This window comes from Rhipicephalus sanguineus, chromosome 2 (assembly GCF_013339695.2).
Source record: "Rhipicephalus sanguineus isolate Rsan-2018 chromosome 2, BIME_Rsan_1.4, whole genome shotgun sequence".
Lineage (NCBI taxonomy): Eukaryota > Metazoa > Arthropoda > Arachnida > Ixodida > Ixodidae > Rhipicephalus > Rhipicephalus sanguineus.
This window is the reverse complement of record NC_051177.1, coordinates 135,636,543-135,708,631: the sequence shown is the minus strand read 5'-3', so window position 1 is coordinate 135,708,631 and position 72,089 is coordinate 135,636,543. Positions and strand designations below refer to the sequence as shown.

Genomic DNA, 72,089 nt, shown 5'->3' with positions numbered 1-72,089 from the left:
CGTGGGTAATTAGGAAAATCTGGTTACTAAAGTTTGTAAATATTATATTCATGGCAGCCGCTTACATTATAAAGTTGTAGTGCATGACAGTTTATGGCATACGAAATTCTTAGAAATCACAAAAGTTGCACATCATTCGAGATATTTAACATCGAATTTTAAGGGCGATATGGAAGCTGACCGCGGCCGGCGCGCAGGAAATGCGGCCTCTCTGGTACATAAAACGGGAACCACACGTGACAAGGAAGTGACGAAATTTAAATCAAGGCAAGCCGATTCACAATATGGTCGGGACAATCACAAGCATTGTGTAATGCACAACTAGGCAGTGTGTTCTTTGAGTGAGATATGCGGTGCTTTATATGTTTCTTCCTTAAACTCCCTAAACAGGAACGAAAAAAAAATTCGCCAAATCCCACGTACCGTGGGAATCGATGTTATGCGAAGCATGCGCGGGATGGTGACTGTGGCGTAATTTTTCACATTGAGCGAAGCGTTACGGAATGATGCTGTATGGAAGCGGTATACGCACACTCATATGTTGATGTGTCGCATATGTATTATATAGCCAGTTGTTTACAGCTGCTGCGTAATGACGGCAACAACATCATGGGTGTTACCAACACCAGACGCGGTCAGCTGATATGTAGTGCTTCAATTCTTCAATACTGGATAACGCAAATCCGAGCAGGACAAAGAAGTAACACAGATGCACAGAACAGGCGGTACTCCCAACAAAGCTTCGATCAGAAAAGTTTCCTTAGATGTATACACAGCCGAGTGGCAGGCGCAGACGTACAATATACAGTCACAGTTACAGTTATGCTTATACTTGTCCGTTTTGACGCAAAACGCACGCACGCTTCACGAAACAGTATGTATGTGTAGAAGGGGTTCTTGACAGTTCTTGAACAAGGTCATCATCACCGTGATCAGTGAGCACCAGCAGCCGGACCGAACTTGTTAATCGGACCCGTTCATGATCGTGGCTATGAGGAGTCTAAGTGTATTGAAGAGCGAGGTATAGTGCAGATGGTGGAAATCCTGGATGCCTCTTACGAAGAAATTATCTATGATGCATCCTGTCATGGATGTGGCAGCGAGGTCTTTTGATGCCCTCTCAACATCCAATCCATTTTCACGCAGTATAAGAGCCAAGCGCTGTTGGGCCTTGATAAATCAGTGTTGAAGTCACCGGTAATGATGAGAGGCCTGGTTCTCTCAGCAGAATTATTCCAGGAAACATTAACGCCGGTTTTCCCGAAATCCACGTGGACGAGTGTATGGTAGTTGAGCGTCTTGCAGGGGTGTTCTGTCTTCAGTTTCCTCACTTTCCTTGCGTGCGCCGCGGTGGTGTAGTGGTTAAGCTGCGCGGCTGCTGACCCGAAGGTCGCGGGTTCGATCCCGCCCGCAGGGGTCGCATTTAAATGGAGGCAATATGCTAGATGCCCGTGTTCTCTGCGATCTCGGTACACGTTAAACAATACCCGATGGTCAAAATTTCCGGAGCCCTTGGCTACGGCGTCTCTCCTAATTATATCGTGATTTCGGAACATAAAACCCCAACAATTATTATTATTATCACTTTCCTTGTGTGCGCATAACATTAACTCTGGTTTACGGGTATGTGCCATAGGTGACTGAGAGAAAGGGTTTGATGACGTACTCGACATGTATTTTGCATTATTCACGCCATGACCAGTGAATCGTGTTCGTCATACACTGATCCCCTGCTCTGCCAATTTTGGTATATTACAAGTTATGGAGACGACCAATAATAATAATAATATCTAGTGTTTAACGTCCCAAAACCACCATATGATTATGACAGACGCCGTAGTGGAGGGCTCCGGAAATTTCGACCACCTGGGGTTCTTTAACGTGCTCCTAAATCTACGTACACGGGCCTCAGACATTTTCGCCTCCATCGAAAATGCAGCCGCCACGGCCGGGATTTGATCCCGCGACCTTCGGGTCAGCAGTCGAGCGCCATAACCACTAGACCACGTTATGGAGACGACCAGGAGAACGCATAGACTTAGGCGGCTAGATAGATATACACGTAGATAGAAACAGCCAAAGTGCTTGAGGTTCGCTAAGAAATGGTTTGCATTTAAAGCTATTTCTCCTGCCTGCAAGAAGAAGCGCTTCAGTGGCTGCCCCAGAGTATTATGCTTCACAGAGAAAGGAAAGGTTGATATTGCGGTTTTTATTCGCAATTGTGGAAAGAAACAGATTAGCACAAGCACCACACGTAAAATTAAGCGGCCGTGACGTGCCTTCATTCAAAATTTGTCACTTCCTTGTCACGGGTAGTTCCGGTCTGACGTAACAGAGTGGTCGCGTTTCGCGCACGCTGGGCGTGATTAATTTCGATATCGCTATTAAAATTCGATACCGAATATCTCGAATTACGTCCATATTTCTAAAAAATGGTATACTATAAATTATCGTGCACTACAACTTTCTAATATAAACAACTGCCACCAAGTTAAGGATTAAAAGGTTTAATAACGTGTTTTAGGAGCGGAGCTCCTTATAGCATCACCTGGTCGGTCGTCGCTCCATGCGGCGTCCCCGCCGTCGCGTCTGCCGTACTATTCAATAGATGGCGCTGTCCCATATAGACGCATGCAAACTGCAGCTGAGTGACAATATACTAGATGGCACTGTCCCACAGAGATAAAAAGAAATAAAGAAAAAATAAAATAAGTAAAAAAACATTAAAGTTAAAATTAAAAGAAAAAATAACGACTAAAAATAAAAATATAAAAATAAAAGCATAAAACATAAATAAAAAATTAAAATAAACAAGTTAAAAAAAGAAAACAGAAAAGAAGAAAAAAAGGAAGAAGGAAAAATAATCAAAGCGGCGTATCCCTTTGATTACTGCTGGCCGAAACCACTGAACATTTCACGGTGTAACCATGATTGCTTCAGGAGCTTTGCCCAAGCTCTTCATCATTCACCCGCGGATATGCTGTAATTTTTTTTTCTTAATTAGTCGCAAAAGTGTCATTTCCGATGTCACAAAATATTTCCGCCTCGACGTAGAGTTCGTGTGCGGAAACGAAAGGAGCCTCTTTATCATAGGGTTTTTGTTTAAAAAAATCTGTATTGTTTAAGAAAATCACCCAGTGCACTGAGATATAGAGTAAAAGGATACTGTCTGATGCAAGTGCCCCACCACTGTGGTCTAGGATTATGGCGCTCGACTGCTGATCCGAAGGTCGCGGGGTCGAATCCCGGGCGCGGCTGCTGCATTTTCGATGGAGGCGAAAATGTTTGAGGCCCGTGTACTTATAATCAGGTGCACGTTAAAGAACCCAGGGGGTCGAAATTATCGGAGCCCTCCACTACGGTGTCCCTTGTAATCATATGGTGGCTTTGGGATGTTAAACCCGGGGTATTATAATTATGTCTAGTGCAAGTGGTGCCTGTTCTTGGGAATGCTTGTAGCATGTTAGAAACATTGTGGGCCTTCCAATACTGTCACTGCAATACATGTAATGGACTCACCGATATGCTTTGAGAAATTGTTTAACAAGGAATGTCGCTGGATCCAACGTTTCGACAAGTGGTCTTGCCTTCGTCAAGCTAATGCTGCTGCCCTGACGAAGACCAGTCAACTTGTCGAAATATTGTCTTTATCCGCAGTTCCTGTTCAACGATTTCTCAACGCTCATTCAATCTTACCCTGAACTTGTATGATACTCAAATTCTGTGAGAAAAATATGTTCGCCGTCATAACAGACGTTATTGAGTGCGACGCGGCCTGCTCGTGATTGTTAATAATTTTCGCATTGGCTCAGATATTCTGGGTTTGCCATTCATTGTTTGTTCACTATGTGCATATTTCAGTTGTGATTTGGGTTTCAAGGTTTATTCAAGGCAAGATTGCTACAGTTTGCCTTGGGGGCAACGACTAAAGGCTAGTAATCGCCTGACTAGGTCAGGCGATTAGCTTTTGAAGCTGCTTTTGCCGATTGACACTTTCACACTACATGTATGTCTCCGCTTTTTAGTAAAAAAACATGTGATAAAAAAATTTCAATTTTACTTTTGCTGATCGAGTTTTGTGTTAGTGAGAAATCGGTCGGCTTTAGTTTGTACACTTCACAACACACAGACCAAGTTAAAGAGAGGGTTAACTATCTTTAACGAATGGTCGCGTCACCCTAGCCCCAGGGCACCTACAAGATAGCACGAACACATTCCGCTTGCAGGCGAAGTGGGAAAGGGCTTCTGTGGCAACCCTCCTCCTCTTGATAAACGCCCGTTCCCTCTATTTGCTGACCTCACCAGTGACGTCATGAAAGATATGCTTTTTTTAATTACTTCTAGTAAACACCCGGCAGCCGCCAGTGGTGGAAGCGGCACTGCCGCAGCGTATCAGCATGCAAGAGCGCGTCCCGTGTGAAGTACAGGGGGTTTCCGTCCCCTGGTTTAGTGAGATCTGGAGGTATACTGCCGCGCTGGCTTTCATGTAACCGACTCGTTGCGCATGTAACCACTGTCTTGCGCACGCCGCGCCGGAATGTCGAACATTGCCGATGGTTTTGGATTGTTCTGATAAGCTTGGGCGCACAACACGAACAGTAGAGAACATTCTGGAACTAATGCCGTCACCAAATGTAGGCGTGGAATCTTCATTGCCACGTGTAGAAATGCCGACGCACTTTACAAGTGTTCAGATTACACGACGGCCGACGACTGATCTCATCGCTATCAATAGTCTGCATCTCACGCAGTATAGCACTCAGTCTGAGCTACACCGCGGGAGCGCGTGGCGAAGGACACTGTGAGGTTCTACAGTGGCGCCGACCGTGACCTCTTCTATAGTTATCAGGGGAGCGTTTGGCTGTTGTGCGAGTGCGCATTGCCTCCATTTGCTTTAACGCTCGCCCTCGTTCGGCCTTGTCTTGATATCAGCTTCGAAAATAACTGCCGCCTTGGCGTGACGCCCAAACTTCGAAGTTTACTTCTGTAAAGCTGAATAAATGCAAAAGGTTCCTTCAAATAAAGAAAGGTGAGCGTGAAAGCAAGCAATTGGCAGGGATCAGCGCTCACAAGAACATCAAACTCTCTCTCTCGATAACTCGAAAATATGGTGGATTATCAGCGCACGGCGGCTGCACGCCAGCGTGAGTCGTGACGTCACTTCCACCGCGGCGTATTCAGTGTGCATGTTTTCCCATCCTCCTCGTATCTTTCTCCTGGCGCTGAGGTACTGAGGCGTGCCCCAGAATTTAGGGGCTTTACCCCAGTCATGGGCATTGTTCGCCGTCGGTGCCGTTCGTAGTGGCTCTAGGAATCGTAATGGGGCTGAGCGGTTTGACATACGCGGGCGACGGCTGACATTGTTGCCATGCCCGTTTCCGGTGGTTGAAACGTCCCCAAACGTAACACCCTATAGTTGACGGCACGGCCGCTCGACGCGGAAGTTTGTGAAAAACACATTAAATGCATTATTTTCATGTAATATCTGCCTGAAATGAAGGTTGTGTCTATCAATTTCAGCAACCATTCTTTCAATTTGGCTGAGAATCTTGGCGGCAAGAATTCTGTTCAGTATTCCTTAAGCAACAGTAGTTTCTCGAATAGACTCTATTCTAGACAGCGTTGCTTCGGCATCAACAGAAGACTGGCAAACTCACGAAATAGCTAGCCACCCAAAAAAAGTAGGGGTGCTGCACAAGCCTTCAGAGGCAGCGACATTCGTCTGCATGCCTGACAGTACTGCCTTCGTGATTCTAACGTGAGCGGTGTCGGTCGCTTTACCGGATGCCTGGCCAATCTGTGCGCATTAGAGACTATTCACCACTCTTCCTGTTTCGCCTACCGGAAGCGCGACTTTGATTGGCTTAGCACAAAATAGTATTCCGTTTTCCTTGGAGAAATGTCAGCTCACTTCGGACAAAAAATGGAATATACCCGTGGCCTGCACAGTATGGCGATATAATCGATACACCATAGAAGTGTTTCGCTACTACAATACAAATACATTTTATTGCAATAGAAATTATATGAACAGTCTCGGGACATTTTTCAATCTTATCTCGATGCAGAAATATACATAATAAAAAGTATCTCTGAGATACTATCGCGATAATCTTGTATCAAAATGCTGCCCAGCTCTGCATTAGGGCACCGGCCTAATAAATTATGAACCGCTTTAATTCACATGACACCAGCATAGGGGAGAGACGACTAATAATAGGTCCCACATCCCTCTGCTAGCGTTGTTGCTTTTTCCCGTGGAAGGTTCTTCTTTCTCCCCGTCCTCTCCCATTCGTTCGTTGCGAGGAGGGACTTTTATATTTTGCAACGGCGATCGGTTACAGCAATTATTACTTGATAAAACACGAAATGTGAATGTCAGCGTTTCGCGAGGGATGCAGAAAATCATCGTTGTATAATGACGTTGCTTCATAACATCATCATGATATCTCAGATCGCCAGAACTTGTGACGCTGTCAAGAATCATAGTAACGTCATCATTTGACATCAGATAGTTTGACGTCAAATGACGGCATCATCACATGACCTCGCCACTTGGTCATAGGTGGGCTGATCCGAGACACATGAGTGGCGCTGAATGCTCGCAATACCTCTGATTCGAAAGGCAGTGCGAAACCAAGCTAGGTGCAGAAAACTTTCGATGGTGAGGGGATCAGTATAATCGACTGAGAAAAAAGAAGATGGCTTTCGCCATTGAGTCACCTTAGTCGAATGCATAAAGAACTATGAGAGTTTATTATTATTATTATTATTATTATTAATTTGAAGGAAGAATTCTGTCGTTTTCGTACTCTTTGTAAACGCCTTTATAAACGGGATCACAGTCTATATATTTCATTTTTAGAAAAAAGCGCGTCTGACAGGCCGGCTGAGTTTTGGAAGTATGTGCGCAAACGGTCGAGCAAAAGTGGCGAGTCCTTCAGGATACTGGACCCAAATGGAGTAGAAGTTCAAGCCGTTGCTGACTGTTTTGCCATGCATTTTTCATCTGTCTATAAGTCTCCAGCCTCTGTAGCTAGTAACGGTCGACAGGTTAAGGCAGTTGGCGCAGCTGATGCTGTGTCGCTAGATGAAGATTCCATTTCAGAATGCATTAAGCGCTTGAAACCATCCTTTTCAGCTGGCCCAGATGGCATCCCCTCTGCCATACTAAAAACCTATGGCAGTATACTTGTCCCAGTATTGACTACCATATTTAATAAGTGTCTGCATGCTTCAACGTTTCCTAGCATGTGGAAAACTGCTTGTGTTTTCCCAGTGTTTAAGTCTGGCTGTAAAAGTGATGTCTCGAACTACCGCCCTATTTCCCTTCTTTGTGCCGCATCCAAAATCTTTGAGCTTGCTCTTCACAAAAAACTGTCATTTGATGTAAAAAATTCATTCATTGTGAATCAGCATGGGTTTCTCGCTGGCCGCTCAACTGTCACTAATCTTGCCAGTTTCATGATGCAAGTCTCCACGCCTATTTCGCAGAGAGGACAGGTTGACGCTATTTACTGTGACCTTAGCAAACCTTTTGATGTTGTCAGCCATTCGCTGCTTGTGGATAAACTTGCACACTTTGATGTTGATTCTTCAATTGTGAATCTCCTCCATAGCTATCTTCTTGATAAATTATGTTACGTTGCCGTTAATGGCCAAACGTCCTCTTTGTATAAAGCTACTAGTGGGGTTCCTCAAGGGTCGGTACTGGGCCCACTCCTCTTTTTAATTTATGTTAATGATGTTTCTTCTGTCGTTCGGAATTCTTCTTTCCTTTTGTATGCCGATGACATAAAGATATTTAAGGAAATTCATTCAGTTATCGATTGTCGCTTGCTGCAATCTGATTTGTGTTCTTTTTCTGAATGGTGCAAGAGCAATAACCTCTCCCTAAATATTTCAAAAACCAAGGTAATGAGTTTCACTCGAAAAACATCTAGTGTGCCATTTTTATATTCTGTCAATTCTGTGTCGTTGTGTAAGGTATGTGAGATCAACGATCTAGGTGTTCTTTTTGATAGCACCTTACACTTTTCTGCTCACGCTAAGCGTGTTGCTTTGCGGGGTCTTCGCACCCTAGGCTGTGTTTGCAGAATGTCTAGAGAATTCCGTTCTCCTGTGCCCTTCCGAAAATTGTACACCGCGCTATGTCTTCCTCAACTAGAGTATGCATCTGTGATCTGGAATGGCATTCCTAATGCCAGCAGCAACGCCATTGAGCGAGTCCAGAAAAAATTCCTAAGTATTTACAACCATCGTTTCGCTAGAAATGACTCTGGATCTCGTTCTAACGCTGCTGGATTATTATCATTGCCATCACTTTGATGCCGACGAAATCGCGCTGATCTGTTATTTCTTTACAAGCTTGTGCATGGTATCATATCCTGCCCTGTACTGCTCAACTGTCTTAATTTCCGAATTCCACGTAAGCTGACCAGAGATAATAGACCTTTTCATGTAACCGCCTGCCTCTGTGAACATTCGACCATTGGCAGGATACAACGTCTTTACAATACTTACTTTTTGGAGCTCGATGTTTTTCACAGCTCCCAGGGTGCTATGCAGGATGGCCCGAGTTCGGCGAAACTCGGGATATTTCCGAGCTCTGACCACACCCCTTTTGAACGAGCTAATAGTACGAGAAGGTGAAATCCATCCCTCAGCGCGCGCTCCGTTCCATTGGTTACGATGGAACGCGGCGTCACGTCAAGGGCGGTCGAGAAGATTGGGTGGTGTCGTGAAACTTCTTTCATTTGTTTGTCGTTCCACTGAGTGCAGAAGTGTACCCATGCAAGAAAAGTGTCAGAAAGCTCTACTAACTATATTTTTATGTGTGCGCGGGCCGTTTGAATTCATTTTCAAGCGTTTAACGTCTGCACTAAGTATCCTTTAGGATAATCAGCACCGTGTCCTGTGATATAAGTTCCGACCGAGCGCCTTATAACACGGCTGCTAGCGCTAAGCGCCGAGGCCACGTGTATAATCACCATGGTCGGCCTGTACTACATTCTAGCGCGTTGCTCGGCCGGCGCGCGCCCTCGTCGTTCTCTTCTTCATCGTCTGCTCGCTCCCAGAGCACGTGCGCCCGGCTGACTAGCTAATTGGCTGGGCGGTATACCTAACTAAGTCAGGACGTGCTATGACGAAGCTGATTAGGCCAAATCATGCGAATGCCGAGCTAACTAAGCCACGTCTTACTAAGACCATGCTAATGAAGTCGTGTAAAGCTAGGAACAAGGTAATTAAGATCATGCTAATTAACACGCCGCTAATTAGGAGAATGTAATTAAAACCAAGATAATCAAGACCTTACTCATCGAGATCGTGTTAATTAGGATCATTCTAATTAGGATTATGCTAATTACATCTGTACTATTCAGGAACTTGCGAATTAAACCTGAATAATTAATGCCGTGGTAATTAAGACAATATAAATTAATGTTAACTAACATGGCGCTAATTAGGAGCGTGTTAATTAGGATCGTGCTGATTGGTATTATGCTAATTACCTTTGCACTATTCAGGACCTTGCGAAATCAACCTGAGTCATTAATGCCGCTGTAATTAGAACATCAACAATTAGTGCTAATTAACACGACGCTAATTAGGAGCGTGTACTTAAAACCGATATAATGAAGACCTTACTCACCGAGGTCGTGTTAATTAGGATCGTGCTAATTAGAATTATGCTAATTACTTCTGTGCTATTCAGGACCTTGCGAATTAAACCTGGGTAATTAATGTCGTGCTAATTAAACATTAACAATTAAGAAAGGACATTCAATATCATGTTAGTTAACACCTTCCTAATCAATAGCACGAATATTGAAACCGAACTGATACGGTCATTACTCCGAAGCAAACCAACCATACTGAGTAGACGAGCCACGTAAAAAGCTGGAAGAAGCTAGGTGACCACAAGCTCCTCCGGTTGCTCCAGCCTTCGCACAAGTAGAGCAAACTGACCAAATTATTTTATATGCAAAGAAGCTGCTGAGTAGCGTCCACCGCATAAAACACTTGACAAGCACACCGGCACTATGACAGTTACGAGTTCAACTGGGGCCTTTTCAGAATCAACGAGTTTGTGCCCGAGTTCGCGCGTCAATCAATTTGATTGACAGACGCCCGCGGCGAAGAGCGGGTCCGCCCACCGCGTTTCCTCTTGCAGAGAAACAGTGCTCACGACGCAACGCCAGCGAGCGGCACGATTCATCTATGAGCCTAATCGCACAGACTATGCACACAGGCACGAATAACTAAAGGTTATATCATCACGTGGGTACGATGTCTCGCATTTACTTTCACCGCTCTCATGACGTACCACTCACAGTTATAAATCCCCTGGTGGGATTTTCGGCGAGAACTGTTTACTTGTTTACTATTTACTTGTTTGTGAAGGCATTGTTTCTACCGATTTGCTTCTGCAGAAAAATCTTCAGACGTGTTATGTAAGTATAGCAGTAACCTGTCCGTTTATTTATCTGTAATATTCCAGAGAAGCGAAACGAGCTGCACCAGAGTGCTGCGCGTGCGCCCTTGTTGCCTTCGAGAGTGGAAATTTCCATGCTGCAGGTGGAACGAAAGAATTTTTCGAAAAAGGACAAACGCCCACGAACACGCCCGTGGGAGGCGCGATGATCAGTTGGCAAAAAGATAGCGCGACAATCACGCTGACGTCGCTGCACTGTCAAAATGTTGACTGAGTGGCGGCGCTGACGCGTTCGCACGCGGTGTTCCTTTGAAAACCACCGCAAATGCCGCACGTGCGTACGTGACGCCGTGCTCGTTCTTGTAGCCGTTTTTATCAACGCTGCTATCGCGTGCTCCGCACTGTCTTCCTGTCATGACCGCCGTAATGCAAGCTCGGAGCAAACTCGTGTGCCCGAGAAGCTCGGGCCATCCTGCATAGCACCCCCAGTCGTTGTTCTGCTCTGAGCTTTGCACTGTACTTACATAACCTTGTACACTGTTGATATTTTCTTTTCTGCCTGCGCATAGTTGTATATGTGCAATTTTGTAACGTTTTTTATCCCTGATATTTTACTATGAATGTTTCCTTTGTTTTCTTTTTTTGTGTGTGTGCGCCAGTACAAAGACTTACGGTTGTTCCTGGGCACATTAAATAAACGTTTGATTGATTGATTGATTAATTATTATTATTATTCTACCAAAATGCTCGGGGTCTGCGTACCAAGACACTGGAGTTTTTCTCTAATGTTCTTTCGTCTTGTTTTCCTATTATCGCTATTTCTGAAACCTGGCTCGGCACTGAAATTCTCTCATCGAACTTTTTTCCCCCGACTTACACCACCTTCCGCCGTGACCGAGATTTCAGTGAAACCAAACAGAAAGGCGGTGGCGTGCTGATTGCCATTGACAATTCACTGAAATCCGTTAGACGGAAAGACCTAGAAACTATCGAAGAATCGATCTGGCTAGAAATCAACCTTGAGCGCCGTGAAAAATTGTTGATTGGATGCTTCTATTTACCGCCCAGCATTTCCCCTGCCTCGTTTCACGATGTCATGTCTTCTATTGAACTTGTGATATCTTCTCATAGTGGGCACAGAATTATTGTTCTTGGGGATTTCAATGCACCTGGAATTGACTGGAGCACGCTTACCTTTTCTCATTACAATCATTTCACAGAGAAAAAGTACAGCCTGCTCTTGGACTTTCTGGCGTTTAATTCCCTAGTGCAACATAATTCAGTCGTCAATTCCAGTGGCAACGTCTTAGACCTGTGTGTGTCAAACGATCAACCCCTTGAAGTTTCCCGCTCCAACATCTCTCTTGTACGTCCGGACAAATTCCACCCACCACTTAACGTAAGATTATCTGCATCAGCCGAAACAACGAGCTACAGCAGTTACGTAAACAAATCTCCAAGATTTGCGTTCAAGCGAGGTGATTACACGGGCCTCTATCATCACTTGTCCACCGTTGAGTGGTCACAGGTTACTGACAAACCTAATGTTGATGACCAGGTTGATCGGTTTACGGAGCTTGTACTGAGCAGCATGCTTAATTTTATTCCCCAGTATACACCTAAACAACGTAAATATCCCCACTGGTTCTCATCTGAACTTATCAGTGCACTGAAGCATAAAGATCACGCACACAGGAAATCTAAATGTTCTCCATCCAGCGAGTGGAAGGAAGAGTTCAGCTTTTTTCGAACTCTCTCTAAACGCCTATATAAACGGGATCATAGTTCGTACATTCAATTCTTAGAAAAAAGCGCCTCTGACAGGCCGGCTGAGTTTTGGAAGTATGTGCGTAAACGGTCTAGCAAAAGCGGAGAGTCCTTCAGACTACTAGACTCAAATGGGGTAGAAGTGCATGCCGTCGCTGACTGTTTTGCCACTCATTTCTCATCCGTTTATAAGGCCTCAGACTCCAGCACTGATATCAGACAACAGCCCAAGGCAGTTAGCTCATCCAGTGCTTTGTCGCTGGATGAAAATCTTATCAGCGAATGCATTAAGCGCTTAAAACCATCCTTATCATGTGGCCCAGATGGCATCCCCTCCGCCATACTAAAAGCATATGGTACTATATTTGTCCCAGTACTGACTACGATATTTAATAGCTGCCTGGACACTTCCACATTTCCTAGCATGTGGAAAACTGCTCGTGTTTTCCCAGTATTTAAGTCGGGCTCTAAGACAGATGCTTCTAATTATCGCCCGATTCCTCTACTATGTGCCACATCAAAGATCTTCGAACTGGCTCTTCACAAAATATTGTCTTTTAGTGTGAAAAACTCACTGATTCCAAATCAACATGGTTTTCTTGCTGGCCGCTCAACTACCACAAATCTTGCTAGTTTCATGACGCAGATCTCCACACCTATTTCTCAGAGAGGACAGGTTGACGTAATCTACTGTGACCTGAGCAAGGCTTTTGACGTAGTCAGCCACACACTGATTATGGTTAAACTGGCGAACTTTGACGTTGACTTGTCGATTGTGAATCTCTTGCACAGCTATCTGCTCAATAGATCTTGTTATGTTGCCGTAAATGGCCAAACCTCTTCTTTGTATAAAGTGACTAGTGGGGTCCCTCAAGGGTCGGTATTAGGCCCACTCCTATTTTTAATTTACGTTAATGATGTTTCTTTTGCCATTCGTAATTCTTCTTTCCTCTTGTATGCCGATGACATCAAGATATTTAAGGAAATTCATTCAGTTAACGACTGTCGCTTGTTGCAGTCAGATTTGTGTTCTTTTTCCGAATGGTGCAACGGCAACAACCTTTCTCTAAATACCGCAAAGACAAAATTCATGTCTATCACACGCAAAACATCTAGCGTGTCATTTCAATACTTTGTCAATTCTGTGCCGTTATGCATGGTTTATGAAATCAGTGATCTTGGTGTTGTTGTTGACAGCGCGTTAAACTTTTCTTCTCACGTTAAGCGTGCTGCTATGCGGGGCCTTCGTTCTCTCGGAAGTGTTTGTAGAATATCTCGAGAATTCAGGTCTCCCATGGCCCTACACAAATTGTACACGGCAATATGTCTTCCGCAACTTGAGTATGCGTCCGTGATATGGAATGGCATTGCTCAATCCAGCGGTAACACCATTGAACGAGTCCAGAAAAAATTCCTCAGCATATATAACCATCGCTTTGCTAAAAATGACTCTGGATCTCGTTCAAATACTGCTGAGTCATTATCACTGCCATCACTTCACTGCCGACGAAATCGTTCTGATCTCTTATTTCTCTACAAGCTAGTCCACGGTTTCATATCCTGCCCTGTACTTCTCAATTCTGTTAATTTTCGAATTCCGCGTAAGTTAACCAGAGAGAACAGACCGTTTCATTTACCCGCCTGCTTCTTCCAACACTCTACCGTTCACAGAATACAAAGTCTTTATAATATTAATTTTCTTGATCTTGACGTTTTTCATAGTCCACAATCACTGTTTTTATCCGAGCTTTGCACTGTTTTGACATAGTATGGCACAGTGTACAAAGTCTTCCCTTCTCCGTCTTTCCGCATAGTTGTATATGTGCAATCTAATTTTTTATTCCCCTTCAATATTTCTCATATTGTCTTATTTTACTCCTCCCCTTTAGTGTTCATTTCTCCTTGTCTACGTGTTTTTGCTCTTTTTATTTCTGAAGACTGTCTGTATTGTATTGTTTATTTTTATTGATTTTATTTTTGCGTGCGCCTGCACAAAGACCTCACGGTTGTTCCTGGGCACGTTAAATAAATGATTGATTGATTGATTGATGATTGATTGATTGATTATTATTATTATTATTATTATTATTATTATTATTATTATTATTATTAGTATTATTATTATTATTATTATTATTATTATTATTATTATTATTATTCGAAGTCGACAAGGAAACACTACAACGCCTGAATGACCCTTCGATGTGGCCCCTCGGATGCCTCTTCAAGCCATTTCGTGGGGAGCTGCGCGATGACATGCTTCATCCCTCTGAGCTAGTGACTGGAATCGAAAGTGCCGTGTAACGTAGGCATATTCTACCAAAATGCTCGTGCTCTACGTACCAAGACACGCGAGTTTTTCTCTAGTGTTCTTTCGTCTTCTTTTCCTATTATTGCTATTTCTGAAACCTGGCTAGGCACTGAAATTCCCTCATCTGACTTTTTCCCCCGACCTAACCACCTTCCGCAGTGACTGAGATTTCAGTGAAAACAAGCAGAAAGGCGGTGGCGTGCTGATTGCCATTGGCAATTCACTTAAATCCGTTAGACGAAAAGACCTAGAAACTATCGAAGAATCTATTTGGCTGGAAACCAACCTTGAGCGCAGTGAAAAATTGTTGATTGGATGTTTCTATTTACCGCCCAGCATGTCCCCTGCCTCGTTTCATGATGTCATGCCTTCCATTGAACTTGTGGTATCTTCTCATAGTGGGCACAGAATTATTGTTCTTGGGGATTTCCATGCACCCGGAATTGACTGGAGCACGCTAACCTTTTCTCATTACAATCATTTCATAGAGAAAAAGTGCAGCCTGCTCTTGGACTTTCTGGCGTTTAATTCCCTACTGCAACATAAATCAGCCGTCAATTCCAGTGGCAACGTCTTAGACCTGTGTATGTCAAACGATCAACCCCTTGAAGTTTCCCGCTCCGACATCTCTCTTGTACGTCCTGACAAATTCCACCCACCACTCAACGTAAGATTATCCGCATCAGCCGAAACAACGAGCTTCAGCAGTTACGTAAACAAATCTCCGAGATTTCCCTTCAAGCGAGGTGATTACACGGGCCTCTATCATCACTTCTCCACCGTTGAGTGGTCACAGGTTACTGACAAACCAAATGTTTGTCAGTAAACAAACCAAACTTCTGACTCACGTCGGTTACATTCTTTCTATCTCTTTCGCTCTATCTTTAGTTTTTTAAATGCGAAGCATTTCTTACCGAACTTCTGCGACTTTGAGCGTATCTATCTATCTATCTATCTATCTATCTATCTATCTATCTATCTATCTATCTATCTATCTATCTATCTATCTATCTATCTATCTATCTATCTATCTATCTATCTATCTATCTAGCCGCCTACGACTTTGTGCTCTCCTGGCTGTTTGGTTAATCGGATGTATATCAAAATTGGTATGGAACAACATCACCGCATTACGAATATAAATGACTGGTCATAACATGAAAATCATGACATGCATGTCATGAACAGCATGATTTACATTCCACGGCCTTGGCGCTCTTGCGGCCATTCCGTTAATTTCATATATACCAAAATTGGTATGACATGACAAGAGTTCATGGCGAACATAATGACAGGTCCTAACGTGCAAATCATGACACACATGTCATGTGCGGCATGATTTACATGAAATGGTCTCGGGGCGCTCGCGGCCGTTTAAATGAATTGATATATACGAAAGCTAGTATGACGACGCGTTTCGACATGACGAACATAACTGACACGTGGTAACATGAAAATCATGACACGCTTGTCATGCACGTCATGATTTACATGCCACGCTCATGACGCACTCGCGGCCGTTTCGCTAGGTTGATGTACACAAAAATGGGTATTGCGCGATGTGACTGTATGAAGAACATGAATAACAGGTGGCAACATGAAAACCATGGCATACATGTCGTGTATGTCATGATTTACATGCCGCGCTGATGGTGCATTGGCGGCCGTTTCGCTGGCTTGATGTACACGAAAATTGGTATTGCGCGACGCGACTGTATGACGAACCTAAATTAGAGGTGGTAACATGAAAATCATGACACGCGTGTCATGCACGGCATAATTTACATGCCACGCTCATGACGCACACGCGGCCGTTTCGCTAGGTTGATATACACCAAAATTGGTATTGCGCGATGTGACTGTATGAAGAACATGAATAACAGGTGGTAACAAGAAAACCACGGCATGCATGTCATGTATGTCATGATTTACATGCCACGCTCATGGTGCATTCACGGCCGTTTCGCGGGCTTGATATACACCAAAATAGGTATTGCACGACGCGACTGTATGACGAACGTAAATTTGAGGTGGTAACATGAAAATCATGACATGCGTGTCATGTACGACATGATTTACATGGCACGCTCATGGTGCGCTCGCGGCCGTTTCGCTGGATTGATATGCACCAAAATTAGTATTGCGCGATGTGACTGTATCAAGAACATGAATAACAAGTGGTAACATGAAAACCATGACATGCAGGTCATGATTTACATACTACGCTCATGGTGCATTCGCGGACGTTTCACTAGCTTGGTATACGCCAAAATCGGTATTGCGCAACGCGCCTGTATGACGAACGTAAATGAGAGGTGGTAACATGAAAATCGTGACAGGCAAGTCATGTGCGACATGATTTACATGCCACGCTCATGATGCGCTCGCGGCCGTTTCGCTCCCTTGATATACACCAAAATTGGTATTGCGCAACGTGACTGTATGACAAACATATATGACAGGTGGTAACTTGAAAATTATGATATGCATATCATTTGCGGTATGATTTACATGCCACGCTCATTGTCCGATCGCGGCCGTTTCGCTAGCTTGATATACACCAAAATTGTCATTGCGTGACGCGAATGTATGACGAACATAAATGAAAGGTGTTAACATGAAAACCATGGCATGCATATCATGTATGGCATGATTTAGATGCCACGCTCATGGTGGACTCGCGGCCATTTCGCTCGTTTGATATACGCCGAAATTGTATTGTGCGATGTGCCTCTATGACGAACATAAATTACAGGTCCTAACATGCGAATTATGTTATGCATGTCATGTACGGTATGATTTACATGACAGTGTTATGGTGCGCTTCCGGCCGTTTAGATAACTGGATATATACCATATTTGGTATGGCATGACAGGAGTGCGTGATGAACATAAATGACCGGTCATGCAGTGTATATACCAGAGTATATGTTTCATTGGCATGGTATATACCACGTTGTGCATGCATGCGTGCATGGCAAACATGCGATATAGGGTGAACTAGATGCCATGACATGAATGATTTCATTTGGGTCGTAATAAACAAAGCGATGTATGCAGCTCTTTGCTGGCTGCTTCGCATTACATCGATTCCCACAGTGCGTGGGATCTGCCGGATTTTTTTGCTTTCTGTCTACATTTCCGCCCCAATCAATCCCCCAGTCACATTTTACTTATTTCTATTGCCTACCCGTTAACCTTTCCCATGTTGTCCTTAAAACCCAAGCCTTCATGTAGGCTACTGCCCTAAAATACAACCGAGTATATTTATTTATTTATTTTCATTTATTTTTATTTATTTATTTCACTATACTGTCAACCCCAAATGGGGTTTTACAGGAGTGGGTACATTTAGAGAAAAACAGCAAACACACAGAAGTGTTACAGTGAAAATGTAGATGAAGACGGAATTGCATAAGTCTGTACAATTCATACATAGATGTCTTGACGGATAAGTAGCTGATGGCATACATGCTAAACAGAGAAATTACAGGGTGTTTCAGCTAAAAAGCACCAATTATTAAAAAATTAAACATAGGTGCTACACATCTCCAATTCGTGCAGTATTGTTCTGAGACATATGAAGCACGTGAGAATATTTTTTCAAATTCGCCAAGCTCGGTAATTAACAAAGATTGCTTAATGAACATTTTAAATAGTAACTCTAGAGAAAATTTTCACTACCAAAGTTGTAGCGCTTGCGCAGAAACATCGATTTTTTAAATCTATGCTAAGACAACTCTCCTGCTTAATTTTTTTCCGGCCTTTCTTTAAAGCGCGCACATTTTAAAAGTAGCACGTGACTGCCGCCAAAAGCGCGGCGTTTCTAGTGCCCTCAAATGTAAGTTAAACGAATTATCAAAGGCTGCTCCGCGCACGAAGGTCGATTGAGCAGGCTACCGGTGACTGCGATGGACGCTAAGTGATAATAGAGGCGTACCAACTAACAAACAAAAAAACAAAAGATCTGCGAAAGAGCGGCCGTCACGTGTGAGTGCATCTTTTATCTCGGTCCTTCATCATGCTGTCACCCTCACCCCTGCCAATATGTTTCTTTATTGGCGCGAAAACAAAAGAAAAAATAGCTACGCTGCACCAAATGCTGCCTACGATCTCATGTAATATGTATTCCTTGGCGGCCGTTCTTTCGTTCAAGAATGTTTTCGTTGTTGAAACGCTATGCTCATTTTGTCTCTTGACGTCCATCGCAGTCACCGGTAGCCTGCTCAATCGACTTTCGTGCGCCAAGCAGCCTTGGATAATTCGTTCAACTTATATTTGAGGGCACTAAAAGCGCGGCACGTTTGGCGGCAGTCACGTGGTATTTTTTTTTAAATTCGCGCGCTTTAAAGAAAAGTCGGAAAAAAATTAAGCAAGGGAGTTATTTTAACAAAGATTGAAAAATTCGACGTTTCTGATCAAGCGCTACAGCTTTTCTATTGGAAACGTTTCTCTACCCTATTGGAAAAAGTCAAATGGTGGACATGGTGGAAACCACCATCCACCATTATAGTGGATTAATGTAGTGGGTGGATTGTGGACGGTGGTGGATGGTGGGTGGATAGTGGACGGTGGTGGATGGTGGTGGGTGGATAGTGGACGGTGGTAGATGGTGGACAAGGTGGGCGGATAGTGGACGGTAATTTAGGTGGGCAGATGGTGGACGGTAGCCTTGGTGGTTAGAAATTATGCTGTGTACAAGGTGCGTGGCAGGTACGGAGATGGCGGGCATATTTGTCAATGAACTATTTCCCTTTCAGTGCTATTTCAGTTATATTTCAAAACATATTTGCCTGTTACACAATGCATACAGGTTAACCACAGAAAACCAATTGGTAACTCTCAGCTTTGGTTCCAAATGTGTTATCAGGCAAAACAGGCACAATAATACCATGTTTGCACTAAGCAAGAAACAGACTGGCTCAGTGAATAAGTTTATTCCCTTTTCTACATTTTTGGCGTTGTGCTTACTCCTTTGCCTCGACGAGCAGCTTCTGCAGAAAACCCTTGTAGAAAACCCTCACCACGACATCACTGTAGTTCCTCGGTGGCTATATTTGAAGCGGCTACAAAGAGATGCATTTCTCCAAGCAACCTGAAAAATATTTAAAAAACATCATTAAAGATATAAATGATTTGTTTAGTAATCAATATATTGATGCGTCTTACACTGCTCCTTTCAATCAAATAAATAGATACTATAGTGAGTCCTTGTTGCAAGTATGGCATGTTGTTGGGCTAATTGGTTCATACATACAGCAGACACCTTTAAACGTACAACACGTTAGAAGACAGAAATAAACAGACACACACGAAGGGCACGGTGTGTGAGTTCTCTGCGCTTCGCTCGTCTTCGCGCAGTTTATACGTGTCTGCTGAACTTACGACTAAGTGACTTTTGAATTAATACAGTAAAATTGCACTACAAATCACTACAGCTGGTGAGGTACTATACCGGCTGTTATAATATTTTTTTCGCGAGTTGCCGTAAGCGAAACAGTGCCGGCATTCCGTGCGGGGACGATTATTTGCCCTCGCAACAGGTCGGCAGCGTTCACGTGATGGTAATCGTGAAATAAACCTTATTAAAACAACAAGTGGGTCAGTTCTCGCGGTAATTAACCTAACCCTCGCAAAATGAACGCGCGATTCGATAGCCCGCGTTGAGCAAGAGAAGAAAAAAACACACCGAAACCACAGCCTAAAATTTCAAACGTTGCAGCGGCAAAAGAAATCCACATTGGACGATGCCGGCGGCCAGCCAACGGGGATACACAGCCGGCCAGTTGACGCTAGCGCTGCAGTGCCGAACCCCCACCCCATTCCGCCTTCCCCAGAAGCCCACCTACCACATTATATCGTTCTTCAGGGGCGGATTCTGAACAAATTCCCGTTATTTCCGACGTAAAAACTATGAGTGCACAAGGGTGCTAGCATAATCAGTGTTGTTTATTGCATCACCAAATGAAACTTATCGCGCCTCACCGATTCCCAGTCACAGCACAACCCGGTGGCAGTAGCAATATTTTTTTTTGTTATTACAAGTGCAGTGACGATTGTTAAATACCTGTGTAAGACGAGAGCCTTTCTGTTGAAAATTTGATATATGCTTTCAGTTTTACGACGCGTAGTGCGCCCGTCTCACATATCCAAGCACTTTGTAACAGTAGCGATTAAGCTGTTCAGAAACGTCGGGCTGGAGCAGCTTCAACACAACTGCAAAGACATTCAGCACCACCGTATTCAGTATCCCTTGGCAATATGCATACAGCAATAATAATGCATAAAGTGCAGAGAACAGCACTCACAACCACCTACCTCTCGCAAGAGAACATGCTGGCAGCGTACACGTTGCGATGTCCGCCGGTCTTCAGGTGATGTAACGAGTCGGCGTAGGCTGACCACCCCGTTTGCAGGCATCCGTCGGTCTAGAGGCAATACGGTGAGTTCCCATGTGCACGAACTGTCATGTCGATTCTCCATGCGACAGTGCGCGTTGCGAGAAACTATTCCGGCACTCTTCGTCGATGACGATCACCAACAAAGGAACCGTACTTGGGAAGCTGGCGTCTGCAGCTCACTTTTATAGTGTGCCGTGTACCGCGCATCATACTGATTCAAGATGTTCCGCCTAAGTCAATGACCGCAACATAAAACGCAAAGCACGGGCACGCACGAAAATCAACCACATCAGCACAAACAAAATCACCACGCCATGACCACGTTGTAAGCAGCGCGCCGCCATGTCAGGAAAGAAAAATCTGGGAGGACGACAGTGGCGACGCCAGTGGCCACAGCCTAAACGAATTTCACTTCCGACGCTGTCGGACGTGACGTCACCGCCGCCATTGAGACAGCGCCTATGGCGAACACGGCCTCAGAGACGGGCAGTAGACATTAATCTCGGAGGCTAGTTTGTAAGGCGCTACCAGCGCAGCGAGGAGGAGGGAGCTGGGAAGCAGCTGATCGGCTCAGATAATAATAACTGCTGGGGTTTGACGACGTCCCAAAAGCACGATGATGTTGATGATGATGATTTTGTGGCCAACCCTTCGCAACGGGTGGACGTGGAATCCACGCCCTAGCCAAACATGAAGCTCTATTTATTACCTGTCTTTTTCAGTAAAACGGTAGGGGAAAAAAAGTCACAGTTTCGCCGCAAGGGCGAAGCAATGAATGCGATAGCAAGGAACTAGTGCTATACGAAGTGAGGCTCACCAATGGATACTCTCAGTTTGAACAGCGCTTCTGTTGCAAAGGCGGCCGAAGCAGCGAAGGAAACTAGCGTGCTTCAAGTGTCGAGCTGTGACACTTGATAGTTCTCGCTCATCTTCTGTTTGTTCGTTTAGCGGCGTCCCTGAGCTCGAGTGACATTCGTACGCGCCGTAACATGAGCGCGGACATCACGGTGAAAGCGTGAAACATTCCTCTACCCCTCGCCACGAGAAAACCGCGCGAGCAGACAGCGGAAGTGCAAGCTTCTCCCATGCGCAAATATAAGAAGAAGCGAGCGAACTCGCCGACGACTTTTAAACGCACCCGTCGGGCTCCTAGCGCCACCTCGCTGATAATGAAGAAACGCTTATTATCGCCTGCTGTCTCTGAGTCCGTCCAGCGCTAAAGGGTGTGTATATAACGCTCGCCGTCAGCTACGTGGAGGATCTGCGTTTCATGGCGTAGTGGATAGCGCCGCTCGCTGCGGAGCAAGAGGTCCCTGGTTCGATTCCGGGCTTCGGAAGCGTTTTTCTGAATTATTTTTCTTTGGGGCCTATATATATATATATATATATATATATATATATATATATATACTTATACATATACGGTGCATGACGGCGGCGACGGCGACGGCAAAATCCAGCCGAGACTGTCCATATAATTGCTATCGCAATAAAAGGGGGGGGGAGGAAACAGGAGCCGCTCTGACTAGGCAGCAGTCAAGAATGTCTCGCCGCAACAGCCGCTCGCCAGCATTCGAGGCGGCCCTTTGTCGCTGCGACCGCGGCTCTGTCCACACTACGCCGACCGTCGTCTCCGTCGGCCTGTTCGAAGCCCAGAGCAGTTTCCAGAGACGCACCATCTGTCATCGCTTGGCCAATGCCCTCACACCGCAGTACCACATGTTCGATAGTTTCGTCCTGTAGACCACACACACGACACCGCACATCACTCACGTCCTTGCTAATAGTCTTAAGGCGTACAAGTGTGCGGAGTGCACCAGCTCTCGCCTCAAATAGTAGCTTGCTGCCAAGGGAGTTGTCGTACAAGTATGATTTTGAGAGACGCCGTAGTGTGGGGGCTCCGGAAATTTCGACCACATGGGGCTCTTTACGTGCGCCAAAATCTAAGTATACGGCTGTGCTTTGCACCTTGCCCCCGTCTAAATGAGGTTCTCGGCTCAAGCCGCAAATTGTTTTTCCAATACAGTATGTTGTCAATCTGTTTACGCGAGGTGATTCGGTTGCAGCACGCATTTCACGGACCTTTTTCTCAACGTTTACATCCGTAGCGCACATGATGTTGATGTTTACTTCCAGCCTTATCATAAATGTGAGCGAGCAGCAAATTCAGCGCGAATGTTAAAGCGCAACAGGCGCGGTCTCGGGTAGATAGTACATCGCACGGAAGTCCAAAAATTAACTGCTATCCAGTGATCACTAATTTTGCTTTTTCTTCGTGCTCGAATCAATATTCTCAACCAAGAAAATCGTATTAAAATTTACTAATAATCAGGCAATACACTCTTGAGCATTTTTTCGCGATCACTACAATAGGTACTGCAAACAAATGTTGAAAACGAAAGCTCAAGGGGCTCGACCACTCACCACAAAAATATAGATTTATTTCATGTCAGTCAATAAGAAATAAAGATAAGGCATGCTCACAAGGGGTGTATTACAAATACAAAACAAGTTCGATCCTGTCCATTGAGTTTTACATTGCTCCATTAGGCATTACCAACTCGCTCAAAATGCTGTTCATTTGCACTGCAATGATATTTCACATTATACTCATCATAGTTTCCACTGCTTTCGAGTATAATGACGGTGTTTAGCGCAGCTTCTCCAGCACGGTGCAGCATGATACACCATCATTTTCCTCACCCACCATTCCCTCGCTGCTTTCCACCATTCGCGCCATAGTGGGCGCTGTCTTCTACGCCTACCCAGTATTTTGCTGCTACTCTCCACCATCGTCCACCATCCTTTCCACCTTACCCAGCTAACGTACACCATGCCACCGACCACAGTCCACTATAAACACCATGGTTTCAAGCACACCCAGCAATATTTCCACTATATCCACCACCTTTTCCAGTATCCACCATGGTATTTTTCCGATAGGGTAAAATTGCTATATAAAAAGTTCATTAAGCAATTTTTGTTAATTGCCGAGCTTGGCGAATTGGAAAAAATATTCTGATGTGCTCTATATGGTTCTGAACAATATTGCGCTAATTGGAGACGCGTAGCGCCTATGCTTAATTTTTTAATACTTGGTGCTTATTAGCTGAAACACCCTGTACATAGGTTACAAGATATTCACTGAGGTTACAGCATCGTAGGATTCATCTTATGCTACAGGCATAGGATAAGCAAAAAAAAAAACAGGAAACTATTTAGGAATCAATCTGAAAATGTCAAGCATCTAGATCGGTGTTGCAATGGACAGCTCGGCGAGTTCTAGAAATTTTTGTACTGTCGTTTGCAACACCGTTGAGGCGTCTATTAATATCTATATCTTCACGTATATATCTTCACATTCAAACAAAACATGTCCCGTCGTTTCCTTACCTTTCCCACGCATGTGCACTTCTCTTTTTTTACTGAATCTAGCTTGATAACTATGCGTTCTATGGTAACCCGAGCTCGCCTAAAACAGCGAAGCGCTTCCTCTTGAATTGTCATAAAACGTATTCTTGGTTGTTTCTTCTTTACCATTTCGGTAGTTACACAGAGCAGGTTTTCTTTCTATCGCTGCTGTCCAATGAATCCTCTCCATCTCTCTGATTTCTCGCTTAACGCTCTTTGTTAGCATATCATTACCACATGTTACGATATCGTCGCCACATGTTACCATATCGCATAAGTAGTATCTGATACGTCAGATACTCCAGCTTGGGGACACTATTTTGGCAAATAAAAGTTTATTTCATCATCATTCTTTCCTAGCGTAATTGAAATGTGGAATAAGTTGACAGTGTGTGTTGTGGAACAGAATGATTTGTCGAAGGTACGAGTGTACTGCTTGATCTTGATGTATGCTGTATTTGTGTATTTGCGAATGTTGTTCTTTTTTATCTTAAGTTACCATCTCTGTAATGACCCTCGGAAGAGGGTTGCGGGTGCTGTTAAATAAACAAATAAATAAATAAATAAGCAAATAAATATCACTCGCACAGCCAGCCGTATATTTACCGAGGAGTCCTCTTGTTCTTTCTCTCAACTCTGAGTCAACGCTGTTCCCATACAAATACCGGAACGCTTTTCAGTCCCATCCGCAGTGCTTCATGTGCCTCAAATCTCTCTTCGAAACTAATTTTCAAACTGCTAAAGTCGTTATTAACTTCACCACACGTCGGCATGCCGTACAATTGTATGTACCTTGTTGTTATGACTGTTCAATTCTTAGGCGTAGGGTAAAGTAGTGTAACTTTGACCGTGACGTAAGGTATCTTCCAGAAATTGGTTGGCAGCAGTGCCCAGGTGTTCCAGTGAAGGCTGACCGCCTGAAAAAGCGCGGTAAATGCAACCACTTGTGATACCGGACGCCATCGAGAGCGAAAACCAGGCTAATCACCTCCCTTGTGTCGTTCATCTCACTTAGCATTTTCGTGCGGCAACGCCCAGCGAGATTCACGTAGGCTAAGCGTTCTCATTCTCACGCTTCCATTTTGTACCCTTAGCGACGCAAGAGCGACGCAACTGCTGCCTAACAAACTGCTCGAGCAGAGCCTCAGTGATCACGACGCCAGCATTCTGCCGTGCTCTCGTTTCGCATTAGTGAGTATTGCACGCGTACATGTGTCTTTGGCTGCAATTAGTTTCAGCGATTTGGTAAATCTCCCGCACTGCTAAAGTGTCAGAACACGAAGACACTCTCCCCGTCCTGTACTGAAGGTTTTCGCTAAAACAACATGAAATGAGACCGCTTTGCACGCTACAAGGAAAGGCCGCAATCAACGCTACTGTTGCGTTTTGGATTGCCACGGACGTAAATGAGTGAATAACAACATACAGTTTGACCGATTTCCATAGTCGTCGTATGAAGCAGAAAGGCAACAGCGCTGTATACTGGCCGTTGCGAGCGTGTTGTGTAAGCGAAGTACCCGCGTTCTCCACAGCCGGTCGCACAAGAAAGTGGGATAATTTGGTTCTGCTGTTGCTTTGCGTAGCCCTGACGGACAACCGGGGCAAGCTTGACTATTAAGCTCAGCAGAAGCTCCGACCGCGGTGCGTCCCGTGTAACACGGAGTGAGTACCTAGAGGCAGAGTGAAGACAAGTGATGCGCACGCCGCGACATCCTATCATCTCAGTCGGTCATCACCACTCAACCTCGCACGCTAGCTAACACGTGCGTCATACAAGTAAACCCCAAAATGTTGGCCGTGACCACCCTCAGGTTTATTTTGCCCGTGGCCTCCGCGATTGCCGTAGATATATCTCGGAGACCATGGTTTTGCCTTTGGTTGCACCCTGAGAAAGTGGACACGCACGTGTCCTCATTTGCAGTATATATACAAATGGAATACAACCATCAAGAGAACATTTAGGGATGCGTATTTAAACAGTCCAATGCACAGGAAGCGAGAGACGAAAGAATAATGCAACTGAAAAAGCGAAAATGGCCGGGGCCATTTGTCCCTAATAAAGCGAGCTTTGTACCACTTATTGTAAGATACATACCGAAGTGAATTGATCGTGTATATACTCCATGGCTTTGGCATTACTTATATAGCCGATTTTGACGTTTTTATGCGCTAGCGAACGGACGTCGCAGGGCTTGCCTCGAACTGGATGTCGTGAGATGCTCGCTTGTACTTGGGAGTAGCAGCGCTCGGAGTAAATGAAACTTCTTTGGCATTGTACCCGCAGATCGCTTTGATCAGCTTCCTTCTTTTTTCAAGCGCGGATTGGCAGAAGGAGCTTCCCAGGTACTTGATTTTTCAGGAAACCGCGCTTCGATACCAACGAAAGAGGGGGATTCAATTGCGGCCTATGTACATTCGGTTGCGGACGGTTCACTTTGTATTTCCCAGTTAGCGCCGGGGCTGCGATGAGGACGCTGGTGGCGGTGTTCTTCGCAGTACCGCCTGGGCTGAGTGTGACATCAATGGGAAAAACCGGTGCTTTGCAACTCCCCAGGTCTCACGTTAGTGGAGCTGTCTTGCATGGTATAGTATAGAAAAGGGTGGGAGAGGAAGGGAGGGTGAGGAAAAAAACTGGCCGCGTATCTGCGTTCTTCGCGGCAAGTGTCGTCGAAAGACGAATCTCTTTTGCCAGCCGTACTACAAGAGTCATCCTCCTGTATGTTGAATCGCCGCATCTGGCTCACAGCATCGTATATACAGCGCAGCCTAAGAAACACTAGGGTCTTTAGAATTACGTATCTATGTATTTTCTAGTAAAGGAACACATCACCTAATACTTACGTATTGATGTTGTGCCTCAGATATGCGTAATATTTGTTTTTTGATCGACAATGTTCACAAGTACAGACGGCGCTACCAGTTCAAGATGGCGGGGTGTTCAGCACGTGGTTAAACGTTGGCTGGTTGGCTCAATCGGGGGACACAGACAGACTGAAACGTCTGCGTTTATGCTCCACAGGAAAGACTATCGTCTTTAAAAGAGGAGGGCAACACCACCTGTTCCGCCGTTTCCTTTTTTGCAACGCGTTGGTGTGTTTAGGGGTTGCGCTTGCCTCCGTGGCAGCTACGGCGGCAGCCTTCGTGATATTTCTTCCACGCCTAAGGGTCTTGTGAGCACTCATGCTACCGCGTTGGTCAAAATTTCCTGCGGACAGCTCGGTCCCCCACTCTACCAGCTCCATGCCGGCGGGGTGGTCGTCGTGGTCAGTGGATCGGTCGGCGAAGCCGGCGCTTCGCTTAGCGCGGTAGCACGTGGGCCTTACATCGAAGGTAGTGCTTTACGAAGAACGGGTGGACTTGCCACAAGAACGGGTCCTGAAGGTGCCGGACGACTTCCTTCGTTAATGGTGATGATTTGTTGCTCGACTCTTGGCTATTGCCACTCGCTGGAGATCGAAAGACGCGGAGCTCATGCGACGTGCGTCCGCTCGGCTGAGTCTGAAAAGCAGATGTGCTAAGAAGTTCACTGCCCATTCCAACTCAGTGCCAAGGACTCTTTATTGCACAAAAACTGCTCGGCTGCCACGCAGTTCAATATGCAGTAGAAACATGATCCTCTCGGAATTTATGATGAAAATGTATCGCTGTAATGTATTGCTATTGTAAATATATGCAGCATTTTTTATTTTTACCACAGTATTTGCTTGCCTTCTGCAGTGTGTGACAACGTGTTTTGTTACGTTCGCAGACTCCACCAAACAGGGGGCAGACGTTTTTCGTACCTGGTAAGAAGAACAAAAAATTAAGTGAGACCATCTCCAAAAAATCAGCTTCTCAATGGTTACGCACTTTTGCTGCGAAGGCGAAGCTTTCGGATTAGGTTATTGTAGGAGCAAATAGAAAAAAACAAATGAATTTTTAAGTTGTAAACAATGCTTTGTAGGTCCATTTTTTCCGAGGTTTCTGAATGTTTTCTATAAAAGTGACAAGAAGGACAACTCGTCCTCTTCGTTCACAATATTGCTACCGCGACATTTATGGAATTACAGAACACGACTTGAACAATGAAAAAAATAGAAATCCATGCTTCAAGCTAAGCTAAACGGATGTAAAAAAGGAAATTTGCATTAAGGCGCGGAAAGCTTGGTGCAGCGGATCTGGTCGACCCTCAAAACGTCTGACTCACGTCGGTTACTTTCTTTCTGTCTCTTTCGCTCTATCTTTAGTTTTTTAACTTCTGCGACTTTGAGCATATCTATCTATCTATCTATCTATCTATCTATCTATCTATCTATCTATCTATCTATCTATCTATCTATCTATCTATCTATCTATCTATCTATCTATCTATCTATCTATCTAGCCGCCTACGACTTTGTGCTCTCCTGGCCGTTTCGTTAATCGGATGTATACCAAAATTGATGTGTCATAACATGGCCTTATTACGAACATAAATGACAGGTCATATCATGAAAATCATGACACGCATGTCATGAACAGCATGATTTACATTCCACGACCTTAGGCTCTTGCGGCCGTTCCGTTAATTTCATATACACCAAAATTGGTACGACGTGACAAGAATTCATGACGGACATAATGACTGGTCCTAACATGCAAATCATGACGCGCATGTCATGTGAAGCATGATTTACATGACATGGTCTCTGGGCGCTCGCGGCCGTTTAAATGAAGGGATATATACGAAAACTGGTATGACGAGACATTTCTGTATGAAGAACATAACTGACTCGTGGTAACATGAAAATCATGACATGCATGTCATGTATTACATGATTTACATGCCACGCTCATGGCGCACTCGCGGTCGTTTCGCTAGATTGATATACACCAAAATTGGTATTGTGCTATGTGACTGTATGATGAACATGAATAACGGGTCGTAGCATGAAAACCACGATATCCATGACATGTATATCATGATTTACATGCCACGCTCATGGTGCATTTGCAGCCGTTTCGCTTGCATGATATACACCGAAATTGGTATTGCGCGACACGACCGCATGAGGAACGTAAGTGAGAGGTGGTAACATGAAAATCATGACGTGCAAGTCATGTACAACCTTATTTACATTGCACGCTCATTGTGCGCTAGCGGCCGTTTCAGTAGATTGATATACACCAAAATTGGTATTGCGAGAAGTGACTGTATGAAGAACATGAATAACAGTTGGTAAGATGAAAACCATGACATGCATGTCATGTATGTCATGGTTTACATGCCACGCTCATGATGCATTCGTGGCCGCTTCGCTAGCTTGATGAACACCAAAATTCGTATTGCGCGCAGCGACTGTATGGCAAACGTAAATGAGACGTGGTAACACGAAAATCATGACATGCATGACATGTACGACATGATTTACATGTCATGCTGATGGCGCACTCGTGGCCGTTTCGCTCGCTTGATATCCACCAAAATTGGTGTTGTGCTATGTGACTGTATGAATAACATGAGTAACAGGTCGTAGGATGAAAACTATGACATATATGGCATGTCCTGATTTACATGCCACGCTCATGGTGCGCTAGCGGCCGTTTCAGTAGATTGATATGCACCAAAATTGGTATTGCGCTAAGTGACTGTATGAAGAACATGAATAACAGTTGGTAAGATGAAAACCATGACATGCATGTCATGTATGTCATGATTTACATGCCACGCTCATGATGCATTCGCGGCTGCTTCGCTAGCTTGATGTACACCAAAATTGGTATTGCGCGAAGCGACTGTATGACGAGCGTAAATGAAAGGTGTTAACATGAAAATCATGACATGCATGTCATGTATGGCATGATTTACATGCTATGCTCGTGGTGCACTCGCGGCCATTTCGCTCGCTTGATATACACATAAATTGATATTGCGCGATGTGCCTCTATGACGAACATAAATTACAGGTCTTAACATGCAAATCGTGTTATGCATGTCATGTACGGTATGATTTACATGTCACTGTCATGGTGTGCTTCCGGCCGTTTTGTTAACCGGGTATACACCGAAATTGGTATGGCACGACTCGAGCGCGTGATGAACATAAGCGACAGGTCATGCATTGTATATACCGGAATATGCGTTTCATTGGCATGGTGTATACTAGATTGTGCATGCACGCGTGCATGGCAAACATGCGATATATGGTGGACTGGATGCCATGGCATGAATGATTTCATTAGGCTCAAAGACAAACAAGGCAATGTATGCAGCTCTTTGCTGGCTGCTTCGCATTACATCGATTCCCACAGTGCGTGGGAATGTTTTCTCTCTCTTTGATCCTCTGCCTTCCTCTATTTCTTTCTCTCTTTAGTTCTTTGGTTCTAAGAAAGAGAAATTTTTCTTAGATTCTCTGTCTTTCTCTCATTCCTTCTCTTTCTGTTTTTCTTCCCTGACTTTCTGTCAATTTCTCTTTTTCTCTGCCTTTTTATGCTATCTCTATTTCTCTTTCATTGATTATCTGTCTTTCTCTTTTCTATCATTCTTTTCTTAATCTGATTTTCTTTCTAGGCTTTACTCTCTCCCCTCTTCCTTTCCCTCCACCACATTTTCACTTCTCTTTCCTGCTCAATTGCTATACTATACTATACAAGGCTATGCTACGATATGCTAGCGTGTCTGGTTAGCGTAGTGGTTACAACGCTCGCCTTCCGATCCTGCCTATGCCAATTTTCGTTTTCAGTGGAGCACACGTCACTATTGAGATTTGCCCAATTTCTGTGGCACACAACCGTTCACGATGACCACACTTTTTTGTGGTCATCCGTTTAGCTTCGAGCTTTAACCCTTGCGCTGTTAAAAGGGGAATCTTCTGCTTGCAACATATTAGGTAAATAAAAAATTTGGCAGATCCCACGTAACGTGGAAAACGATGTTACGCGAAGCATGCGGCGGGAAGGTGACAGCGGCGTTATTTTTTATATTGGGCGAAACGTTACGAAATTACGCTAAATATATGTGCAAATGGCATGCGCACACAGCTATGTTAAAGAGTCGCATATGTGTTATATACCCAGTTGTTTACAGTTGCGTAACGATGGCAACGGCAAGATGGCTATTAACAACACCAGGCGCGGTAAGCTGATATGTAGTGCTTATACTGTTGTGAAAGAGGTTCTTGAGAGTTCTCAGGTAGATGGCGGTGAGTGGAATATCTTTCATATCGCAAATGATATGCGCAACGCAGACCTCGCCGATTCCGCCGCTTGTCTGTTTATATTCTGTGTCTAGCGGCCGGCGAAGTGGGATGCGGCCTACGTTCCAGTTGCGCATCCCCGTGTTCTTATATGTGCTCACCGCCCGACACCTGCAATGAAGCCGTTTGCTTTAGATGACACAGTGGGATCATCGCTCCAGGTTTCAGAAAGTGCTGATACGCCACTTTCTGTGAGCAGATCGTCTTTTTCGAGGTGCTGAACGTACACGTGCACAGAGTGTACGTTGAGAGCGCCAAGCGTGAGGTGATTGTTGTGGTTGTGGATTGAAATGAAGGTGTTCGGAACCTGGAGCACCTTCTGCGTTGGTGAGATATAGGCCGTCGAGGCTGGTAACCCTGGAAAGTGCTATGTACACCAACTTCAGTGGTGGGCACTTATCGTATCCGTAGACTACCAACACGTATCCGGCCCTTTGTGATGTATATATAGTTATGGCGTTTGCTTGCGCAAGGGGAAACTGTGTCCTCCTACACGAGGTATTGCGGTATCTGCGGAAATGACCGTGCAGATGAAAGAGCCTCATCTGTTCATTATGCTCTCCATTGTACAGCAATACCGTTATCAAGAATGAACGCCGCTACAAAGTTTGGTTCACTTGCACGCGAACTGACACTCGCACAGTGGAACCAATGCCCTTCTGCTCAACTTGAACCCGAATCTACCGCTCCGTCTTTCGTCGGCAATACCTAGAGCTGACGAGACGTTCCTGTGCTGCCTATGGCTCAGGGTGTCCTTCACGAATCTTTACACATTTTGAATCGAAATGGCCAGCAGCGTGACATGTGATAACTGTAGCTACCAGAAGACAATCGCCCATCTTGAATGTGAGTGTCCTCGATCCAGTGCGCCTAGGAAAGAACTTTCATTGATAAACTTCACGATCGCCCATTGTGCATTGCTTTGTTGTCTTAGCAGTGTTTTGTTGTCTTAAACCACGTGCCGCAGACGTCCATCGTAGACGTCTGCGACGTCTACAATGTGCCTGTGACACAAGCAAGGGAACTGTCATTCACTTGTGTGATACGCTAATGCGGTGCTCTTTCTGGTCAAAAAGGCGTTTTTGTATATCCTGGTGCCCATGCACATCAAATATTATTAATAATAATAATAATAATAATAATAATAATAATAATAATAATAATAATAATAATAATAATAATAACTGTAATGGCCGATATCTATGAAAGTGGAGCGAACGGCGTGTATTTGTGCGTTGTAATCATCCGTGTTCAACATTGAAACGTATTCTTTTACCCCCGTATTCTCGAACAATCATCGAATCGAATTTCACCCTTCACTTGACTGAGCTGAGCACAGTGCGACCGCTCGACTGAAAATGACTCAGCGGTTCTTACGAAATGATGCCGGCTATCGATCATATGCAGTGAACATTCCGGCCGAATGGTAGATCTGCCATCGAAATTCTCGAGCCAAGGTGAAGCGCCTAGTGAAGGGACGTTCTTGAATACGGAAGCCAGTGTATCAACGAACGAGTGATAGTTCTCTGTAAGTGTTTGAGACAGTCCGTCACCCATTCATCGGTAAATATTGAGTGCAATTCAAAGCCGAGCTTTGAATTGTGAACGACGCTGGCCTCTCTGCGTCACTACTACGACTTGGCGAGAGCAGCACGTAGGGTGGGCATCATTCATCACGTGCTTATTCTCAATCAAAGTAGACTGATGGATGAGCTCGTGTCTAAACTCGTTGACGCGGAGAGCACCCCACTAGGCACGATCACTGGCGGTGGCAGCAGCAGCTTAGGCCAGCGTGTCAAGCGGCTGGCGATAGGCCTGACTGGCTGCCCAGGCGGCGCTGCGAAAACGGTGCTAAAAAGCGCCCCCAACGACAAGTTCTTTGGTTTCGAGTAGTCAGACAGGCGGCCGCATGCAGTACTAAGCTCAGATGCGCAATGGAGCCGCCGCTGTCGGTTGTGCTGCGCTTTGGATCTCGGCCAGTTTCTGGCGTGGCTGAGTTTTTGAGGCCAAGCAATCTGCGTAAACGCAAGAAGCTCGTCAACCTCAAGTATGTTTATGACGTGCAGGAGATTGAAGGAACCATTTCGGCGCGCTGCAACTCGCAAGTGCAGCGTATCTCATACGACGTTGATCTCGAGTTAAGTTTTACAAGGAATGCTCGCGCGATTAACGACAGTGCATAAACGAAAAGATTGCTGTTAAGAAAGCCGACATGATTTGCATTACACGACGAAACGGAATCAAGAAAGGTGCAGTGACGAAGGCTAGCCGTCGGCGGCCCGAATGAGCGCATTCGCGTCGTGTGCCGTGTTCTGCCGCACTCAATCGCAAACACACTTTTCCCCCCCATGCACGGTCGTAATTTTCAACATTTGCGTCTAGGGAATTCGTCAAATTCTGTCAGCGTGCGGTGGCGGTCGAGAAGCGACGGCGCGCAACGTTTCGCTGGAAGCAGCCGGCTGTAAGCTGCCGGAAACATCGTAGTCACATAGCACGTTGACTATGGCATCGTTTTTCTCGTTTCGCACGAAATGCCGGCTGCATATCCTCGTGATCGCCGTCGGCAGCCACGGTGTGCCGTCTGGACTGCACACAGGGAATATATACACATATAAACGCGTGCACGCGCGTACGAAAAGTAATCAGCACGTTACGTTGCAAACCACGTTTTGCTCGCGCACTCACTTCACGCGTCGGACGGCACGTATCCAGCGGTTCCGTCGCTCCACTTCGCACGGCTTTCAGGGGAACCAGTAAAACCGCACATTAGGATCCTTACCCCCATGTTCGAGGCAATTAACCACGCAACAATAAGGGCGGTGACCGCGCTTCGGGACCGCGCGCTGCTCGAGCCGTCGCCCAGACCACCTGCTTTCGGCACGGTTTGTTGAAGCAGGGATCGCTCGTCAAACATGTCAGACTCTGCAGGCATAGCGGACAAGTTCCTGCGTACGTTTTAAGCACTTTTTGAGTCTGAAAACTAGGCGCAAAATTAAGTAAAACGCTTAAAGCAACTGAGAACTGCGTAACTCGCCGGTCGGCGTCCATTTTTGACTACCCAAGCAACTTCGGCGCACGCCGCCAGGCTCCGCCACAGTACTCAAAACTCCAGCGCGTCAGCCCTATATGTGGAAACTTCCTTGCATATGAAAAAAGGTAACCATTTCTCTACAGGGAAAATCACATTTCAATCGTGGAGTGTGCGTGCAAGACCTACTACTTCTCTTTCTTTATTTCGTTCCTTCTTTCTTTCTTCGTTTCTTTCTTTCTTTCCTTTCATTCTTTCTTAACACCTCTGTTGCTAGAGCTACAGGGAACAACGACGTCATGTGTGAAACAATGAAATCCGAGAATGCAATGTGGCAACGTGAAATGACAAGTGATTTTGATAAAAGATAACATTGTCACATGAAAAATGGCTGATCGCCGACAAGCATATTGACACAAGATGATTTAAAGCTGGCTTAAAGCCGACTCCTATGGCCTTCAAACTGTTTGCGGCATACGTGCGAACCAAAGTAAAAGCCAAGCAATGTTTGGCGTACTCCCGACAGAATACCACTGTGTTACAATGTGGGGAGGCTGGCCATATCTAATGAATGTGCCAGCTACAATCATAAGGGGAGCATAAAAAGCTGCCCTAGGTATACCGCTGAGTGCATCAAAGCAAAAAGTAGAAGCACTAGGTGTATACAACACTTTCTAAGAGCTTGCGGCAGCAACGCTTCTTTCGCAGAAGGAACGACTATACCTGACAAAGATAAGCAGAGAAACCCTCATTCGCTTGGGATACTCTACTAAACCACAATACTGCAAGGAGAACATTACTACTCTGGCTAGGGAAACACGACAACACATAACCGTCTGCCCCATTCCGCGAAACTTGAGTAAATTGTACCATGGGGCGAGAACAGAAGCTAGAGCTCGACAGCTTCAAAAACAGTTTGGGCAGAGTCACGAGGTGGTCTACACCGATGCGGTCAAATCAAGCCAGAGCTGCGTCATAGTAGCAGATTCAACCACTGCCACATAGTATTAAAACTGTCGCGGTGTCGGTTAACATGACCTGTACCGCAACGGTGGAAGCAGCGGCTATTGCGTTAGCCATTAGAACTATAGAGACGGAGAATACCTCCGCGCTAGTCCTGTCTGATTCGCAGGAGGCTTGTAGGACGTTTTACGTAGAGGACTACCGAGTGCCGCCTCGAGCATACTCGGCGACAAGCTCACACAGGACCATGCCATAATCTGGTGCGCAGGCCGCGAGGGTATCTCGAGTAATGAGCTGGCACACACTTTAGCTCGTGATTTCACCATCCGAGCGAAGAAGGACGGCGATAACCAATACGACCCTCACACTGCTCGCGATATACTGGAGCATCAACGTAAGACAAGACAGCAGTATGCACCACCGCACAAACCACTTAAAGTAGATGAAGCTCGCAGCCTTAGACAAATTCAGGATAACACCTATCCACATTTGGAAACGTTTCATCATATAAACCACAATGTATATCCGAACCAGTGTCCGTGGTGCGAGTCGCGACCGACGCTGCAGCACGTCACATGGGAATGTCAGAGCAAACCTATGGAGCCACAGTCGCCTCTGATACGATGCTGGGGGAGTCTGGGGAGGCCGTCCTCGCTCGAACTGACCTGAAGACCCAAAGGGGTCTCCTGGATCAAGCCGGGCGAGCAGCGGCGGCCACTGGTGTCCTGGAATGGGGAACCCACCCTTGGAATTTCCCCTTCATTTTATTTTTATTTATTTATTATTTTCTTTCTTCTCATTAATAATAGTGTATCCTCCTTTTACGTCAGGCAGGACTTCATGGTTTTCCGTAAATGCACCTCGACCACGCAATGGTGAGCGCCCCTTCGAAATCGAGGAATGCCTGTCGAGAGTGGAATCCTGAAATTAAAATAGGCTAAATCTCACGGGAGCGTAAAGTACGTCTCAGTATCTATCACTTTCGAAGCAATAGTAATCAAAATGGGATAATTCCTCGTTGTTTTGTGAACTCAAAGCGCAGATTTGAATAAAAAGTATTTCCGAACCTTGCACTAAGCGGCGCAATGCTTGAAACAGCGAAACTGGACTAATATGAAGACTAATCTCGCTGCTTCTAGGTTGTTTCTTGGTCTTAGCAAGGTGACGCAGCTTCTAGGTTACTCCTTGGTGGTTGCTAGGCTTTAGCTATGTATTGCTAGGTGATTCTAGTTTGATTCTCAGCGCAGAAAGGTTTCACCTAAACCACAGACAATCACAGACACGACACGGTTGTCCAAACTCCACAGACAGAAACTGCCGCTGAACCAACCGTTCGCGCCTCTCATAGATCTACGGGCACGTTGTCGGTGGCGGAGGCCTTCGGCCGCTTCGGGGCTTCTCGCAGCCGCCGTTGCCTTGCCCCCTCCTTAGTAGTCTCTTGTTGTACGTACTTCGAGTCTTTCTCGCCGCCGCCTTCTTCTCACCGCCATTTTTTGGGCTAACTGTTGCCTTCTGCAATTTTAGTGAACCAGCCGCAATATAGATTTGAAGTATTTTGGGTACATGCGCACAGCGGCACAAAATTGAAGAAGACCCGACCATATTGTCAGTAGCAAAAAACTGCGTTTTCTCGCTTTCACTTAAACTGCACTTGGCTCTCCTTATAGTGCACTTGGTTCTCGGACTCGGCCCGTTCTTTAAGGTAGGACCGATCCCGTTCTGTAGAAGGGATCAGATACTACCGGAATAGCCAAAGGGGACGATTAGCAGCTGGTAAAGAAATAACTCCTGAAGTCTTTCATGTGTAACAATGCGCAATGTTTCTGGTGTTTTTATCTGGGGGATGTTCATTTTTTCTTTTATGTTTTCAGAAAAAAACTTGAAGCACTAGTGACATGCGGAAGTCGATACTTACGAACACTGCAGCACACTTTTCCCTTTCCTTTACAAGTACCTTTAGTTCTTGATGTGGAAGGACAATGCGTTTTTGCATACATGTTTTCTTTTTACCTTGACATGTTTTTGTGGTGGCTGTAAGCTGCATAAACAGAGAAAAAATGTTGGAGCACCCGTTAGGCCTATTTCCTACTGGTAGATTAAAAGACCCCTTACAGCAAAAGTTTTGTTTGCGCCTTTCGTACTGTGATTTGCTGCGTTGTGTCTGGTGATTCCATTGAATCGTAAATGTTTTAACGTATCGTACAATAATGCTAGCGTCGTTATTTGTAATTTTCCGTCACTGCAGAACACCCGCCTAAAACGAGAAGAAACTAGCTCCCCAAAGCGGGGGAGCGCCTATGATCACATGCGCTCCACCTTTGGGGTCGTTGAAAGCGCAGTTTTCAAATTTTCAAATCGGGGACTCACTTGCGGTGAACAGCGAAACCATATGAGTGATCCGGTATGAGTTACACGTTGGACTGTCAAGAGCGCGTCCCTTTGGGGAAAAAACCATTCTTTGCCTAAGCAACCAGAACTACCTTGAGAGCAGCCCGACAACAGAGAGAGAGAGGGGTGAGGAACAATAGTGCTCGCAGGATGTCAGCCTTAGTATTGGGTGTGGCCCACAAATCTTCTAAGACGTCGACAATACTCGCTTTACTCGTGCAACGTCACACGGGACCTTGATCTACGTCATCCCAGTGGCGATGTCGCGAGTCTCTGCCAACTCACCTAAGCACTCACGCTTAAGCACTCACGCTTACCAAATTACAATATCATAAAGCTAACATCCGCCACTAATAATTGTTCAGAAGTACCGCGTACACAGGGCAATAAAAAAACGCAAACATATTGAGGTTTCAATTTTGGTGTCAGGCCTCCTTTAAGCTTGATTGAGCCACATCCCAACAGACATCAACTCCCTCAAATCTTTCGAAAACTGCCCGAATGCGGAGCTCACAAATCAGTGTTCCTTAAACATTACTGAAACCTTCTATCTGGATATACACAAACAACCAAAAAGTAACTAATAACCAAAAAGAGTCTGAGAAAGTCATCGCAGGACCAACGATTTTCATAAAAGCACCATCTAAACAAGACATCCCACTTTGATCCTCAGAATGCTACTTTGGGAGCAAAATGCTTCCGTGAATAAAAAAAAGAAAAACGATTGGACACGAAGGAAGCAAGAAGCAACGAATTCGAGACTGAAGTCTTGACTCAGTCTTTCCTTTTTTGTCATTGTTGCCACCATGTTGCACGTGTTTAAAAAAAGAATATGTCGGAATGCTTTACATGATATGTTACGTTCCACCGGCCATAGGCCGGCAGCAGTGACATGAAATCCAGTCGATGTGACAGGGGAAAACAACGAGCGTTTATTCCCAGCACCGAAGTATCTAGGAAAGCAAGAGAAAAGAAATAAAAAAAGAGTTACAATGACGCATGCGCCGAGGGGCGTCATTTGGCCTGACTTGTTACCTGCACCATGATCGTAACCGCCTTTTACAGCGAAAGCTGTTATCAGATCACAACGGCCGTTTTTCGCGCTGTAGTTGTCCGCCGCCGCCGCTACCACCGCCGCCGCCGCCGCCGGTGTCCGTAACCACTATCGCTCAAAATAAGAAAAAAAGGGAAATAAGAAAAACATTCCAGCATGGAACGAGGTTCGAACCTAGGCCCTTCGCGTGGGAACCCATTATTCTACCCCACAGTCATGCCGTTGCTTGAAACTGCTTTGAATAAAGACCCTATACAGGCTCCATGTCGGGAAGGAACCACATTGACAAATGTAATGTAGCGTGGCAGAAGAACCAAGTGTCGCACAGCGCGTATTCTGTACCCAGGCGTCACACAATGCGAATTGCGCAGCGAGTGGATTGTTGAATTGTCATCCAACCTATTACAAAGCGCTCTGTGTTTGTTTATTAGAAAGAAAGGAAAAGGGCTCTGCCATAGTTCTTCATCGTCATTAGCCACAGCATCAAAAAAGTGCACATAATGCCTTACATGTGTTTAGCAGGTACCATGGTTCTGTGCAGAAAGACGAAAAATTGCAAAGGGGCTGCTTGCCTACTTCACAAATATTATGGTTTATAATTATAGAGCTGTGGGTTCCTCGCAAGTGCACTTCTATTGGTTGCCAAGGAAGCCCATAAGGCTCCCACGAACCATTTCCTCAGTGTCTCAATAAAGTTAATTCCCTCTCTCTATCTCCTTCTCAAGTTAGCGCATGTTACAAATCGTGTTGGGAGAGTGAAATAAAGATCGGGCGTCACACAATGCGAATAACGCAACTAGTGGGTCCTTTAAAGCTTGCAACCCATTACAATATGCTCAGTCATCATTCTTCATCGTCTTCAGCCGTCGCCGTATCTTTGCGGTCAGAGTTTTTACAAACCAAATGAACGACTCTCGCGATAACTTTTCCTTAGTCGCTTCTACGCAGAATACGTCCGAATAAAAGAACATACAAACAAAAATAACTTTCGCGTGACCTTGCACAACTCATACAAAGCGTACTTTTGCTTATTTTTCCCGCAGACTTCCAGCTTAACGCCAACGTTACGGCTATTCAACCCGTTCACACCGTGAAGCAATGCTTCCTTGTGTCCTCGCATGACAAATCAGTTAAACGCTACAAACTCTTTTCAAAAATGGCTGTCGTAAGACTGTTCAAGGCACTTAACTTTTACTCACTTAACTCGTTTTGATGCGTGTCACTATTCTTTCGATAGATAACAGCACCGCGCATATCAGCTTAAAAGCAATCTATACAGCGCTAAAGAAGTGAAGAAGGTTCAGACAAGCTACTTAAACCATCAAGGGTCCAGGAGCCCACCGAAGAAATTATCCAATAATTGAAATAAACAAACAAACCAAATTTCCTTTCAACAATATCTAAGTTCACATTTTCTGAAAAGCTTGCAGCTGTCCTCATGGGCAGGGTGTCGGAACGAATTTTTTTTCGTTTCGGTTTTAGTTTCGTTCCACCGCAAAACGTTCCGTTCCGTTTCTGTCCCGGAACGAAAAAAAAGTTCCGTAACGGTTCGTAACGGTTTTTTATGGAAAATTTTCAAGCTAAAGTAATCATAAAAAAACATTTAATTTGTGATGTAGTTACTTGTCTTTCTCCTAAGAAAGCGGGATAAGGGTAAAACACGTTCTTCAGGGGAGCGGAAGTAACTGTACGATGAATTCCTACCAACTAGCACAAACCAGTATACCCTTCAAGGTCATAGTATTTATTTTTTCCAAATTCAATTAGATTTTTAGTGGGCTCAATGCTTTGTGTCAAGGGAGTGAGCACGATATCAGATGCAGCACGTCATTGAGTGTACTCTATGATGTGCGAGACCGCTGTTCTGATAAAAAGATCGCCAGGCCTGCGCGGAATGCTCAGCACTGTCACAGCGAAAGTTGGAAGAGCGGACTTTGTAGAGGCCGTTGTAGAGTCTCTTGAGGCAACTGATACAAGTACACATGCACGGTACCCACTGCGCCATAAATCATCGCAATTTTTCTGAAGTAGCGAAGTTCCCACTATGTCATTTTTCGCCATTCTTCGGAGAATCGTGATAGCCGCTACACATCTGTAAGGCATTATGTGCGCTTTGTGCTGTGGCTGATGACGATGAAGAATTATGGCTGAGCACTTTGTAGTGGGTGGGAAGCATTAAACCACACACTCTTTGCGAAATTAGCATTGTGTGATGGCTGGTTGTCGTTTTCCTCTTCGGCCACGCTGTATTACATATGTTAACACGATTCCTTGCCCGACATGACGCCTGTATAGCGTATTTTTGCGAAGGAGTTATAAGCACCAGCGTGGCACTGTGGTTGAAGACTCGACTGCCACGCAGGGGGCGCGGGTTAAAATCCCATCCGATCCTATAAATTTGTTTCTCATTTATTATTTTTTTATTTCACGCGATAGTGGTCACGGACACCGGGCTGCGGCGGACAACTATGGGGCCAAAATCAGCTGTTGTGATCGCATAAGAGCCTTCCCTGTAAGAAACTTCAGCGCCGACAATGCCCTCTACACTTTGGCCTGCGTGACAGGCCCGCAAAAGTCGGCTTGCGTTAATATAAACATCTCTGGGTGCCACTGTTTTCGTTTTTCGCACAATTTCAACACACCTTTGCTTCGGAATTCCTGCCTGAGGTACGCGCTTATACTGTACCCTGAGATCTGCTCACATTGCATCAGCTCAGTTGTTCTGGACTGCGAAGTTTTCTCGTGAACCGAAAAACGATTGAAAAAATTTCGGTTTGACTACGGAACCAAATAATATATAAAGTTTCGGTTACGTTTTCGTTCTGGTCAAAAATATTGTTTTTTTGTTCGTTTTTTGTTTTCGGTTTTCGTTCCCTTCCGACACCCTGCTCATGGACTCTTGAGGCGCACTGTTCGTGGTCGCGCCCAGAAGGCTTTTCTCATCAAGCGTGGTGCACAAAATGCATGAAAATTAATCTTCCCGTCGCGCAAACCCACCAAGTTCCTCGAAGTAGAGTTGCCTTGCGATCTCGCGCCTCATACAACGCGCCGCGCTCTGACCACTTCTACACAAAAAGCGGCTTTCTTTTCCTTCCGGTGGCTCGAACGCCTGCAGTACAACCCTGTCAACCATGACAATGGCGCCTTTCTCGCAATTTTGCTCCGACGTTTGAAGCCTTTCTTCAAACGCGTCGCGATCTTTCTCGCCTTCTTGTCTCTCCAACGCTTTCTCTTTTTTTGCACGTTTCTTGGTGCCCAATTCTGAGCCTTCGCTCGCCGCTGACGCTCATCAACATGGTTGACACCCTTGCCAGCAGTCTCGCGCGCGCAGTCTTGATCATCTGCTAACAAATCATGATATCCTTTATGCGATAGACAGGTGGACAGCTCAACGCTCTCAAGAACAATGTTGCCGCGAGCAGTGCCTCTTGCTTTGTTCTTTGCGTATTCATTTGCCAGCGTCTGGCAGCCGCAGTTGTAATCTATCTTCGATGCAAATCCCTTGCTTCGCTCCCTCTCTTTCTCTTTTGTTTGCCGCACAGGGTATCTGATTTGATAGGGAGAGTGCCTCGCCCTATTGTAACTAGTGCAGTGGCATCGCTATAATTTCATGATCTCAAAAAGAATAACACCGACGCACAAAATACCCGCCCTAGAAACACCGCGGCATTCTTTTCCCGCTGATGCTCGCATGTGTTCGTCGTCGTTTTGTTGGCTGCTCTTTCGCGGGTTTCATTTTCCTTCAGGTTACTGCGGAGCACAACTTCGCTGCATTAAACCTTATTTTCTGAAAGAACATTGCATCGTTCTTGGCTATGGGACATCTGGTGGAGATGCTGGGTACATGGACCCTAAACCCTTTGCGAGGCGTCAGGCAAGTCCAACTCGTACCAGCCGCTGGCAGCAAGGTCTTCAGACGGAGTTTGGGTTGCTTACGGAGAGAGTGAAGAAAGAAGACGTAGTGGCCACAGCCATGAACAACGCTGCCACCTTGACCAACACTACGAATCCTCCCGTAGTTCTTCAGCAGCCGAGGGAGCCGCCTCATTTCATTGGTTCCCCTCGGAGGATTCCGAAGATTGGTTGGAGCAAGTTGAATGGGTCAAGCTGTTCAACCACTGGGACGACGAGGAGACACTAAGACACGTTTTTTTATACCTCGCAGACTCAGCTCTTGGTTCGAAAACCATGAGAGCTCCATAGACTCCTGGCAGAGATTTTTAGCGGCGTTCACCACGGTTGTGCGGAAGGAGCGGGCCGCGGTCTTGCTGTAGACGCACATGCAACACCCCAGCGAAGGTTTAGTTGTGTTTGTCGTAGAGATGAAAAGGCTCTTCAGTCAAGCTGACCCTGAAATGGCCGAATAAGGAACAGCTCCTAATGCGTAACTTTAAGGAAGCACTGTTTGCTCGGCTCGTACGTAATCCGCCCAAAACCGTTGCCGAATTCGTGGCCGAAGCGAGTACAACTGAGAAGACCCTCGAAGTGCGTGCCAAGCAGTATAACTGTGGCTGAATTGAGACGGTCAACGTGAACTACCTTGATGGGACCCATATTCCCACCGACACACTACGCGAGGCCACCGCACAGTAGTAAGGGAGGAGCTGCGTAAACTTCTCCCAACGGCGCCGCAACCCAAAGTCGCTATCCTGAGTGACGTGATCTATGAAGAGGTGCAACAAGCACTGGGGGCTTCTGCACTGCCGCACCCACCCTGTGAACTGCAGGCTATGGCCTACGTCACGGCTATTCGCGCCCCTCGCCCACCCGTACCTCGTCGTCAGGCCCATCCATGCCGCCGTTCTTCGTCGCCTCCCCGACAACTTGTAATGAAACACACGGCGCCAAGAAAGACCGACGTGTGGCGAACGCCGTCGTCCGCTGTGTTACTACTGCGGAGCAGCCGGGCACATCTACCATCGCTGCTGCTACAGACAACTCGGCCTGTGAGGTTTCTCCGTCGACGAACTGAGCCCCTTGCACGGTCAACAACCCAGCGAGATCGATGAGCACCTGGCTCACACGAGCCATTGACCAGCGCGCTTCAGTCGTTCACCGTCTCCCCGTCCTTATGGATGAACGAGTCATGACTTCGCACGCGGAGTGTCCCCCAGCAGGGGAGGGGAAACAAATGCAGCAGTTTCCGGAGGTAAAGTTGCACTGCGGCGAAAAAACGAAAACCTTACAACGACGCACCGCCGCACCAATATCCACGACGCGCTCACAGACCAACGCTCCGATCTAGCGCCGACGTTATCCCCCAATGCGACGACAGCCTCACGCTGCGGCGCCTACCCGACGTAACCAAGCGTGCAGTTAACAAGACGACGTCTAGCCGCTGACCATCAATGTGAACGAGCCGTGATACAACGCCCTGCCAAACCCGAAACTCGAAAACGACTACTTCTGAAGTACAGCTGTGCGTCTACAACCTCGACGTCGTCGCACTAATCGACACGGGCGCCGACTATTCAATGATGAGCGGACCACTCGCGTCGGAAGTAAAAAAGCCGGCAGATCCCACGCATTGTGGGAATCGATGTAATGCGAAGCAGCCACCAAAGAGCTGCATACATCGTCTTGTATGTCATTGAGGAAAATGCGTGTCATGGTTTTCGTGTTAACTCTTATTATTTATGTTCGTCACACAGTAACGTCACGCAGTACCAACTTCGGGGTCGATCAAGCTAGAGAAACGGCCGCCAGCGCCTCATGAGCGTGTAACGCAAGTCATGCTGTACATGACATACGTGTCACGACTTTCACGTAAACTCGTGTTATTTATGTTCCTCACACGGTCACGTCGCAAGATACCAATTTCGGTGTATATCAAGCTAGCGAAACGGCCGCCAGCACCCCATGAGCGTGGCACGTAAGTCATGCTGTACATGACATGCGTGTCATGATTTTCAAGTTAACTCGTGTTTTTATGTCCGTCACACAGTCACGTCGCGCAAAACCAATTCGCGGGTAGATCAAGCTAGCGAAACGGCCGCCAGGGCCCCATGAGCGTGGCACGTAAGTCATGCTGTACATGACATGCGTGTCACGATTTTCATGTTAACTCGTGTTTTTATGTTCGTCACACAGTCACGTCACAAGATACCAATTTTGGTGTATATAAATCTAGCGAAACCGCCGCCAGCGCCCCATGAGCGTGGCACGTAAGTCATGCTGTACATGCCATGCGTGTCATGATTTTCATGTTAACTCGTGTTATTTATGTTCGTTACACAGTCACGTTCCGCAATACCAATTTCGGGGTAGGTCAAGCTAGCGAAGCCGCCGCCAGCACCCCATGAGCGTGGCACGTAAGTCATGCTGTACATGACATGCGTGTCATGATTTTCATGTTAACTCGTGTTATTTATCTTCGATACACAGTCACGTCACAAGATACCAATTTTGGTGTATACAAATCTAGCGAAACCGCCGCCAGCGCCCCATGAGCGTGGCACGTAAGTCATGCTGTACATGACATACGTGTCATGACTTTCACGTAAACTCGTGTTATTTATGTTCCTCACACGGTCACGTCACAAGATACCAATTTCGGTGTATATCAAGCTAGCGAAGCCGCCGCCAGCGCCCCATGAGCGTGGCACGTAAGTCATGCTGTACATGACATGCGTGTCATGATTTTCATGTTAACTTGTGTTTTTATGTTCGTCAAACAGTCACGTCACAAGATACCAATTTTGTTGTATGTAAATCTAGAGAAACCGCCGCCAGCGCCCCATGAGCATGGCACGTAAGTCATGCTGTACATGACATGCATGTCATGATTTTCATGTTAACTCGTGTTATTTGTGTTCGTTACACGGTCACGTTCCGCAATACCAATTTCGGGGTAGGTCAAGCTAGCGAAACCGCCGCCAGCGCCCCATGAGCGTGGCACGTAAGTCATGCTGTACATGACATGCGTGTCATGATTTTCATGTTAACTCGTGTTATTTATCTTCGTTACACAGTCACGTCACAAGATACCAATTTTGGTGTATATAAATCTAGCGAAACCGCCGCCAGCGCCCCATGAGCGTGGCACGTAAGTCATGCTGTACATGACATACGTGTCATGATTGTCATGTTAACTCGTGTTTTTATGTTCGTCACACAGTCACGTCGCGCAGTACCAATTTCGTGGTAGATCAAGCTAGCGAAACAGCCGCCAGCGCTCCATGAGCGTGGCACGGAAGTCATGCTGTACATGACATGCGTGTCAGGATTTTCATGTTAACTCGAGTTTTTATGTTCCTCACACAGTCACGCCGCGCAATGTCAATTTTGGTGTATATAAAGCTAGCGAAACGACCGCCAGCGCACCATGAGCGTAGCACGTAAGTCATGCTGTGCATGACATGCGTGTCATGATTTTCATGTTAACTCGTGTTATTTATGTTCGTCACAAAGTCACGTCGCAAGATACCAATTTTGGTGTATATCAAACCAGCGAAACGGCCGCCAGCGCACCATGATCGTAGCATGTAAATCATGCTGTACATGACATGCGTGTCATGATTTTCATGTTATGACTTGTCATTTATGTTCGTCATACAGTCATGTTATGCGATGCCAATTTTGGTGCACAATCGATGAACCAAGCGACAAGGAGAGCACAAAGTCGTAGGCGGCTAGATAGATAGATAGATAGATAGATAGATAGATAGATAGATAGATAGATAGATAGATAGATAGATAGATAGATAGATAGATAGATAGATAGATAGATAGATAGATAGATAGATAGATAGATAGATAGATAGATACGCTCAAAGTCGCAGAAGTTCGCTAAGAAATGCTTCGCATTTAAAAAAGCTACGAAAATTTGGGACGGTCCACACATACGCACTGCAGGGGGCCACCTCATCACGCGCAGTGGAACCTGTACGTCTCGGAGGACCATAAAACGGCGCCAGGTACCCTACTGTCTACGGCGCACAGCCTACCTGCTCACGCGACATCATCCAGGGCATGGAGTTTTTGAATGACAAAGGTGGCATTATTGATTTGCAGGCCATGTCGATCAGTTTCTCCGCCGAGCACGCTGTGGCGATGGAATATAGCACCAAACGACGTACTTCCTTAGGGATCACCGATGGCCACGTCACGCCGCTTCCCTGTGCAAGCCTGATGATCGCCGTCAACTCTCAGGATGCTCTTCCGGACAGCAGCGCATTCGTAGAGAATGACCACAGCTTCATCCTGGACCGCGGTGTCTCCGTCCCTAGATGTACTGTGTGCTTGAAACAAAGAAAATTTCATGTTATGATCGCTTATTTCACCCAGGAATATCAGAACCTGAACAGGGGCGCTTCCATTGCCTTCCTCGAAGAAATTCAAGAAGAAAGTGACGAAATCGCCTTCGCCGACGTTTAGCGCGAATCAGACAACGCTTTCAAGTCTGTTCACATCTTCGACGTGAATCCGGCTCTACCGCAAGGAAAACAGAAAAGGTTAAGAGCTTTGCAGCGCCGCTACAGCGAGTGTTTCACGTCAACTTCGAAATTACGTCAGACGCCCCTTGCAAAGCACCTGATAATCACCGAAGACGGCGCCCACCCTACGCGACAGTCACCTTACCGCGTGTCTGCGCACGAGCACGAAGCGATCCAGGCACAAGTTAAACACATGCTCGCTGACGCCTTCATATAACGTCGAAACGTCCCTGGCCTGTCCCAGTTGTGTTCGTGAAGAAAAAGGCGGCACAATGTGGTTCTGCGTCGAATACCGGCGACTGAAAAAAATCTAAAAATACGTATACCCACTCTCACAAATCGACGACGCCCTAGACCACCTTTTCCATGCCAAGTACGTGTCTTCGATGGACCTGACAACCGGCTACTGGGAAACTGAGGTTGACGAAAAAGACCGTGAGAAGACAGCGTTTATCACGTCGGACCGACTGTACGTGTTCAAGGTAATGCCGTTTCGATTGTGCACAGTGCCAGCAATATTTCATTTCAAAGAGCCTTGGATACTGTACTAGCCGGCTTAAAATGGCACAACTGCCTCGTCTACCTCAACGACATCGTTGTATTTTTCCAGCATTTCGACGAACACCTCGCGCGGTTAGAGGCTGTGCTGGAAGACTTCCGTACGTCTGGGTTAATGATCAAAACTGAGAAGTGGCGTTTCATGTACGAGCAACTGAAGGCCACGTCGTCAACGCCGAGGAAGTGCTGCCGGACCCCGCGAAAACTGCAGCCATAGGCAACGCTCCAAGGCCAAAAAACAAATAAGGCCTGCGAAGATTCCTCGAACTGTGCACGTACTACAGAATTTTCGTCAAAAAGTTCGTAAAAATCGCCGAGGCGCTCACGCGCTTGACAAAAGACAGCGTTGAGGTCTGCTGGGAGGAAACGCAGCCAAGCGCGTTCTGTGAACTACAAAACCGCCTACAGCGCCCTCCTGTGTTTGCACATTTTAACGAATCAGCAGAAACAGAAATGCGCACAGCCGCAAGTAACCTAGGCTTGGGTGCTGTCCTTGCCCAAAAGCAGAGCGGCTGCGGAAACGTAGTCGCTTACGCCATCCGCGGCCTATCGAAAGCAGAAAGGAACTACTCGGCCTCGCAAAAAGTGTGTCTTGTCATAATATGGGCTATTTCAAAGCTTCGCCCGTACGTCTATGGCAGAGGCCGTTTAGGGTGGTAACAGACCACCATGCACTGCGTTGGCTCGCAAATTTTAAGGATCCTTCTGGCCGACTGGGGCGATGGAACCTTCGCCTGCAGGAATATGACGTCACCATCGTTTACAAATCCGGCAGTAAGCCTTCGGACGCCTTTCACATGCTCCAGTCGACCCGCCTCCACTGGACTCCGATGAAGATGCCACGTTCTTCGGCAGCCTGACGGAAAACCGCCCAGCAGCGTGCCGACCCCGAAATGCGCGTCGTGATCGACTATCTCGAAGGTCAAAGCGTCGCCGTGCCGAGCGCTTTTAAGTGCAACTCTGCTGCGTTCTGCTTGAAGAAATTGCTGCCCATGAAGAACTTCGACCCTACAACGAGAACGAAGTACCTTCTTGTCATCCCCGGTGTCCTCCGCGACTAAAGCTTGCAAGCGTGACATGGCGAACAAGCATCAGGGCACCTCAGCACGGCGCGCACGCTCGGAAAGATCAATACAAAGTGCTACTGGCCCAAACTCACATCCGACGTTACCCTCTACGGCAGGAGCTCCCGTGATTGCCAGCGCCGGAAAACGCCACTGACTAGACTCGCCGGGCTTCTGCAGCTGATGGGTGTACCATCGAAGCCCTTCCAACAGATCAGCACGGACCTTCTTAGCCTATGGATTATCGTATTTGCGGACTACATGACGCGCTACGCAGAGACCGCCGGGTCCCCAGAGGGACAGCAGAAGATGTCGCCAAATTTTTCATCCACTAAGTGGAGCTGCGACATGGAGCCCCTGAAGCCCAAATCACTTCAGAGCCTATGCAAGGGGTCTTGCGCTACAGCAGCACGCATCACTGGAAGACGATGGCGTACCACCCCCAGACGAACGGACTCACCGAACGCCTCAACAAGACGATCGCGGATATGATGTCTATGTCGACGTTGAACATAAGACGTTGGACGCTGTTCTCCTACATGTCACCTTGGCGTACAACACAGCTGCCGAAGAAACTACGCAGATGACTCCATTCGACCTGGTCTACGGACGACGGCCCACGACGATGCTCGACGCCATGCTACCGTATGTAGAGGATGAAGACTTCAATGCCGACTTCCAAGCCTATCTGCAACGTGCGGAGGAAGCCCACCAGCTTGCTCGAGTGTGCAGCACCTAGTTGATGCCTGACGCTAAAACCTCCGACTCCGGGACGCCGATTATTACCCACGTGATCTTGTGTGAGTTTGGACTCTAATCCGACGCTGTAGACTCAGTGACGAGCTCATGCGGCGATATTTCGGCCACTACAGAATTCTATGACGACTTGGCCAACTCATCTACGAGCTTGTCCCCGACGGTGACTCCGGCACATCACGGCGACGCACGCGACCCGAAGTCGTCCACGTTGTTCGTTTGAAACCATGCTACGCAATATGACAGACTCTTCTTTGCAATACCAGTTCATTATTAGCATGGGTTCATGCCCTATTAGAGGGGGGTAATGCCGCCAGCAGTGCCTTCTGGTTTGTAATTTTGCGTAAATAATTGCGAGCGTCTCACAGCCGGAGTTCTTATCTAAGTTCGAAGCGAAGCCCGCGTTTCCTTCTCTCTCTCTTCTGTATGCCGCACAGGGTATCTGAATTGATAGGGATAGAGCCTCACCCTATCGTAACTAGCGAAGCCTTATCTTTATGATGGTCTCAAAAAGAATAAGGCCGGGGCACAAAAGGCCCGCACCAGAAAGCCGCGGCGTCCTTTTCCCGCCGACGCTCGTCGGTGTACGTTGTCGTTTTGTTGGCTACTCCTTTGCCGCTTTCATTTTCCTTGAGTTGACTGCGGAGCACAACTTCACTCCAATAAATCTTGTTTTCTGAAAGAACATGGCATCGTTCTTGGCTACCTCACAATGTAGCTGTTTGCTTGTGAACAAGGCAGCTCGCATACCTGCGAACTGTTCGCAACAGCACTGTCTTCCCTACTCTCTGCCTTACTGAGCCCTTCAGGGCTTCGGTTCCTTTGACTGAGATCTATTTCCTGTTCAGCTATTGAACGGCAAGACTTACGTCTACTAGGCTTAATCTGCACTCAGCTTGACGAAATGTTGAGAGCGTTCTGAACTCCTACCTCGTTCCTCAGCTGGCGTGGTCTCTATGACATCGTCTACAGGGTTTCGTGCTTCGTTGTTGGTGGTGCACTTCTTTAACCCCGTTTCTTCCACCATGGAACCTTCACAGACTGCCTTGGCAGTGAGCTCTCTTGCCTTGGAACGGTTTAGGGCCTCCAGTGATACATCACTTGCCCTAGACTTTTCTTAGGCTTTATACTACACCGCCACTACATCTACAAATGTCCGATTTCTTTACTAATTGCCTCACCTTTACGATGCAACGTTTTCACTCTTCTTCTAACGCTTGCATCTTCCTCGGATGGTCTTACTCCATGCGCTTAAATTGCTATCTGCGCTTGTTTCTTTCTTTCCTCCCAACGCTCCTTTTCCTCTTCCTCTCTCTTGAGCTGAAGGTACTGGATGCACTCTTGCAGTTTCTCACCGTCCTCCCCGATTGTCTGCGAATTCTGACCAGGTAGAGAAATCGCTTTGATGATTTCTATACCACAATGAGCTTCACATTTGTGAGCTTGTCGCTGGCGTTCGACTCATTGTAAACGATCACCAGTTCATACTCGGCAATCCGATCTTCGACATCTTGGTCTTCGGCACCGCGAAAGATGGGTGGATTACGTTGCCGGAGTAGGCCAGGGCAGAAGAGAGGCGCAGGCGCGGGATCTGGCGAGCCCTGAGACGGTCCCGAATCATTCATCGCCAAAGGTCGTCGTAGTGTTCGGCTGTGAAGTTCCAGCAGTTCCAGGGTGAGGACCAGATGGTTCCCAGCACCTCCACCAGTTCAAATGGGGTGTTTTACAGGCAGGAGTTGACCCGAGGAAGCAGCGGTTTACTTTGCCCAAGACATAACACGAAACAGGCCAGCGATCACAGCACGTCGCCTTTCTCTTCCCTCTTCCTTGAGCCCCTTGTCCACCACTGCCTTCATTGCAATATATATATATATATATATATATATATTTGATGATTATTTATTCAAAATGCCTGACAAGCCCATTAAAGGGCATTGAGTAAGGGGGGCATCAGTATATACATTGCAAAAGAATACAGACAAAACGTAAAAAAACAAGAAAATACAAATGATTCTATTTCTTTCATAGTGTAGGTGTTGCTTAAAAAATTAGCTTCCATTGTATGTTGACAGGAAGCCATAATTTATATTTTGTATTGTGCGACCAGGGGAGCGAACGCTTTAGCTTCAAGATCAAGATTAGTATAACTGTATTTCTTAAGTGAATTATAAACGTAGAATAGGAAGACACATACTTTTCTCGCAGCAGACTCCTTGAAAACACCTGCCCCGAACTTTTCCACCCAGTCCTGTACATACTTCTCGGGCATAGCATGTCGTGTTTGGGTGAGTGCACTCGTTTACACTGTTACCTGTAAGTGAGGACAGAAAAGTAGACAGGCTAGTTAATCAGAAATGTACAAGAATACACAAAGCCGGCTGGAATGCCTGTGTTGTATGGACCACAATTATGTCACTCTTGTTATTTGAGTAAGCTAAGCACATTCTACCAAATGTCTATTAAGCCACGATACAAAATATATTGATAAAGTTGCCTAATTTCCATGAAGTTCATTATTACCTGCTGCCTAGTTCTCACAAGAAGATCCGACAGATCCCACGGAATGTGGGAATCGATTTAATGCGAAGCAGTCAGCAAAAAGGTGCATACATTTCGCTTCATGTTTTTGAGAAAAATGAAGCCATTCATGTGTCATGAAATGAGGTTTACTGTGGCATGTTTGTCCTGCATACATGCATGTACAACCTAGTATACAGGTTGTTTCAAGAAATGTGTCCAACCTGCTAAAAAAATCAGGAAAATGCGCTATTTGCTCGGGGTTTTCAGAATTGTATTTTTTCTGTATCGGCAGGAATGGTAAGGTAGTTAAGGACATCATTTAGGAGAGTAATTAAAAAGTTAAATAAATAACTTTAATTAGTGGAGTTAGGTGATTGTGTCAAATGGGAGAATTGAAGTTCTTCATGCAAGGAACCCATCCGAGCTTTGAGATTTCGAAAAAGCGTCCTCTAGTAATTGTTGTGGTGTAATGAAATTCAACCAAATCCAACAGCTTTCAACCGCGAAAGCCAACGAATTCGGTTGAATTTCATTACTTCGTAATTATTACTAGACGCCGCGTTTTCGAAATCTCAATGTTGGGATGGGTTTCTGGCATGAAGAACTTCAATTCTTCTATTTGACTCAACCACCTAACTCCACTAATTAAAAAGGTAATTATGTTAACCTTCCTAATTGCTGCCTCAAGTCATGTCTCTCATCATCTTAAGATGCCTAGCGCTAGAGAAAAAGTCATTCACTCATTTTGGACGTCTCAGAAGAATATAGCAGTTGCGTTCTTCCATGTTTCTGTTTAGGTTTCGCCATTGAATTTGGTTGAATTTCAATACTTCGTAATTATTACAAGATGCCAGTTTTTCGAAATCTCAAGGATGGATTGGGTTTCTGGCATGAAACCCAATCCATTTGACACAACCATTTGACACAACCACCTAACTCCACTAATTAAAATGTTAATTAATTTAACTTTTTTTAATTACAGTCCTAAATAATTTCTTTAACCATCTTAAAATCCCTGCCACTACAGAAAAACCAATTCTGAAGGCAGCAATCAAATATCGCATTTTCCAGATTTTTTAGAAGGTTGGACACATTTCTTGAAACACCCTGTATAATATGCTTATGAAACATATAGCCTGGTGTGTACAATTCGTGACCGGTCACTTAGATAGTCACGCACTCATGTCCTGTAGTACCAATTTTGGAATATATACAGGGAATGGAATGGCCGCGAGCACTTGAGGACAGTGTCACGTAGATTATGACGTATATGACATACAAGTCCTGTTTTTTTTATATTACCGCCTGTCATTTATGATCGTCATACAGTGACATCGCGCAACACCTAATTTTTGTATATATCAGGCAGTGAAGCGGCCTCGAGCACACCTGAGCGTAGCATGTAAGTCAGGCTTTACATGAGCTGCATATCATGATTCTTATGTTAAAAGCTAAAGAAAGAAGGTGGCTTTTAAGGGCTCGTTTTTCTATTTTAGAAACAATATTAATGAGAACTAACAGACAATAATGTCGAGGATGTATAGGAGATGTTATTTGTAATAATTGGGATATAGATGTGAAGAAAGTAAAATGGGCGAAAAGATGACTTGCCGTCGGCAGGGACCGAAGCTGCCATGTTCGAATAACGTGACCGATGCTCTACCACTGAGCTACGTCGGCGGTCATCCCCCCCTCCACTTTATAGGGTATATATGTGCGTTTAAACTTAGGAATGTTAGGGAGCGCCGATCGCAGCCATGGCGGCGAGTGTGGAACACTTTTTTCTGTCTTTTCGCGTCAAGTAACCCGTGATCTTTTTTACGAGTTGACAGTGACTCATAAACTCTCACATACTACCTGAAGGCATCAAGTCTGCCAGAACAAGACCGTTGCTATGAATGAAGGAAAGAAGGTGGTTTTTAAGGGCTCGTTTTTCTTTGTTAGAAACAATATTAATGAGAGCGAAAGATGATAAGATGGACGAAAGCGGACAAAAAGGTGGTATTCAGGTAGTATGCGAGTGATTATTGGTCAGCTGCCAGCTCGTTAAAAATATCACGTGTTACGTGACGTCAAAACGCAGAAGAAACAGTGTTCCACACTCGCCGCCATGACTGCAATCGGCGTTGACTCACAATCCTAGGTTTAAATGCACATATATGTCATATAAAGTGGACGGGGGGATACCCGAAGCCGTAGCTCTGTGGTAGAGCATCAGACGTGTTATCCGAAGGTCGCAGGTTCTGTCCCTGCCGGTAACAAGTCATCTTTTCGTCCACTTTCTTCACATTTATATCCCAATTATTACAAATACAATGTCCTATATTTTTCTTGGCATTACTGTCTGTCAGTTCGCATTATTAATTTTTCTAACGAAGAAAAACAAGCCCTTAAAAGCCACCTTCTTTCCTTCATTCATAGCAAGGGTCTCATTCTGGCAGACTCGATGCCTTGAGGTAGTATGAGAGGGATTATAGGCCAGCTGCCAGCTCCTAAAATGATCACCTGCTACGTGACACGAAAAGGCAGAAAAAGGAGTGTTCCACACTCGCCATCATGGCTGCAATTGCGGCTGACTGACACTGTTAGGTTTAAATGCACATATACGCCATATAAAGTGGACGGGGCGATGACCGCCGCCGTAGCTCAGTGGTAGAGCATCAACGCGTTATCCGAAGGTCGCAACTTCGGTCCCTGCCGGCAACAAGTCATCTTTTCGTCCACTTGCTTCGCCTTTATATTCCAATTATTACAAATAACATCTCCTGTACTTTTCTTGGCATTATTGTCTGTTAGTTCTGATTAATAATGTTTCTCAGAAAGAAAGACGAGCACTAAAGGCACCTTCTTTCCTTCATTCATAGCAAGGGTCTCGTTCTGGCGGACTTGATGCCTTCAAGAATTATGCGAGGGATTATCGGCCAGCTGCCAGCTCGTAAAAAAGATGACGTGTTGCGTGACACAAACAGGCAGAAAAAAGAGTTCCACATTCGCCGCCGTGACTGCGATCGGCGCTGACTGACACTCCCAGGTTTAAATGCACATATATGCCATATAAAGTGGAGGGGGGATCACCGCCGCCGTAGCTCTGTGGTAGAGCATCGAACGCGTTATGCGAAGGTCGCAGAATCGGTCCGTGCCGAGGGAAAGCCATCTTTTCGTCCACTTTCTTCATATTTACATCCCAATGCTTTCAAATAACATCTCTTATACTTTCCTTGGAATTATTGTCTGCTCTCAATAATTATGTTTCTAACAAAAAAAAACGAGCCCTTAAAAGCCACCTTCTTTCCTTTATTCATAGCAAGGGTCTCGCTCTGGGAGACTTGCAGCCTTTGGTAGTATGCGAGGGATCATTGGTCAGTTGTCAGCTCGTAAAAAAGATCACGTCATATGTGACACGAAGAGGCAGAAAAAAGAATGTTCAACACTCGCCGCCGTGGCGGCGATCGGCGCTGACTAACACTCCTAGATTTAAATGCATATATATGGCATGTAAAGGGGAGGGGGGCATGACCGCCACGTAGCTCAGTGGTAGAGCATCAACACGCTATCCGAAGGTAGCAAGTTCGGTCCCTGCCGGCAACAAGTCATCTTTTCGTCCACTTTCTTCACATTTATATCCGAATTATTACAAATAACATCTACTATACTTTCCTTGGCATTATTGTCTGTTAGTTCTCAATAATAATGTTTCTAACAAAGAAAAACGAGCCCGTAAAGGCACCGTCTTTCCATTATTTATAGCAAGGGTCTCGTTCTGGCAGACTTGACGCCTTCAGGTATTATGCGAGGGATTACTGGTCAGCTGCCAGCTCGTAAAAATGATCACGTGTTACGTGACGCCAAAAGGCAGAAAACAGAGTGTTCCACACTCGCCGCCGTGGCTGCGATCGGTGCTGACTAACCCTCTTAGGTTTCAATGCACATATATACCCTATAAAGTGGACGGACGGATGACCGCTGACGTAGCTCAAGGGTAGAGCATAGGACGCGTTACTCGAAGGTCGCAAGTCATCTTTTCGTCCACTTTACTTTCTTCACATTTATATCCCAATATTACAAATAACATCTCCTATACTTTCCTTGGCATTATTGTCTGTTAGTTCTCGTCAATATTGTTACAACCTGTGGCCCATGTTCGGCATACCGTCATGTCACGCTATACCACTTTTGGTTTATATCGAGCCAGGTAAACGAGCGCACCTTCACCGTGGTATGTAAGTCATGCCGTACATAACATGCATCTGATGATTTGCATGTTAGGACCTGTCCTTTATTTCTTTCATGCAGTCATGTCACGCAATACTTGTCGTTTACGTTCGTCATACTGTCACGCAGCGCAATACGAACTTTGTTGAATACTAAACTATCTCAGCGGCCGCGAGGGCACCATGAGCGTGGCCGGTAAATTATGCCGTAACATACCTGATGTCATAATTTGTCTGCCACAAGCTGCCGTTTACGTTCACCATACAGTCATGTCACGCCATACCAGTTTTAACTTTAAATATTGACTTTAGGCAAGTAATGTGACTTGCAAAATTTGAGAACGTCTTCAGAAACCCTCACTGCATTATTTGCGATAAAGATAGTCTCACGTATACCATTTTTTGCAAGCTACATAGACACCCCGTGAAATACTAGAAGAACCACGTGACTAAAGTCTTCACGTGCCAGCAAACGTGCTGCTCTATGCCGTGGTTTGAGCGAACGAAATCAGCTGATGCATGGAAACCTGTAACCACATGTGTTCCGCCATGATGGAACAAAACGAACGTTGCCAGACCCTGAGACGCTCCCTATATTTGACGGTTGTAATCAGTTTTCTTCTACCAACCTATACCAGCAACGCGCTGTTCAGGGAACATGAGCTGTGTTTGGATGCCTGAAGCTGTGTGTTAGTGTAGCGTTGTCTGTGCAGCTGGCCCTATTGATAACAGTTAACATTTATACCTTTTTGTGCATGGTTTTTACTAGGCACACCCTACCAATAATGCATAACAAAATGTTTCTCCGTTCGCTGGCACAAGGGTCACTCGACAGATTCGCAGCTTGAAGCAAAGTGCGTAGGCCGTGGTCGCAGCGGTGGTACGACTTGCAATGACGAGACACCTGTATCCACGTTCTTTTTCAGCTCATTGCTGCCGTACTTCAGCGCAGAATGCCATAAGCAGAACAATGTCGATCGCAGCATGCAGCGACGAATGTGAGTGAGACGTCACGCGAAAGCTTCAATCAAAACTAAAGATATATGGCATACGAAATTTTATCGCCGTTAAAGAGACAAAAAAAAAACTTCGGTTGCAACTTTCAGTGCTTGTCTCATCTCTTCTTTGCCGTCCTTCCTTGTTTGCACTGAAGTTTTCAGCTTGAAAGAAAAAAGGGCTGTCACATGAAGTCGTTAGGCACGTGGCAACAGAAAACGCGCACAACGGGGCACTATGAGAACTAGACATACACGATGTAAATGAAGCTGGGACTTTAACACGACGCGGAAACCGGCGCGATCGGCCGCCAGTGCACTCTCGAGTGTTTGTGTTGATATGGTGGCGCCATATAGTAAACCAGCCTGCAAACGCAGCTTTCCGCGCACAGTAAATTGGATAAATAGCCGTCGTATTCTTTCGTAAAGGTATTCAAAATAAATGCAAAACAATATCCGAGCGTTTTTAATTGTGCAAATGCTTCTTTAGAAATGATATGTGATGGCAAGAATGACAACGTTCCAAGCTGTCAGCGTTCTTGCGGTTAGTGGTCTCGCGGCCCTACTTTTCCTCTAGAGCCAGAGTATTAACTCTATGGCGGCCGCGTCTCACCGGCTCCGTTGTAGCGGTAGGCTGATAAGTTGGCGGCAGTTTCTTGGCCCGCGTCAGCCTGTTGGCGCGCGTGACGGTGCACGTTGTAGCGAGCGTGGTTTCGTTCGCTCAAACCACGGCTGAAAGCAGCACGTTCGCTGGCGCGTGACGGCGCTAGTCACGCCGTTCTTTTCGCATTTCGCGAGCTTTCACTGCATCATGTAAAAAATAGTATACGTGATACTTTATCGCAAATAATGCAATAGGGGTTTCTGAAGACGCTCTCTAACTTCGCAAGCTCCATTTCCTACCTAACATCAATATTTAGCGAGTTAGTTAGGTAATCCTAAATAACAAATACCTAATTACTAAACAAAAGATAGTCTGCAGGGCACAAGATGACTGTCAGCAATTGGCAACTGATTTGGCTCGATTGTCTCTAATATTGCATTTTTAAAACCCTTGGCTATAGATAGCTGGGACACCCGGTGTAACATGTGTGTGCAGGTGTTGCTCAAAAAGTTAGCTTCCATTGTTTATAGATAGAAACCCGTAATTTATATTTTGTATTGTGCGACCAGGGAAGTGAACTCTTTAGCTTCAAGATCAAGATTGGTATATCTGCATCTCTTAAGTGAATTATAAGCACAGATTGGAAAGCCACATAATTTTATCGCAGCAGACGCCTTGAAAGCAGCTACCCCGAATTTCGCCACCCAAGCCTTTACATACTTCTCGGGCATAGCATGACGTAAATGGCTGAGTACACTCGTTTGCACTGTTACCTGTGAGTGAGGCCAGAAAAGTAGACAGGCAAGTTAATGGGAAATGTACAAGGATATACAACGCAGGCTGGAATGTTACGTCTGACTTGCTATTATATATATATATATATATATATATATATATATATATATATATATATATATATATATATATATATATATATATATATATATATATATATATATATATATATATATATATATATATATATATATATATATATATATATATATATATATATATATGTGGTGTCCCAAATATGACGCAGCACGATTTCACAATCGAGGAACGTCATTACGCAAAGCGCACATAGTGCAATTTTTCCCCGCTATACTCTTGTAGCCACTACTAAGTTTTATGTTAATGAGATTTAGTTAATTAGTCCTACATATGTATCTAACTCGATAAATACTCACTTAGTCATTAAAACGCCCATAAGGCGACGTAAAAATTAAGTGCTCATTTTTTTCTGGCTGATAAATAAAGCCCGCGAAATATCTAAAATATGACGCGGCTGCGCTGCCACTCGCAGAAGATGGGAGCGTAGTCTTGACTTGCTACGCCACAGTGATCCTGTTTAAAGGCGCTGCTTCCTGATGCGCGCTGCAGTCTAGTCACGCGCAATTTTCAGATTTCGCGGGCTTTCTTTATTAGCCAGGAAAGCGAACACGCAATTATTGCGTTACTGAAAATAACGGTTTAGATGTCATTTATACATGGCTACATATGACTGATTGACATTTTAATGATTAGGTGAGTATTTGTCGAGTTAGAAACACAATTAGGTCTAACCTTACGTCATTAACTAAAATTAGTTGCGGCTACTTCAGTATACTGGGAATAATATGCACGAGTTGTTTGGTCCCCCAAAAAGAGAGATTCGTTAGTAAACTTTTTGTAGCTGGTATAGTTTAGCACAATACTACTGCAATTTTCTACATAATCACCACTGAATCCTAAGTACTTTTCGTAGCACTGCACCAGTTTCTTTAGTCGCTCTTAATAGAAGTCCGCCACCTGGTAATTCTTTCCCGTTTGAGTTGGTCGGTAAACAATTTCAGTACCCACCTTGCACACATTGTCATATCTGGGCTTTTCAGTTACAATCGTGCAAATTGTAGTGCGACAGGCAAGATGAAATTCATCCAACAGACAAGTAACTGTCATTCGTCGACCTAATCACAACGCCCAAGCACTTATTGAAACAGTTTCATTGGTTTTGAGTCTGGCCTTTCCACTCCGCTCTTTTGTGATGGCTCGGCACGATTTTGTTACCTTTCCTTTACTCATCACTTGACGTCCATAAACTAGGCACAATTCTGCATAAATTTGAGAAACTTATGATCATTTTTCAAAGAATGTTTGAATTAGAGCTCGCGCTTCGCAACATGCGCGAGCAACGATTTTTTCAGGCATTGTCGTTTGCATTTCCCGACAAGCAGAGGACTGAGTCAGAAACATAAATTCAGTACCTTCGCGATGAATTAACACATGGCGCTTCACTATGAATTCTTCATTCTAATGTCTAAATATTTAAATATTAGCAAGCGGCCCTTACGTTTTGAAAAGCCCTCGTATATTTGTGTATACATGCGTGAATAAAGTGTTGTTTATTACCTAGCGATTGTGCTGCTCCTTCATTGCGGAGACGCATGCGGGGTTCGTGCAGCAGGCATTTCGCGCTTTTTAGTTGTGTTGGTGACCCTATTGATTTTTTCTCGGCCTTGCACACTCACCAAGAGTACAGAGTAGCAATCGTTGTCATTAAAAAGTGTTTGGTGGTGAGTGGGTGAAGGCGGTTGGGCTGCCAGTAGAATGTTTTCGAACTGCTGGCTTATGGTACAGTAACTACCGTAATACCGTTCTGCTGTGGTCGGCATGCACCCGTTTTACTCCAAACACGCGTATCAACCATTGTATTCAAATTGCTGTACGACTCCAACAACTACCGCACGTCTCGCCATCTAAGCTCGCTAGATGCAGACTACGAATGTACAGTAATATCATGGTTTACTCTTTGTTGGGCAGTGGCACATATACGCCCACGTTTTATTCCTCGTTTTCTATGCTGTAGCTCTTTAAGACAGATCGTGCTACCACATACAAACTACTTACTTCATCTATTGAGCATACTACAATAGAAGAACAACGGAAACTTTATTGTCAAATCAATGAGATTTGAGTCCGGCGTCTTTTTAGTGGGTCTGGGCACCCACCGCGGACGCGGTTCCGAGACCTTGTCTCGAAGCGGCTTCCTCGGCACGCTGGACGGCCCAGATTTGTGCTGTCAGGTTCGAGCTGAGAAGTGCGGTCTTCCAGCGCGAGCGGAGGCTGCCGGTGGAAGAGACAGATGAATCGGCACTGTTCGACTTGTCTATTAAGCCCTGACACTCCCACAACATGTGGCTAAGCGTGGCAACCTCGCCACACGAGCTGCATCTGTTTGTAGTGTAAATATCTGGATACATGCCGTGCATGAGTCTGGGGTTTCTGTACGAATCTGTTTGTAATTGTCTGTAGTGTACCGCTTGCGTCCTGTTTAGCCTATCGTGAGGGGATGGATATACGCGTCTCTGTAACTGGTAGTGTGTCGTGATACCGTGAAACCTGGTCATACGATCCTCCCACGCCCAGACGTTTGCCGTACCCCGCGGGGGCTCTGGTTCCTCCGGTGATGCTCGGTGAGTGAGGCCTCGAGCAACACGGTGAGCCGCTTCGTTTGGGGTGCTCAGTCCGGTGTGTGCCGGTATCCACAGCAAGTGCCTTCGGTTATCGAAGTCGACCTCTCCTGGATGTACGGGGTGTCGCTGTAGTATGTGGCACGCCTCTTGCGAGATGCGCCCGTTCGCAATATTGCGAATCGCTGTTTGCGAGTCAATGATCCTATTTACTCATTTTCGTGACATTTCTTCTAGATGGGAGCATGCAAGAAGTCGAGGAGCATTTTTTTTTCGTGTCGGCATTTCAGTTCTGGTGTTTTTGGGGCCAATTTCAAGCAAGAGAAACATGTCGGGTGAATAAATAATGTCTTTCTTCCACTACAATAACCAATTAGCAAAAACTATCAGCTGTTTTTCGTGTTGTTTAAGCACGAATAGATAAACTGTGTGTGTTTTACGAAAATCAGAGTATTTCACCTGCTTAAAGTTAGGCTTAGCCTGCATAGCGATAGCATGGTGTCTGTTTTACAACGGAGCAGATAAGAGTTTCGTTATACTATGTGGCGACGCCAGAAAACTAGTATCATCAAGATTGAGCACGCTCTCTCCATCCTTTTCATCTTCTGTTTCGCTGCCAGAATGCGTGCGCGGAATTGTCCAGCGTGCGATGCAATAACTCTGATGGGCGAGATAATGATTACAGAGAAAACGACCACAGAGACAGAGAGAGAAAGAAAGACATAGAAAACAGGAAGAAGCGAGCAATAAAAAGAAAGAAAGAGAGGGAGGGAGGGAAGCAAGAGAAAAAAGATAGAAAGGCAGAGGAAAAATAGAGAGAACGAAAGAGATAGAAAAAGAGAGAGAAAGAAGAGCAAGCATTACCATGTATAAGTACAGTATAGCAAGGGGTCGCAAGCGGAAGTGATTCTGAATAGGAAGAAAAAAATAGGGCCACACCACTAGCTTCATTACTTCCTCTGTCCTTGGACAACTAGAGCGTAGCTGCTCCAGTTGTTTTCTAAAGCTAAGAAGAGCCGTCTCACTGCTCAGGTACGTTTTGAGCTATTCAAGAGCTTGCCAGACAAATCTGACAATAGTGAAGTCAATCAATCAATCAATCAATCAATCAATCAATCAATCAATCAATCAAAAACTTTTATTTTCACCATTTCATACATAGTCGAAGAGCAATGGTCGCGTGATGACTTGTGTTTTGAGAGAGCATCGGTTCTTCGGAAGCACTCACCACCTGAACTTGACGGGTACACGACGGCGGTGCGACTGGTGCTCAACGAGCAAAAAAGAAGTGCGCACGGAGTACATGTGCATTGCGTGCAACCTTCCACTACGTGCAAAATTCTTCGCACCATTTCACAAGGAAAAGTAAACTGTCTCAAGTGCACAGGGGGACAAATGAGACCCAATTAATTAAAGTGGCCTAAGTGGACAGTAGGACATATGGGGTCCCACTTTTGTCTGTGCAGGAAAACATTCTAGACTTTCGGAATGTCTTTATTGGAAACAAGAAGTGATCAATAACTCACTAAAATGTTTTTAACACGTGAATATTTGTTTACTTATAGTGCTCACCAAAGAGTTACCATGCAATAGAACAATCACTGCTAAACATCATAATAATGGCTGCAGGTGGTCAAGCGTCGGCTTTCCCGACGTCAGTGGTGCCGACACAACGCTTCATCGGGTAGATTACATAGGGCCAATGACTCACTCCCGAAATCGGCTGAAGAACGGGAGGCCCATGTCGGACCCAAACTAGCCAGCCCACATCGGTCCAATGTCGCCAAGCCCATACCAGGCTGGCATCGGGCCGATCTGGGTGAATGGAGTTCGAGCGTGATTCATGGACTTCGGGCAATATGGCTGCAGGCCATTGGTGACGTTCGGCCTAAATCGGTCCTGTCAGTGTGCTACCTGCGATATTACATTTTTCAGTGTTCTCGGTGACGCCCTTAAAGACCTATTCAATGGATTCATTGTTGACGGCCAGAAGCAGACCTCTTTGTATGAAAGACGCACAGTCTTGCTGCCAAAGGAGGCGATGGACTCTACCGACCCATGGTCGTTCAGGCCAATTACCCGCCTTAACAGAGACTGCAAGCTGGTCCCTACGATCCTCGGTCTCCGGCTGAGACCTTTCTTGTCCGACATAGATAGACTGTTCAGGGATATGTTCTAATATGCTAGCGATAGGAAAAACACTGGTACCTTCGTAACGATAGAACAAGCAAAATGATCCGACAGGTAAAACGGGACCACCTATACAGTAATATGAGAGTGTTCGGTCTTACAGAGCCCATGTGAGCTGCGTCGATTTCCTGTACACCGACTTGTACAGCCGGCTCTTCATCAACAGCACAGAAAAACGAAACTTTAGGGTCGAGAGAGACATTCAGCAGCGATGTCCAATCGCATCGATGCTTTTTATTTTTCACCTGGATCCCCTGATTAGAATTAGGCAAGCTGGCAGAATACTCAAGGTGACCATGGTGATGACCATAGTGATGATGATGACCATGGTAAGGCTGCGAGCAGTTAGCATCACCGCTTACGCGAATGAAATCTCTGTGCAAGGCTTTCTTTCGGGCTAATTGGTAATCTGTCTCAGCTGTGTACGTGCGACATCTCTGTGTTCATGCGCGTCCACACCAGCTTTCTCTTGTTTATGGAAGTTTTTGATGAATACGCCAGGTTATCGGGTACTACTTGGCTAAATACAGGAAACAGCAAAGCCCTCCATTTCAGGTCCTTATGTGGCTCTTTGCCTGATGGTATTCAATATGTGTATGCAGTAAAAGCCCTCAGCGTCTACTATCTAGACGGACAACAGGTTACAAGCAAGAATTGGGAGGACGCGTTGCAGAGAGTCGCCCATGTTTTCGCGTATGCTGATCATATCTTTCTGTCGTTTACCGCAAATTTTACACTAGTCAAAACGAAAGCATGCGCATATGCTTTCTACATCAGCCACATTGCGATCCTACCTTTTTGCAAGCCGCCTAGCTTCATTGGCCAGGGTCTTCCTCTGGGACGGCAACACGGGGAAGATATATAAAAAAGTTTTAACGCCTTCGAAATCGCGTGGAGGGCTCAGCCTGCATGATGTCCCGACATTCACTAAGGCGTTAGCTAAGAAAGCAGCATATAAATTGTTCCAGGACAACAGAAATCCTGGTCGTAGCCCATTACTCTACTGATGCAGAACTCTGCACTGCAATCACACCAGAAACGTACTCCGCACTACAAGCAGAACACCCGCATGTTTTACAGCGAAAGCTGTTATGAGATCATTTCTCCGGCCGTTTTTGGCGCCGTAGTTGTCCGCCGCCGCCGCCGCCGCTGCCGCCGCTGCCGCCGCCGCCGGTGTCCGTAACCAGTATCGCTCGAAATAAGAAAAAAAACTAAATAAGAAAGAAATTCCAGGATGGAACGAGGTTCGAACCTGGGCCCTCTGCGTGGGAGCCCAGTATTCAACCTCTGAGCCATGCCGGTGCTTGAAACTGCTTTGCAAAAAGGTCCTACACAGGCTTCATGTCGGGAAGGAACCACATTAGCATATGCAATATAGCGTGGTAGAAGATTAAAATAAGCACCAAGCGTCGCACAACGCGAATTCTGTAACCAGGCGTCAAACAATTGCGAATTGCGCAACGAGTAGGTTGTTGAATGCTTCCAACCCATTACAAAAGGGCTCTGCCATAATTCTTCATCGTCATCAGGCGCAGAATCAACAAATTGCGCATAATCCCTTACATGCGTTTAGCAGGTACCAACGCTCTCTGTAGAATGACGGAAAATGGCACAGTGCCTGCTGCCCTACTTCTAAAAAATTACAATTATTTATAGCGTAGTGGGTTCCTCGCAAGTGCACTTGTATTGGTTGCCAAGGAAGCCCATAAGCGCATGATCCACTTCCTCGGGGTCTCAGTAAGATTACAATGATTTATAGCGTAGTGAGTTCCTCGCAAGTGCACTTGTATTGGTTGCCAAGGAAGCCCATAAGCGCATGATCCATTACCTCGGGGTCCCAATAAAGTTCTTCGCCCCCCCCCCGTCTCTCTTCCACGTCAACGTATACAGCATGACGGGAGAGGGAAATAGCGACCCAATGCAAATTACATAACTGGTGGGCCGTTTAAAGATTCCAACCCATTACAAAGGGCTGAGCCATAATTCTTCATCGTCATCAGTCGTCACGTCAACAAAGTGCACATAATGCCTTACAGACGTGTAGCTGGTGCCTCGCTTCTCCATAGAATGACGAATAATGGCTTAGTGGGTGCTTCCCAACTTCACAAAAAAGTTTGATTTGTGGCGTAGCGGGTACCTTTCTAGTGTACTTGTATTGTAGTCCCAAGAGAGCTTAACGGGCTCTAGAAACGCCGCTCTTCCAGCTTTCGCTGTGAACGCAGTAGCAAGGCTCAAGTGATCAGTTGACGGCGACGCCATAGAAGAGGACTTCGCAAAGCTTTTCCTGCACGACTTGTTGAAATCAACTGTGAGTACCACTTCGTGTTGTCTCTCGCTGTGCCTCGTGTCCTCTTGCGGTTACCTTTGATGATCAAGTTTGGGAGATAGGCCAGGAACGTGAGGGCCTATCCAAAGTAAAACACTTGAAGCGGGCGCAAACTTTGGCGCTTGTTTATGACTTTTGTCATGGCGTGTTTGTTGACGCCCTTGATCAACGGTTGTTGCAGAACGAACCAGATGATGACACTTTTCAACTTAGACGGCTACATCTGAAATTTCAGTTTAGTAGGCGGCGTCAGATTGGTAGAACAAAATGGTCTTTATTTCCCATGACGTCTCGCGACCACACAAAAGAAAGAGGCTCCAGCTAATCCCACAGACTGTGGGAGTCGATCGCACGCGAAACATTCAGCGAGAAGCTGCCTATGCGGCCCTTTAGGGGCGAAGCTCCTTAAGGCGGCACCCGTTCGTCCCTCGTGGTTGTCGTAGTCGTAGTGCGTAACCAGTCGTAACGCTAGTACCAGATCTTGACCTCCAAGGTGGTGCCGGTGGGAGATTTTTCCTGTGCGTTGTTGAACTATAAAAAATTCGCAGCGTGCGCGTTAACTAAAAGCCGAATTCTTCTGTCTCTCATTCCCCATTAGCAGCCGTTGGCATGTTCCAGTAGGAAACGTTAGTAGAAGTAGAAGTGTAAGTGTTAGCTAAAAGCCGACTTCTTCTGTCTCTCATTCCCATTAGCAGCCATTGTTTACCTCCGATGTAGTGCCTGGTGACATTTCTCCTGTGCATGATTAAACAATAAAAATTTTGTTCAAAACGCCGTTGATTGATGAAATAAACCAACGAAAGACGCCAGATGTTTTGTAAAAGCAAAACGAAAGAACGCCAGATGTTTCTAAAGCAAAACGAAAAGACGCCAGCTGCTTAACGAAAGACGCCAGATGTTTTCTAAAGCAATGGTTTTCTAAACAATGAAAATTCACAGCGTACATGTAAAATTAAAGTGAGCTGCAATCGTCATAACTCATCGAACCTTTAGTATAAACGCGCCCGATCTGACGTCGGTGATGATGTACTGGGCAGAATTCACGGAAGATTCACGGTTTACCGATGAACCTCCGCAGCTTCGCCCACTCATCATTCACTCCGTGGATATGCTGTGATTTTTTTTGCTTTTACCTAACCGTTTAAAGATGAATCAACTTGTCACCGTCATTTGTGCAGATGCGCGCATATCGTGTGCTTACAGGGCGCGTTCACTACAATGGCCCTTTAAGGGTAGCCTGGTGGGTAGCCTGATGTAACGACGATAGTCACGTGAAGTCGTATATATGTGAGTTTTCTCGGAACAAAGTGCATTCTGGGCTGCGATGATGTTCACATCATATGTGGCAGTCGTCAGCGTATACACCCTGGTTCGAGGAACTCTGTATTATACCTTGCTGTGTTGTATGTATAAATATGTAATCTTTATTACGTGCCTATAAAACATTCAGGTATCTTAGCACTAGTGGTGCCAAGGTTGACGGAAATGCGGAGTTGGGGGGCCTTCCTTGTTTCTCTTGAGTTTTCTGTTTTTGTTCCTCTCGTTCCTTCTTTGTTTCTTTTCTCTGTATTTTTCTACGTTTTTGCCTCTCTTTATTCGTTTCTTTATGTTTCATGCTCCATCTTTCTTTCTTTTTCTCCCCTTTCTCTATCTCCCTATTTTTTCGCTCTGTCTTTTTCTTTCCCTCTCTTTTATTCTTTCTGTTTATTTCTCTTTCTGCCTTCTTTCTCTCTATTTATCTTTCATATTATTTCTACGCTATATTTTATTCTCTCCCCTGCCCATCCCTTTATTCTCACCCTCACACCTCTCCTGCTCGCCCTCACTTACCTTTCCCATCTCCTTGCTATAGGGTGCCATACAAAGCGATGCTATGCTCTTCTAATGTGCCTGGAGAGCCCGACTTTTTAGGACGCTCGCCTTCCGATCGGAGGCACGCGGGTTTGAATCCCACCTTCAAAGAATTTAAGAGCTGTTCTGTTTCTCTTTCTTTCTGTTTCTTTCTTTTCTTTCTCTGTCTCTGTACTCCTTCAGCACCCACAACAGTTATTGCAACCCACGCCGGACAAAGCGGTGCACGTGTTCTTGCAGCGAAGCAGAAGAGGACGAAGAGAGCGCATGCCGGTTCATGATGATCATGATTTCTGTCCACCTGTCACGGATCAATGCTCAACTTAAAGGGGTACTGACACGAATATTTTCAGTTGTCGTTTTTTTTGCGTCAAATGAAAGGCCAAGCCCTCAAGAGCCTAGAAAAGGTAGTGATAAGCGCGAGTGCGCCCTGAAAAAGTAATTATAGTATGTTTTTAAAAGCTGGTTTCGGTTCCTACTGTACCCTGACGTCACAACACGGTATGAGCTTCTCGTCACGTGCTCGCACAATATATAGTGACGTTTCCACGCATAAGCGGCCATTTCGGAAGTTTTGATGACGTACAAGCTGCCATCGTGGAAGCTTCGGTACCTAACGTCATCACAACAAGCCAGACTGCTGCGTGAAGTCACCGGAATTTGTACTGTAGCCTGACGTCAAGCTAGTGTCGATGTCAGTAGGTGCGCCATGGAAAATTGATTTTAATATCAAATTAAAATATCTTATTAGCATTTGCTTAGCTTCACACTTGCTCAGAGCTGTCTCTGCATACAGGGGATATGTATGGCAGAGTAAACTCGCCTTCGAAAAAAGGTGTCAGTACCCCTTTAAATATCTCCATTGTTAAACATCGACACCCAGTGCTGCAAACACAAATGACGTTGCTCTGACAGCAAGCCTTTACGGGACTCTTTCCAAAACAGTTTCAAGTACTGGTAGATAGATAGATAGATAGATAGATAGATAGATAGATAGATAGATAGATAGATAGATAGATAGATAGATAGATAGATAGATAGATAGATAGATAGATAGATAGATAGATACAAACAGTCATAGTGCCTTCGCTTTGCTAAGAAATGCATCGAATTTAAAACGTGAAAAGCCGGTAGTTGATTGCGTCATGATATTTTATGCGAACGCAACCAAGAAAAGTGCGATGTCCGAAGTGGTCTGATTCGAGCAGACATACATCGGGAAGATGTCGCTGATCGTGCAATTGAACTGCATTGTAAAAACGGTGTTCTTAATGTGGATTGCATGGGCTCAATTTCCGGTGAATAAGGTTACATTCAGCGAGGAGGATTCGGATGACCGCCGACATGGAATCATGGCCGCGATCACTCTGTACTTTTAGGGGGCACTGTGAGGAAGTGCCAAGTTGCGGAGTCTGAAGAAAGAAACTTCACCGGTGGTCGCTACTGAAATGGCTGAAGCATCTGTATAGCGGATCAGATTGTCGACGCCAATAATAATACCCCGGTTTCCTGACCCGCTGCATAGCTGCGGGCCGTAGAATTCAATGACAAAGCGGTAAAACGCGTGAATCAGGCATATTGATGAGCCACGCATGCTTCAGTGGTGAGCTATGGAGATTTCTGGCATCTAATCAAATATGTGCTTGTTGGAAAATATTAATGTTCAGTTGTGTGTTCATATAACATTTGTGTGCGTGAAATAAGAATTTCGTTCGAGTTGCTTATGTGAATCGTCTCTTTAAAGATTAGGAAAAAAATCTGTGCATGGAGAGGTTTGGACGTTTATGCGGTTTGTAACGTGGTATTTTTGTACTTCGCGAGCATCTGTAGTAGGCTGAAACCCTTGTCATATAAAGTTAAAAACTACCTAAGCGGACGTGTTGCCAACCGATTTACAACTTTTTCATTCGAATTTAGTGCGCATCTTCGTTGCTGCACAAGTTAGGTAATTAATTTCACCTAATAAGCAATTGAGCGACACACATATAGTAGTGCCATTTAATCAATTCAGTAACATGTATTTAGTCGCGTCATTATAGAGAGCATAGGCATATTTTCAATATCTGGCTAGAGTTAGCTGATGCCCCTGTATAATAATACCTACGTTATAATTGTTGTAGCGCGTTGTGGCCCCAACTTGAAACAGATATTAGAGCAAGTGTCCATCAATGACATCAACGGAACACTTTTTAGCGCGAACTGAAGGTAGCTAGAGGGGCTGCAAAATTTATGTTGATGTAAAGTGCAAGTACATCCAGTTCATTGAAGGGGTTGAATTCACGCTGGAACATAGGCATCGCTGAGAGGTGCTGGAGGCTGGTCAAAGACCCTTTGTGTAACAGAACGTGAATGTATATATGCAACTTCAATAAAATTTGAGTACCCATTTTTTCAGTAACTCCTTACATTGAGTGTTGGCGATTTTATGAACGAAACATTCATTTAAATACGAACTTACCGATAACGACAGCGAAGCTAGACGTCAACACAATAAGCCCCCACTTCATAGTAATTAATATGCCTCTGCTTCCTGTCACATGTGTGGCTGACTGTCAACGGCCAGTGCTTTTAGCTGTGTGTCAAATATGTCACTTTGTCGTCACCTGTGAGAAGCTTTTCATGGTATTATCTACTAGGCATAAAGCAAGAATCAGCTGCAGTTCGTCGCATTTGAAAGAAAATACAAGGTCGCTTGAGGATAAACGTAGCTCTCCTCTCGTGCCGCTTGCATATGTCGTGACCTCTCATGCCATTCTGCTTCAGTTGACGGTTTCTACTTACTGTTGCAATGTATCCTGTGTCCTTCTCGGATGAAAAAGGCAGCGCTTCAAAGTTCACGAAGATGGCAGACAACAACGACACTGCCGCGGCTTAAAGCGAAAAAGAACGCCAAGAGTGTCCTTAACATTCGCCATTACATTGCTAAGGCCTGGAATTGTAATGAATAACAAATACATCCCAAGAATACAAAGAAAAATTCTCAAATCTGATTCGCAGTCCGAATAGAATAAATTTATGGCACTTGAGGCTTCCTCCAGCAGAATTCGTAAAGTGTGGGGTATATCGTCTCAGGATGACATTCTAAGGCCCTTGTAAAAAACAAATCCGTGACTTTCACTTAGGACCTCTTCACATATGCCGATGGTGAATGTGACACCGATCGTGCTTCGTAGCGCTTTTTCAGAATACCGCCTATTATAATAACCAATCAATATAAGAGTTCTTTGTATATTCGCCGGATCTCTCTCTATGTATTTGTCCATCTAGTTTTCTGTATATACCGGGTGTTTCAAGGAATGTATCCAAAATCCTCAAAAATCAGGAAAATGCGTTATTTGCTCGATACCATCAGAATTACTTCTTTTGAAACCGCAGGCATGTTAATGTGGCTAAAGACATCATTTGAGACAGTAATTGAGAAAATTAAATAACTAACGTTTTAATTAGTGGAGTGAGGCGGGTATGTAAAATGGGAGAATTGAACTCATTCATGCGGAGAACCCATCACAGCCTTGAGATTTCGAAAAAGTGGCATCTAGTAATAATTGCGAAGTAATGAACTTCAACCAAATTCACCGGTGAAACCGGAACAAGCAACTGTAATATTTATCTAAGACGTCCAGAATGAGTGATTGTCGTTATAGCAACCATCAATAAACATTTTGGTGTGGGTGTGCGGCCTGCACTTGCAAATATAGGACGCATGGCGCACGCACGTTAACGAACGCAGAACTACGCATCTGTAATCACTGTCTTCATCAGTGTCGCCAGTCTGGTCGTCTGCTTCATGCACTTATCGGAGCTTCAGTTCCGGTTTCGCTCTTGAATTTGGTTGAATAACCAAGTACTAGAGACGCTTTTTCAAAATCTAAAAACTGCGATGGGTTCATCGCATGAAGAACTTCAATTTTGCCCTTTTGACATAACCGCCTAACTGTACACATTAAAAAGCTGATTATTTAACTTTCTTGCCTACTTTGCCAAGTGATGTCTTTAAGCATCTTAAAGTGATGTTGAAGTGGTTTTACAATTCGGTAAAACTTTTGTTGTTAACAAGGACCAACATTATTGTCGACGATGACGTAATTTTTTTCGCTGTTGTGCCAGCAGGAGCTTTAAAATACGCGAAACAAAAGTTCGTGTTGCTCCCCCCAA

The 72,089-nt window shown here is 45.4% G+C and overlaps 1 long non-coding RNA gene across 1 annotated transcript; it reads right to left on the bottom strand.

Moving 5' to 3' along the window:
• Positions 1-27,865: 27,865 nt before the first annotated feature.
• On the bottom strand, positions 27,866-70,506 carry LOC119381297 (uncharacterized). The gene is made up of 4 exons (XR_005181365.1): positions 70,393-70,506; positions 51,980-52,096; positions 37,446-37,568; positions 27,866-28,107 (listed from the first exon to the last, which is right to left on the bottom strand). It is a non-coding gene; the product is annotated as an uncharacterized LOC119381297 (long non-coding RNA).
• Between the last annotated feature and the right edge of the window lie 1,583 nt (positions 70,507-72,089).